We start from the raw sequence: 72,089 nt of genomic DNA on the forward strand, positions 1-72,089 counted from the left end.
TAAACCTTGTTCTGTAATATTATAAATATAAGTTAATAGAATAAAAGTCTCATCCTTAACTCCACTGCCTCAGAGGCTATCTTGACAATGCTGAATGCACTGACTTTTTATGTAACTTTATTTAGAAATGAAAGACCTCTCTATTCCTTAATTTTTATCTACAGCTTTTAACAACACAGTAGCTATCTTGTTGCTTTGATCAATGAGGAAGAGAAATGCCATGATCAATGGCAGTGAACCACTGTAAATCAGAGGCACCCATCATTATTTGCCCTCTAGATATAAGGTCAGAAATCTTGCCCACCATTATTGATTTTTATGAACAAGATAGAGCAGTATGGAAAATGCAGGGTGTGTTTCAAAAAGAATTCTCATTTGAAGCATTTTTAGACATTCAGCTTAGCTAAAGCTCCCCAATGAGCTCTCAGAATCCTCTGTATTTCTAAGATTTAGTGGAACATAATATAAAACTGGTTTTCTGAAATCACCGGGTCTGAAAAAATGACCACTGAAGCAACTTTGCAAAGTTACTAATGTCTACTCAACCCATCTCTTTATGTCAATTCAAAATCATATCAGCTATTCAATATCAATTGACAGTGACAATAATTTTTAATGGGATGAAGCCGTATTACGATCAAACTTGCACTTAAGAATATTTCTCCACAACTTAATACTTCAGCTATCTCATGGGGAAAATGACTCGGAATGTCCTGCTAGAGAAAAACAAAATATCACTTTCTGAAGCTGAATCTTCCTTCCTCTACCTACTGGCAATGTTGAATAATTCCAAGAAGTTGAAGATACTGTTGTTCTATTATTATCAGTAATGTTCCTTTGGGAACATGCTATTCTCAGCAATAATTGACCTTACCTTTGCCCATCTGTCTGACAGTCAATTATCCACTGATTGTTCTTCAATGGGGCTGCATTGCTGAAATTTCTAAACCATCAACAAGCAGGTAGATTTAACAGCACTATACAAGACATTTCTTCTGCTTAGAAAGTACAGATAGGGTCAAAAATAAATCAAAGAAATTGCATGAAACATTAGTAAATGTTATTAGCGGAACAATAACAGAGTTGAAAGGGACCTTGGGGGTCTTCTAATTCAATCGCCTGCTCAAGCAAGATACTTATATCATTTCAGAAAAATGGTTGTCTAATCTCTTCTTAAAAGCCTCAAGTGAGGAAACATCCAGAACCTCTGAAGGCAACCTATTCCACTGGTTAATTGTTCTGTCAGGAAATGTCTCCTCAGTTCCATGTTGCTTCTCTCCTTGATTAGTTTCCATCTTTTGCTTTTTGCCTTGCTGAGCTTTGGAAAATAGTTTGATCTCTTCTAGTTTGTGGCAGCCCCTTAAATATTGGAACACTGCTATCATGTCACTCCTACTCCTTCTTTTCACTGGACTAGACTATCCAATTCCTGCAATCATTCTTCATATGTTTTAGCCTCCAGCCCCCTAATAATCTTTGTTGCTCTTCTCTGCAACTTTTTCCAGACTCTCAACATCTCTTTATATTGTGGTGACCAAAACTAGATGTGGTGCTTCAAGTGTGGCCTTACCAAGGCATTATAAAGAGGTACCAACACTTCATGTGATCTTGATGCAGCCTAAGATTGCATTGCTATTTTAGCAGCTGCAACACACTACTGGCTCATGTTTAATCGATTGTCCACTAGGACTCCAAGATCACTGTGCCCAGATTTGCCCTCAGTTAGAAGGATGACTATATAAATTTGACAAATAAATAAAGTTGCCTATATACTATTTCATAATGAATCGTGCCATTGATTTATTATCCAGGTTTTTTAAGCAATATAAACAGTTTCAGTTTCTATCATTGACATAAGATTAATTATCACAAAATTCTGGAAAACCAAATACATTTTCACTGAATCAGTGATATTTCAAAATGTCAGAAATTGTTTTGGCTGGGGAAAAAAAGACACCAAAAGGTCGAAAAACCTACAGTAAAGGATATATTATTCTAGTCACCATTTATTAATAATAACAATGTTCTCCTAGTTATGTTTGCAAGTTTAAATGTTACTCTTCATTTAACTATTGAATACAAATGATTAAAAAGTTGTATTTCTCCTTAAGATTGCACATGTATTCCACTATATGTCTGTATGATACTGAAGTTTTATCCTTCTCTTTTCATTTGACCTGTGTCTTGTATAATTTTTGTTCTAACTACAATTTTATCTTGTTTTTTTCCCTTTCCATTTAAAAGCAGAAATGATCAATTTATTATTTTCCAGCTCCTAATAAATAAATTTTAAGATAATTTTCCAATAATTAACTTTTGTTGGCTTTGCAATAGTAAGAAAAGTTAAGAAGCATTTCAGATCCCCCTCTATGTCCAGGTGATAAATAAAACAAAGAAGAACAAATAGTCTAATCCCCAGAACCATCATAGCTTCTTGAGTAACAAAAAACTCTGCTCACAATTCACACAGAAGAAAAAGAGAAGAAAATTGCTGATGCTTTCCCCACAATTTCTTCAGTACACAATGTCCATTTGCCCAGATGTCTGCATAGAAGGAATTTGAAAAACAATTGTCATAGGAAAGTCCTTGCAGCAGTGAAGGAAAAAGTCCTCCAGTTTCTACTAGAAAGATTTCCAGCTAGGAACTTTTCACAATAACAAATTAAGCATGGTTTGAGCCCAGAAGCAGGGAGGATGAAGCAAGAGTATTAGAAGGATTATAGTAGTAGATTCTAAGATTCATCATTTTTTTAAAAAACTAGCACAGTTAGGTTGTAGTAAATGCTAAGCAAGGACTTGCTTGCACTTAGAAGCTCAGAATAAATCACAAATAAAATAGGCTGCAAAGTCTGAGCACGGCAAATTTATATCAAGTTTTCCTTCAATTTTAGATAAAAGTGAAATGGAGGAAGAACATGCTGAATTGGTCCCCAACAGTCAATGATGGCCAGGAGCAAACACGAGAACCTTACTCTGTGAGATTTTAGTTTAGCTTAACTTTTTAAGAAAAAGGTTTATGAATTTTACAATGCATTTAAATATTATGTTGATTGTCTTAAATATTATTCATGATTTGTAGCTGCTATTGTTGCATTTGTTTACATGTTTTAGATTTTTTTTCATTGTGTTACAGAGCAATATTGCAGAACTAATATTGTTATCCTATTACATTCATTCAGAATTAAGATAAATCAAGCAAAATGAAGAGTTTCTTTCAAAGGTTTCTACGTAAGGTGCTTTGAAATGCTTTTGTTTTAAAAGAATGGCCTATACCCAGGATAGCGAACCTATGGCACGTGTGCCACAAGTGGCACGCATAGCCATTTGTCAGGGAACGTGAGGTGCTGCCCTGTCAGCTAATCAGCGTGCATGTGCGTGCTGGCCAGCTGACTTCACCCTTTTTTAAAGCCATTTCTCACCCTCCCAGGGTCCAGAGGCTTTATAGGAGCCTGTGGAGGGCGAAAAGAGCCTCCCTCTCCTGGAGGCCCTCTGGAGGCTTCATGAGCTTTCCTGAAGCCTCTGGAGCTAAAAAAACGACCCTATGGGAAAACCGGAAGTTCAGAAATGGACTTCCAATTTGCTCGGAGGGTCATTTTGAATACTCTAGAGGCTTCAGAGACCTTCAGAAGGCTTCCCTGAAGCCTCTGGAGCAGTCACAATGACCCTCTGATCAAAACGAAGTCACATCCAGTTTGCTCGGAGGGTCATTTTGAGCACTCCGAAGGCTTCAGGGAAGCCTCCTGAAGGTTCCTGAAGCCTCTGGAGGGCCTCTGGGGGTGGGGGAGGCTGTTTTCGCCCTCCCCAGGCTCCTATAAAGCCTCTGGAGCCTGGAGAGGGCAAAAAAAGCATGCAAAAATGGGAGGTCATGCCTGTAGTGCGTGCATGTGCACTGGGGGGGTGTACATTGTATTATGGGTGTGGCACGCCCACACATGACCCCCCTATGCTCCCCCACTTATGGCATGCGAGCCAAAAAGATTCTCCATCACTGGCCTATACATTGGAGTAGTCTTTTCTCATCTGTGAAGTATGTCAAGAGACTGCCCTTGTGGCTTTCAGAGATGTATAGGTATTTTTTTTTACCTTTCAAGTAGGAAAGTGATACTGCTGCATTAAAATTAACTCAGTCAATTTGCTTTACTCCATAAAAATGAATGTTGACAGCACAGTTCCACTTTTTCTATTGATTTCCTTCCTATAGGTTAGGCCTGCCATTCACTTTTGTCAATATCAGACTGAATGAAAAAGAGTAAGCTACTCTTAAATATCTGTTCCATTTTACTAATGGTCCTAGTTAATTTTTTCTACCATTGTGCCCAGAAAGAAAAAGGTCTTCCCAAATGGCTGTCAAAATGTTACCAACAAATAAAAATGAAGTCTATTAAATGTCAGCTAGTCTTGCTATTAAAGCAATACTTATATACCTTAGAACATGATGGCAAACCTATGGTATGCATTCCCTTTCTGATGACACATGAGCTGTCACCCCAATTCAGCTCTGCACATGCATGCAGGTAATCCGTGAGCCAGCTGGTCCTCAGGTTTCTGATGCACATGCATAGGGGCAGGGCACCTGCAGGGGGCTGTGTGCATATGTGGGGGGTTGCCTGCAGGGGGTCGCATTTATGGGATCAGGGGTCATGCGCAAGCATGCATAGGGAGGCAGGTGAATGTAGGAGTACATGCACACATGTGTGAGACCCCTGTGTGTGCATGGGCAGAGGCATGGTGCATACACAGCAGGCTTGTGCGCATTACTTTTTGGGGGTTGAGTGCATGTGTGCCCATATCACGTGCATGCTTTGGGCACTCGGTCCAGAAAAGGTTAGCCATCACTGCCTTAGAATCACTGCCTATCCTTTGTTAGAGAAACATTTCGCCTCTGTGAATTTGTTTAAATGTCCATTTTAAATTATTCAGACTTGGATTTTTTTTTCTCCACAGGAAAAATGGAAGGTGTTTAAGTCATAAATGATCACAAGGAAAGTTTCCAGTCCAGGAATGGGTGTAATTGGCATGCAATAAGATGAATTCGTGTAAAGGTTCTCCTCTGAGCAGGAGGGAGAAGTGCTCCAAACTCTGCATCAGTTTTATCTGAAGGGATTAATCCACAACTAATGTTGGAATTATTCAAGATCTGAAGGCCTCTAAACCACACAGGAACTTTGTCTTCTTCAGGTTCCTGCAGACTCCAGATCTAAGGAAGAACCTTCGCAGCATCACATGCCATCACTTGACCAGAAATACATAACAGAATGTTGTCAGATTACTTCATAATTCACACATTGTTCAGCATAACTTCCTGGTTCACAAAGCTGTCTATATAGTTTTATGTATGTGAACATATGAAATTGCCTTAGACAGGATTCTCTAAACTGGGCTATTTGTGCCTATATCACCTGCTAGGTATTCTCAATGGTCTCAGCCAGAGATATATTTCCTGTTGTACTATTTATTCTTTCCTAAGAAGCATGTAATGGAATACATAATCTTCTGAATGTAATTATGTGCTCTACAATTGAGTTGCAACACTTCCTTCTAAATACCATTTTCAAAAGACTCTGAAATTATGAAAGTTAACTGCACAAAATGGTTGAAACATATTATTAAAATAAATTATTTACATAACCACCCATAACAAATAATATATCTGTGCTTTCCTTAAGTATGGGAGACCCTAATGCATTAATATGAGACTTAAGTACCAAGGACAGCGGCTTTTGCTTCTGCATTTTAAAAAAAAATTCTCCAAAAGGTTTACAATGGCAGTTTTTAAAAAGGTTTCAAAACTACCTAGTTCAATGGATTTTGATTAGAGCTATATCTGCATATTGATAACACCACATCTTCAAACTTCTGGTAACTTCTCCAAACCAACATCATATAGAGTTTAAGAAATCCCTGGAGACAAAACTGTCACTCACAGTGCCTTATATCATCTCACAAGATATCTATATAGAAATATAGTCCTCAACTCACTGACACTGCAGTTAGGAATGAAATATCATGCAGCTCCTCACCCATTTTTGGAGATTCTCCATAAGACTATCAATAGAACTCACAGTCTCTTAGTTTCTGGGCTGGAAAGCCAGAAAGCCAGTGTGAATCTAAACATAAAAATTAGACAATGGCAGTATTCCAGTTGCATTTATTGTGGTCCTATGAGCTTTATTTGACAGGATCCCTTTCTATTGGTACACCTGTCCTTTGGAATATCATTCCCTACAAAGTTAGAGTGCCCCAACCCTACTGGCCTTTTGGAAGGCTCTTAAAACTTGCTTCTGATATCGGGTCTACGAATTCATGAAAATGTGAAGTCCATCGAATGGTTCCAGTGTGCTGAAATTTAGAATGCCCTCTCCCATGCCTTTTAGTTTTTTTAACTATTCAAATTGAATTTTTAATGCCTTTGTTAATTTTTGAATATTTGTTTATTTTTACTGTATATTCTACCGAGTCACAGTGTGAGATGGCAGCTATAAAACAATCCTGACATCACATCAAAATGGTTTGATTGACTCCATTGCCATCCTTATGCTGCTGATTCTGTACCTTTCTCTAAGGGTTGTTCATTTCCTGGGGTTCTCCCCACACCAAAACAAACTTCTCCTAGACTTGACTAATATGTTTTTGATGATTAGGCTCACCACCTGTTCGTTATTTATGACTTGATATTCCAGAGAAAATTCCTTTTTCACATACCCAGCCAGACACAAATCCTAGGTCTCCTTCCCAAACAGCTTACCAAGAAAGTGGCAGCAAGTGGAACAAAATGAAGGAAGTATCATTTCAGATCACCTTTCTGCCATCAATGATCATGCTTGAATGGTAAGTTACATCAGAGAAGTAATAGTAGCTCCTGAAAAAATAGTGGGGGTTTGCCCCCAAGATTATTAGTATTATAATAGTCCTTTCCAGGCATTCCTTTAAAGGGGAGAATACTTCCTTCCCTGCTGGTAGCTTGAGAGATTTCCCTTATTGCTTTCCTTTGAGTTCCATTACAGTATTACCACTGCCAATAATTAAGGTCAGTATATTTGAAAGGAAATGAGAGTTTGACAATATTAGAAGCTTAGAGAGGGCTCGGAGGAGACAATCTGTGTTTAAAAGTCTATCAGAAATAAGCCAATGATTTTTCAGTGTTTGAAAACTAGCCAGGTTATTTTCTGAGCTAATCCAAAAGTGGCAGAAAGAAGTCCTGCACCTGCATTTTCAAGCAAATGTTCCACTCAACAACTACTCTTTTTAAAAATCAGGTTGATATCTGCAAAGTAAAAGCCCTATTATTGTTCCCCAAAGTGTATGGTATAGAATGAATTCTTTATTTGCAGTATTCAGTATACATTTGTTGACAAGTAAATTCCTGATTCATTGGGGGAAGATATATGTAGTCAACACCCAGGATAATATAGCAGTTAAATCTTCAAAATCAGCTTTGGAACATAAGGTAATAATCCTAGCACCTGTTTTGCAATATTTTAAAGTAGCTGCGTCTTTTCTTGAACTCATATATATCAATTGGGGTCAAGTAGTTATGCAATCCTTGGAAAAAGCTCATTGCTTTTGTATGTGCACCAAAAGACATGAAATTCTTTTGAAGCTGCACATTGCAGGGGAAGAGTAGCCTAGAGTGTTCAACAATCATTCAAGAAAGGTTTTCATACATCACTGACTCTGTCACTGATTGGTTCATATATCATACTAAAATATAATGTAGCTTGCTTGGGTTGTTGTTGTTGTTTGGTGCCTTCAAGTCAGTGTTGACTGCTGACAACTGCTTGGGCAAGTCTCTGCGGTTTTCATGGCATGAGGTTTTTTTTTCCAGAAATGGTTTACCATTGTCTCCTTTCTAGGGCTGAGAGAGAGTGACTGGCCCAAGGTCACCCAACTGGCTTTGCACCTAAGGTGACACTAGAACTCATGTTCTCCCACTTTCTAGCTTGCTGCCTTAACCATTGCACCAAAGTGGCTGTTAAGCAGCACAACCAGCTGTTGGATCTATAAGCTATTGATTATAATGTAGCATAATGCCTGATCCCAGCCAATTGTAGTTGTTTAATGAATCTGATTATAACAAGCTACTGACGAAAACTAAATCCTATGAACCTGGAGATTTATGTTGCTATGTAGCACAACATATATTTTGCATGCAAAAGATTTAAATGATTATCTCTAATATCTTCAATTAGGATTCATGACAATTCCTGTTTTGAAATTTGAGGACTGACCAATCAATTTATATATGTTTCATGGATTGATGTTTCAATATTAGTCAATTGCCTATGCAAGCAAGTTAGAAACCATTTGGGAAATTTTCTTTGCTGCTACTTCTGAGCTCAGTCCAAACAGAGAGCATGAAATCAGTTTAATAAGCAGCAAAAGCAGTATTAAATTACAAACAGAAGTACTATATGTAGGTGAGAGCACTAACATTATTTATTGTGTTGGGCTTTCCTGAATAATTTAATTTTAATGAAAGAAATGTAATAAGCTTTTAAAAGATTATTTTTCAATAATGTAGACTATAAACTCCTATATATATATTATCTTATTCCGACAGGAGTTCCATTAATGACACAGAGGCATCTCACAAGGGGAAAAGAGAAAAAAAAAGCCTTGGTTAAATTAGACTGAATTAAATAGAAATAATGGCAAATGTATATGTGCACATCTAAATGTGTAATACAGCAAAAATAGTAAAAAAAAATACTAATGTAAGTAGTTTCATATTTCAAGAGAAAACGAGAGAATATTTTGGATGCATTCAAATTACTGCCACAAGGAACAGCCTTGTTACAAAGCATTGAGTCCAAATGATAAGAGCGGGGGGGGGGGGGGGGGCTGAGACTACATAAAAACAAAAGACCTCCAACATTCACTACTAATAGTATCTGACTGGCTTCCTTGGAATCTTCCTGCTCACAATCCAAATACAGTTTTTTTAAAAATAGAAAAGAATATCTCTTATTTCCCAGCAAATCTGTGAAGTCTGGACCTTTGTGACCTTGGTTGTTTGTTGCAGACATTTAATTACTCAATGTTCCACGGATAATGTTACCTAGGTGGGTAATGAAATATCTTCAGAAAACACCTAAGCTCAGAAAGCACTAATATCTACCCTTTTTTCTTGAGGCTGAATGCTTAGCATCATCTACATATCTTATTCTAGAAGGAGGAAGGGAGGAAGAGAGATGACACTCTTAGCTTTGTAGAATGAAAACGCACAGTGAAATGTATTTTTAGCAGAAAAAAGAGGGACAAGAACTTAGTAGGTTCTAGCCTATGATGGGATTCAATAATAATATTTAATAAATTGTATTATTTAAAACTTGTTATATAATGCCCACTCTTCAAATAAAAGCTAGCCGGGTGACTTTGGACCAATGGTGGGATTCAGCCAGTTCGCCCCTGCCTTCCTTACAGGATTAGCCTACAGGGCTAATCCTGTAAGAAAGGCAGGAAGGAAACATTCTGGTGTTGTTTCTAGCCTAATCTTTATGCCCTGTTTTGTGTATTGTGAGGGAAGACGCAGGAGCCATGGAACAGAGAGCAAGATCTTTATTAAGTACAAGATGACAGCGATTCGATTCCCTTGCAAATGGTCATGGTATTTATACTCTCCCGACAGCAACTGTCATTAACTGTCAAATTCACCAACCAATCACAGCCTGTGCTGCGTCTCAGCCAATCATGGCGCAGCACAGGCTGTTGCTGGCTATACAACACTCCTTCCCCCCAGTTATTTGCATATTCAACACTCCTTTTGCATATACAAACACTCTCCTTCCCCCCCCCAGTTCTGCGCATGCGTTCTGCGCATGCTTCCAGGCCTCGTCGTTGTTGCTGTGCTGGTGAGTCTATTTTTGGGGGAAAAACCCACAAAACAAAATCCATGCGGCCCGTAACTCGGCCCAGGACTTGCAATCGAGATTCTATGGCTCGTCTTTGCGTGCGAAAGGAGGCTAGCGGAAGAGGACAGCGGGGGCCAGCGGCGGCAGTGTAGATGGTGAGGCAAGCGGCGGCAAGCGAGCGGCTTAGGACGGAGAGGCGGTTTGTGGCTTGTGGTGGTGTAGCGGCGGTTTGTGAGCGGATTGTGGCTTGTGGTGGAAACGCAGTTTCGGAGCAAGCGCAGGCTTCTGAGCGGCGACGGCTTTGTCCTTCCTGGGCTCCCGGGCTGCTAATTGGGAGGCAGGCCGGGCTTCGCAGGCAGGCAGGCGTCTCGGGCTGCTCTCGGGAGGCGGAACGAGCGGCTTATAATAAGGTGGAGTGGCCAGTTTGAGTATAGGTGGATGGAATAAGTCGTTGAGCTGAATTTCATCCGGGGAAGTTTCGCGGAAATCCTCAACTACATCTACAGTTCCAACATCGTTCGGTTGTGTGAACAAGGAGTGGGCCATTCAGATACTTAGGCGGCCTTTTAATGAAATCAGTGAATTTTCCAGAGGAGCAGTCCAGCCTGTATCGTGGTGTTGGAAAGGCTATGGCCGATTGTATGGAATTGGCCAACGAACAGAGAAACGGCTGTTTTAAGCAGGCTGAGCAGCCAGTTAGAGAAGCGGTTGGCTCCAGGCAGCAGTCAGGCAGAGAGTCAGGCCAGGCTTCCAGCTTTGGAGAACGTGGCGGATTTCGGCAGGCTGAGGCGGTTGGTCGTGGCGGTTGGTATCTTGGGCCTCTCGGCAGCAGCATTACATGTGTGGTGCCGTAAGGACAGCTGGCAGGCAGGCAGGCAGGCAGGCAGCTTCAGCCGCGGTTGAGGCCGTCGCGATCCGTAGCTTGTCCCTGAGCAGCGGCGGCGGCTCCAGCTGAGGTTAAGCGTGGGAAGCCCGTCCCTCTGACTGATGGAGGCCGCGCCTGAGTATCTACTCAGGTTGGCGGAAACCGGAGGCGAAAACCGGAGGTGGTGGATACTGCTGCTGCAGCTCTAACAGGTCCTCAATGGGGTTTTCCAGCGTTCGCGTCGCTAGGCTGCGACTGGCTTATTCTCTTATTATTTCAGGCTCTGCGGGAATCGCAAATCCCACCCTCGTCGCCAGTTTTGTGTATTGTGAGGGAAGACGCAGGAGCCATGGAACAGAGAGCAAGATCTTTATTAAGTACAAGATGACAGCGATTCGATTCCCTTGCAAATGGTCATGGTATTTATACTCTCCCGACAGCAACTGTCATTAACTGTCAAATTCACCAACCAATCACAGCCTGTGCTGCGTCCAGCCAATCATGGCGCAGCACAGGCTGTTGCTGGCTATACAACACCCTGCTTACAGAAACTGCCTCTCTGGTTAACACTTTTACATTGTAACAGCTACGGCAAAACACCCATTGACGTGAGTGATGTTGAGTTGCCACACCCACAAAGTCACATGACCCACTGAGCCATGTCTACTCAGTGGTCATTAGGGCAGAGAACCGGTTGTTACATTATTTGAATCCCCCACTGCTTTGGATCCATTAATCTCAACGGCACAACTCATCTCACTGAGTTGTTGTGAGAAAAACAATGGAAGGAAGGAATATTAAATATGTTCACCATCTTAAATTATTTATTAAAACTATAATGGTGAGATTAAATGTCATAAAAATAACATTATTGAGATAGTGATAACATGAAGAGCACCTTAATTTTTTAATAAAACATGTAGTAAAATAGGAAATAGTCAACACAGAAATCATACTGAAACAATCAAGAAAAAATCAGTTTGATTTCACTGCAAAGCCTAGAAATAAGAAAAGTCCATTTGCTGAGTGCTTGAAGATATCAGGGAAGCCCCAAGACTATCTACTCAAGGAAAATTGCAAAGCCAGAAAGCCATTATTGAAAATTCCATCTCTTATCACTCACATTCTATCTCAGAAGTGGGCACCTCTTTGCAAAAAGCATCACAGAAGAAAGACCATCATAGTTATAGCCAGAAATCATTTCTAGTATCATGCTATGAGGTTTTTGTAAAGTAAAAATCAGTAGCGCTCTAATGTTTGAATTGGGCCTTTAAATCTTTCACTTAAATGAGCATTTAAATGCAAGGGCTAGAGATTCCCCCCCCCCCAAAAAAAAAATAACAACACACAACTCCTGGGGTTTAATACAGAAACAAGATGGAATGAATCAATGGATAAACATGCAAAAGAACTAAGAGCCTAGAAAGAGATGGAGACGCAGGAAATCAAAAGCGGAAGTACAAATTAAGTGAGTATTAAAGAATAAATGAGCTCCCTTAGGCAAGGCTTTCCTACTGCCTTCATTTTCTTTAATACATAATGTCATATTTGAATCATTATGTAAAGCACTGTACCGCCAACTTCCTTCTCTATGATATTCAATTTTTTCTGCCTAGCAATCTCCAGAGATATTAAACTCACACCAACCACATCAAAACCATCTACTTTCTAGATGTTTTTATGATTATGATTATTTATTAATATTTGTCTATTTGGGGGTATATAATTAGAACATAATACTATCTGTTTATAACATTAAATAAACAGGATTCAACTGGTGTATTAATTTAAGAAAGAAAGAAACATCTTCCACCCCAAGTCTCATCATATATTGTATCACAGAGGAAGAAGTTGGTTACCCTCCAGAAATTTTGGACTGTATTTCTCATAAAGCCCAGCTGCTCTTCTTAATGATTTGAAATATAGAAGCTATATCCCAAATCTGATCACACTAGGTTGCCCTTTCTGATATATAACTCCTATTTGATGTTCAACTAGTTCTGTCCAGGAAATAATGCCAGCTGCATTCGGACCTTTCAGATTCTTCTTCTTAGTTTATAAAATAAAATCACACAACGGAAGATACATTGGAGATCATTTAGGAAAGGCCAAAATACTATATGTGCTATTCTTCTGAAGAACCTTAACAAAAAAAGAAGCAAATAAGAAGTATAGAAAAAATAATGGTTCAGAAGGGGAAAGATTTTAGAATCCATGTTGTCCCTATATTTGTTTTATAGTATGCACCTTATAAAAAATACAGGAATAGATGAAGAATTAATATCCAAATTGGAGGCTGAAATACTATCAATTAAAGATGTGTAAACACCACTTTGTTAACTCAAAGGAAGGAAAATTTGGAGCTGGGCGGGAAATCTTTTGAGTTCTAGCAACTTTTTGACTAGACTCTGCAGTTTTCTTAGCAAGTTTTGCAAAAGAAACTTGCCATTGCTTTCTTCCTATGGCCCAAGGTCACCCAGCTGGCTTTGTGCCTAAGACATGACTAGAACTCATAGTCACCTAGTTTCTACCCTGGTACCTTAATCCCCTATGCCAAACTGTCTCTCAGAAGAGCTCATTATTAAGGAAAAAATAAAAAGAGAAACTGATCATGAAAGATAAGGACATTTCACTAACAGCGATCAGAATATTTAAAGCAATGTTTTTTCTTGTGCGTGGCCACTGCAAGCTAACTCTATAGAAAACAATTTAAACTATAAATTTGGAATGATTACCTGCATCAAAGATAGGTATGCCTTTTCCTCAACAGATGAACGAGGAATCAGAATGGATTCCCTGAATTCTATGGTCTGCTGTACAAGAAAGCATTTCTAATTATTATAAAATACTATACTCTCTTCTTAGGCAAATACTCATTTTTGTGGTTCTTTCAAATCTCATTATTTTATAATTAGACCTTGATGTCTACCGTATTTGTGATTCTAATACAATGCTTTGTTCTCTAAAATCCTTTCATGTACAAGGTGAATTAAAGTTTGAGCATCAGAAGCTGGTAAGTTGGATGGGTGTTTTAACTCAACATTTCCAAAGTGAAGTAATTTCTTCATAATAATTTTAGGTTTTGCCTGTTTGATAAATCAAGCAGTAATTAAAGTTCATTTCAAAGGATTTTCTTTCTTAAAATAGAATGAAATAGGGTTAGCACACTATGTACAACGAGTGGAAGTTTGCTAACTCCACAGTATTTGCATAACACCATCTCTGCTTAACAATGGATAGAGTTTTCTATAATTATGGAACTATGGTAATATCTAAATATTCATCAAAAGAGAATAATTTAACATTCAGGTTGCCCTTTCTTTATCATCCAAATCTTCCAAATGGAAGCTGGTGAATGAAAAATGGTTTCTTCTCCTTATTCACTTCAATCTCCATAATTTGATACAATATCCCATTTGAAGGAATGTGAGTGTCCAAAAATGTTGATTTCTGATTCGGTGCTTAAATAGGATTGAGCATAATACTGCTTATGCTGGAACAGGAATTAAAATATTGATAATAAATTATCTGAATTGATTTGGAACTTGTTGAGAGTTAAACTGAAAGAGGTCAAGTTACAAGGTGTGGAATTAATCTTCTCAAGTAAATCCAGAGGTAAGACCCTAGTGATAGAGTTGGAGCAATATTGTTTTCTTCCCATGTTTCTATAAACTGCACTAATTTGCCTTCCAGAACTACTTTGTGAACTGGAAACTAATTCTCACAAAATATGTATAACAGATGCTGTGATTTATGAATCCCAAACCAGATTGGACTGCTTCATAGATATTTTAGGTATATCAAATCAAAAGAAGTGTTAGCTCTGAGAGGTAGTTGGATAAGAAGCATAACCTGAAATATTAGAATATTATTATCTTCTCTCCTTTTTTTACTCTTTAAAAACTAAAGAGTAAACATTCTTCTTAAACATCTTTCTTAAATGTTCTTAAACTGTCAGGGCTGGAAATCATCTTTTACATTGGGCCTTCAGGCCTACCACATTTTCTACTGTGGGAAGATGAGAGGGGGGGGGGTTATATGGAGTATGGGAGATATATAGTCTAAATAATATTCTTTTCTCAGAGAGTCAAGGACATCTTGCCCTGAACCTGGAGTGGTATGACTGGGAGACATCTCCAGTTGGGATGGTGCCTGATTGGATCAGGTGATGGACATGTGGGTGCTGGGCAGGGTCTTGAATTTTCATTTGGGTGGGGAAAACCTGGAAACTTTCAGATTCGGGTTTTCCCAGATGTGCCAATATGACATCTCTAATAAAATGGAATTTTGAGGAAACTCAAGCCTCAGAGTCTTCTTTCATTGGGGGTGTTACTTGGAACCCTGACATTCCCATCCCATCTCCCCTTCTTTGAGCTGAGACGTCATTTACATCTTGTCCCATGGCAGCTTTCCCTTTTATCTCCATTGGGCATTTCCATGTACCATTATAGGAAGTTCTGCTGGAACAATTTTAATAATATAAGCAGTCCTCAAACTTCATTAATAACCCAGAAGAGAAAAATAGAGACATAAAAATATACACACAAACTAATATATATTTTACTAAACTGAAAAATTCCATGCTGAGAGAATGGAAGCCAGTAGTATTTTTGTAAAGTGAGTGAATGATTTCCAGTGTTCCTTATCAGAGGGCTGAGTTCTAAAGATGATGAAATAATATAGTCTGGAACTGTGCCAGTGTTAAATGCCCTTTATTTATCTGATCCTGGAGAAGTTTAAAAATGAAACAATTTTGAAAGCGTCTATGAGACCAGAAAAAGAATTGCCTTGGTTGTTTGGTTAGAAAACACTAACCCAACAGTCTTTGAATGATGAAGTTATCATTTTGGTAGCAAAGTGGATAGTAGGAATGTAGACTTCCCTAAATTGAATGAAGAATGTGACAAGATCTCTCGCGATGGACAAGTTTCATAAATAGGAGTTAAATGGTTCTTAGATGTAATGGATTTGCAATCGGCTGAGAAAGAGGACCTAAAGGGTGCTTGTAAATGCTTCTTCATTGTCCTAGAGGGAAATATTGAGTGGGGTTCTCTATATTTATTCAACATAATAATTAAAGATGGTTAATTAATGGAATAATAGTAAACAACTTTGCAATGATAGAGAATTGCAATTTTAAAAGAACAAAAATCGCAATTTAAAATTATCTTTAAAAACCTGAACTTTCTAAAAGATGACATGTAAGTGCTTACATATGAATGGTAACCTATGAGAATGGTTTGTAGATTTGTACATTGAATAGTGGTATGAATAAGTGATCTATAAGATTGTTTCAAGCTTCTATGGATTCTAAATCTTTATGCATCTATCATCATTTACACTTTCTAATAGTTTTGTTCCACTTGCAAATGGGACAACACATTTGGGGTTCTGTCTACTTTATATCTATCCCAAGGAGACAAGAACTGAAAATTCCATGAAGAAGACTCAAGAGTTGTTCACCATAAGAGGCAATCATTAAGTTTAACTCTATGATAAACTCTATAAGGAGTTTTGTAGCCATTTGAGTAGCATTTAGGTCATTCTAATTAGCACTAATAGATGCTAATAATAGTTCCATTACAGAGAGAGAGACTCAAACTCTGAACTATAGAGCTGTTAGAAGTTTATGAGATTCTCAGTCATCCAGATCATGGTTGTCTCAAAGTGCTCTCCAAAAGGCAACTGGACTTTCTTTTTTTTTTCCTTGAAGATGTTTCACTTTTCATCCAAGAAGTTTCTTCAGTTATGAATGAATGGTGGGGAATGATAGGATTTATATTCTTTTCAGTCATCTGTTTGTTAGCATTCTGAATGTTGGTTGTTGACTCTCTGAGAGTTGTTGAGGCACTTCAAGTTTATGTATACCTTTAGGATCACCTGAATCAGAATGCAAAGGGGTGTGGAATCTTCTTGGAACTGCTAAAAGGAATGTGTTGTACACAGGAGGCGTTGTATCCATTCCCCTCTGTTGAGAGACAGCTGATCAATTTTAATATAGATGGCCTCTTTTATCCCTCTTTCAAACCAGTGGTCCCCGCTGTACAGAATGTGGACTTTGCTGTCTTAAAAAGAGTGACCTTTGTCTTTCAAATACAAATGGATGCTGAATCTTGTCCTTATGGGTTGTTCTCCTATGCTTTGCCATGTGTTGTGAAGTGGTTGCTTTGTTTCTCCAATGTACAGATCTAGATCTGCAAATGTCTCACTGCATTGTACTGCATATATCACATTGCTCAGTTTGTATCTGGGAATTTTATCTTTGCGGTGGACAATTGTCTGCCTTAGTGTATTCTTGGGTTTAAAATGTGCATGCATGTTGTGTTGAAAAATCCTCCTGAGCTTTTCAGATATTCCTGCAATGTATAAAATAACAATGTTACTTCATTTGCTGTTCTCTTTTTGTCTGTTATGAAGTTTCAGCTGGGTCTTTTTTCTTTCTTTCTTTTTTATTTCATGAAAGCCCAATTGGGATAGCAACAAGTTCTGATGGCTTCCTTGATGTATTTTAGTTCTTTTTAATTTTCTCTCTTTACTGGTAGGCAAAACTTCAGCCCAGTGGTGCAGGGTTCTGATCACTCCCATTTGTGCTCCAGTGGATGGTGAGAATAAAAATATATACAGCTGTTAGATAATAAGTAATTTATTGCTTTGTAGGCTGACACAGGAGGGAAAAGAGAAGTATAGATTTATTTATATGAATTTACCTGAAATCTGCTTGTTTAGTTATCAGACTGGAAACATTAATCTTTCAGAAAACAAATGCCTTTTTACCCTTGTTATGCTAAGCACAGAAAAAAATAGAAAAATTCATGAGAAAAACCTGCCACATTTCAACTTATCAATTCTAAAAATGTACAAGTTTTCCTAAAATTACAAGAAGCTGGAAAAAAAAACCTGAAGTCTATGTAAAATTTAGTATACATTATCCCGTAATGTATTCTATAAAAATCTATTTTTTTAAATAACTCAATTCTATCAGACCTCTAAAAAGCCTGTTACTTTTCCCAATAATTAGCAAAAATAATTGAGATATTTGGATTTCACATCTTTTGCACACATTGCCAAAACTGAGGTTAAGATTTTAAATCAATCTACAATGATAATTATTTTCTAAATCACTGAATCAAAGTTTGAATTGTATTGTAGAAAATAATATTAATAATGCTCATAATCTCAGAGCATGCAAGCCCCAGAACTGCATCAAAGTAGTGCTTCACACCTCAGAGGAGCCAAATGAAGAGGGCCTCTCCCATAAAAATACGGTGAGATGTAATTTACAGAAACCAATATACTGAACTGGTCATTGCTGGAGTTGGTGAAAAGTTGTAGTTCCTGGACATCTGGTGACAAATGGGCTAAAGGATTCAGGATTCTTTGCTGAGCCACCAGGGCCAGCAAAAAGAAAGAAAAGTAGTTTACACATCATAAATATATGTAGACTGAAAACAAATAAATGATTATCTCTTATTCTTAATCAATTCCAACAAGAAATAGATAAAAACTATGACAAAGAAAGTACAGTAGTAACAATTGTAATTGTGAATTCTGAAATATCTGGAACAGCATTTGAACACCAGTGGCAATGACAAAATCACCATCAGTCAATGACAAAAGCCTCTTTACATGAAAACAGTTTGCATCATTTAACAGTAACAATACTTTTAACATAATCAAACAACATCTGCCTATTCCAGATCATTGTAAAGGAGTTGATAAGTGGACAAAATGCCAAAGCGTCTGGCTGTCTGTTGACCAACCATAAAGTTATATCCACATAGAAAGAGGCTGAATCAGTGGATTTTGGATCTTTACCAAGGGCCCTTTTTAAGTAGAAGTATTCCACTGTAATATTCCCATTAGTTTTATCTTTCTCAACAATGGGTAAGTTCTTCATTTGGACAGAGAGAGAGACTATTTTAAGGACAGAAAGTATAACTTAATATTTTTCTTAACTGAAAATATGAAAAGATTTGTCAGGTCAAAGAATAAAAGTTTATTTTTAAGCAATTTTTATTAAGAATTATAAAGAACAAAAACCAATATAGATTACAAATAATACAAACAGAAAAATGCAAAAGAAAAACTGATAGAATTAGCAGAGATGGCTAAATTAACTGCTCTTATGAAAGAAAAGAACATCCAGCTTTGTTTCTGCCTGGAGACTACTTTTGGATTTTATGCTTGAGATGGGAAAAATGAAACTTGTTTTTTTTATTAGGTAAGATTGTTGTTATAGAAATTGTTAGTGCATATTAATTATATAAAAGTAAAAAGTTGGGTCTGCAATGTTATTATCTTATTCACAAGTCAATGCTTTCCTTATTCTTTTCCTGTTTATCCTACACTTTTTTCTTACTCCTTTTCCCACTACTTTCATTTTCATTTGTATTTTATACTTTGAAAAGTTTAATAAAATTCTAATAAAAAAAGAAAAATACAAAAGAAAAAAGTTTGAAGGAAAAAGAAAGAATGAGAAAAAGTAAAAAGTAACTTCCTCCTTCATCCCAATAAGTAAAGACAATTTTAATAGCTTATCACCAAAATAATATTTCTCCAAAGCTCATCTGTGAAATAAAAACAAGAAACCAGAAACCAAATGCTTTTAACAAACCTTTTTAGTACTGTGCACACTTATTACTGAATAAGAGCAAGGACTTGAAATAATGATCTGATGAAAAACTTCAAATAAAATGTACAGTGATTGTTTTAAGTTATAAGTGTGTAATCAAGAATAACACTAATAATAAAAATTAGTTTCTTTATTTAATAACCATAATTTAGATAAAAAATAAATTTGATCTCAAAATCTTGCTCTTCTTTTTCTTAAGTAATATATGAAAAAAGTTACAAGTGGACAGGTACAATGTGGATGCTGCTTTCATTTCTCTTTGTTGTCTTCATGTCCTAATTAACATTGTTAGTTAGTTAGTTAGTTAGTTAGTTAGTTAGTTAGTTAGTTAGTTTATTAGAATTTGTCAAACAAAAAAGAACAAGAATAAAATAAAAATATAATGACAAGGACAATAGGCATGTTAGCGCACTTATGCACCCCGCCCTCTACTGACCACTTATGTATGAAGTAAGGTCCACAAAAGTCAATTTGCAACTGAAACTATGTGAATTTGTAGCTGAGACAACTGGATCAGATAGACTCAGTCCAGACTTTGACAACTTTATTACAGAAATCATATTTTTTACAGTCAGGTTTAGAATGATATATATTGAGTTTAAAGTGGTTGTTCGCGTATGTATTATTGCAATTAAAACAAAAAAAAGTCATTTACAGGTAAAGCATTAGTACATACAATTTTGCATACAATACCTAGGTCTGACTGCAAGCGATGCAGTTCTAGGTTATCCAAACTGAGAATTTTGAGCCTAGTAGCATAGGGAATTCTATTGTGTACAGAAGAGTGAGTGCAAAAATTTTGTCGTGAAATACTTCTGAACCTGCTCGATTGTACTGATGTCAGATACTACAGTAGGGATTCCAAACAGTTGAACAATACTCGTTTAAGATTGATCTAGCATAAGTTTTATAAGTTCTAATTAGTAATATGATGTTTCCAGAAAAAAAAGCTTCACAAAATTAAATAATGAAATAAAAATTAAATAATATAAAATAAAGCCTAGATATTTACATGGTTCACAATTGGAAGTATTGTTTAACAATGCCCTTGGTCTTCATGAGATTTATAGTTGTATTGTATATACCTGAATTTCTTGCCTCTATATTTGCCTTACAATGCACAAAGTACTCATAAAAATGCATTTATATTTTAAGAAAAACCTGGTATGATGGGTGATTCATACCTATTTTTTTTTCCTATTTGTTTAGTAGCAAAAAAACCCAACAACACCTTGCTGAAACAGTAAATTTTAAATACTTTTGGTTTAGGCACTTGCACTGAGACTTCTTTATATTTACAATGATTCAAAGATTTAATGCCCTTCATTCTGTTAACAGACACATATCATACATTCCTTGTCAAGCTTGCTTCATCCATATGGAAATGCAACAAGAATTGTACATACTTGACAGTAGCAGATTTGCATAGGGCCAAAGAAGAGAAAAGCTGGAAGACATTTCAGGGAAGCAGAGTAAAGGAAATATTGAACATAGAAGGCAACATTGAAACCCAGTTGTTTCAAAGTGGTTCATAACATAGGGAGAATTATTTTGATCCTGGTATCTTCATGTCCCTACTTTTACAGTAATAAAGCTGCAGTGAAGTACAGTTTTCCTTAAAAATGTATGTTTGGATTTGTTTCCCCTAGTTTACATAGTGTTCATCAATATGTAGGTCTCTATTCAGTTAAGGGCTAATGTACTCAACAAACTATTTCACTTGTTCCATATTTTGTACCATCCTTGCCCTACAACCACCCTACACATGCCAGTGCCAAAGGTCTTAGTTGGGTTCACAGTAACCAGTCATTAAGTGGCCACCCTTACTCTTTCAATCACACATCTACTGATCCATAATTTAGAACTTCCAATTTAGCACCACATCTCACCATTTTTGGTTTTTGTAATAAATAATGTACTTCAGAGGGTAATAATGCTGGATTTATTTACTTATTTATTTGGTTTTAAGATTCTAAGTCTAGCAGTAAACATCACACGTAATCTGTGTTTTCTGTGGTAGAGGAGGAGTTGAGAAAGCTCAACTCAATACCTGTAAGGCCATAGAAAGGAATCAATGGCCCACTCCAAATTCTACTGGGATTCTGTCACAGATGACAGAAATGACCAGCTATCATAACTAGTTCAAAAACTCCACATTACTGGTCCACAATAAGATAGTGATTTATTTTTAGCATTTCTTCTTTTGAGATCAGTGTTTTGATTTTTAAGTAAACTTTGCTGAAACTTTTTTCGAGCAGTTACATGCTCCATATCTTTTTTCTAATTTTAACTGCTTGGCATGCTACCAAATGTGGTTTGCTAATGACGATGGAAAAGCCATCATGGGATCAGAAACACATGTTATATCACTCTGTAACTGCATACATCAAATTCTCAGGCAAACATAACAAGCTAGCGTATTTACCACTTAAACATGACAATGATGATAAATGTGAAAACTGCTTTTTTTTTTTACAATATGTAGATGTTCAAAAATCCTGTTTGAATATGTTAAATAGAAAAGTTTTCTAATTGAAGGCACTGTCTAAATGTTGATTCAGATCTTTCATGAATTATGTTCTATAAGATCTTAAATAATTAATATATATTTACACATGGAAACCTGTACTATTTATTAAAACAAATTTTAAGTCACACAGTGCTACCTGAGATATATCAGCTGACCCATGAAGGTAGTTGAGAGCTGAGAAAATGCATAAAATACCCAGTAATGTTAACTTTGCTAGCAAAAAAAAAAAAACCCTCTGATATGCACAGCTTTTAATGAGGTGATAAAGGCCAGCTGCTCACATCCATCTCAGAGAGCTTATCACAGTGCTCAACTCCCTGCACCAGCATTGTCCATGTATGGAACTAAATTTGCATTATATATTGTCTGTAAAAAAACCTCCCCAAACAGCAAAAAAGCCATTGAATCTCTGAAGCGCTTCAGAGCCACCTGATTCAATCCATTACTTCAAAGCAAGTCTCTGCTTCACTTTGCAAACTTGCTTTAATGGGGTAATTTGATTGAAGCTTCATCAAGTCAACTTACCCAATTCAAAGCTTTGCACAGCCCTATTAAAAAAGAATTTCAACATCATTAGGAGCTTTGCTACTTAAATAAAAAATCGAATTAAGTCAGTCTTTACAGGTTGACATTTCACCTCTATCTTAGATAGATGGTTATTGTGGGAGGAAAAATATTTTTCGCATTGAGTTTTCCTCTATCCAGTTTTTTCTCTTTCTTTCAACTATTCAGTGGGTGAGTATATGCATCCATTGTGACCACAATCATTTTTTTTCCTAGGCTGTAGATTATAGCATTGGAAGTGGGCAGGAAGGAGTACCATATTTTTCGGAGTATAAAACACACATTTTTCCTTCAAAAAAGAGGCTGAAAATCTGGGAGTGTCTTATTTGCCTCCTGAAACCCTTCACCAAAATGGCCATGCATAATCTTTAGGAGGCTTTCAGAGTGCACCTGGAGGCTGGGGAGGGCAGAAATGAGTGAAAAACAGGCCATTTTTGAGTGGTCTGCAGAGTGTAAAAACTTTTTTTTTTTAATTTGCCTCTTCAAAATCTTGGTGCATCTTATATTCCAGTGCATCTTATACTCTGAAAAATACGGTACATAATATATTAAGCAATTGAATAGTTACATGTCTTTGGAGATTCTCAATCATCAAGGTCATGGTTGTCCCTAAGATGCATTTTCAAGGAGCAAGTGGACTTTCTGTTTTTTCTTTGAAGATGTTTCGCTTCTCATCCAAGAAGCTTCTTCAGGTCAGAGTTCAGCCCTTTGGGATAAACAATTGAATGTTCCTTTTTTGTCATTTAGCTTTGGTCTTTGTGTCAGCCCTAAGTTAGATCAACTGAGCAAATGTTCCTTCATTTGCTTCCAAGGCAATGAACACAATGTAATCATTTTTTCCTTTAAGACCCTCAGAAAACTTTAAAATGAAGATAAATTGGGATTTAGGTGGTAGTGTCTGTCTGTAGATTCACAGGAAGTTATTTAGCACAAAACACACCCAAAGTCCAGTCTTTGAATTTTCCCTTTCATTTCGACATAAATAAAATGAGAAACATTTCTGTTAGTAATGCAGATTCTTAATGTCGTGGCAATACCTAAGGCATTTGTCTCTGCTAAAATATCCTTTTGGCAGGATCCACTTCAAGGACCAAGTAATATACATTTGATGTGCCTTTATATATTCTAGATAATTCTTCTGGTGTCATAAACCACTGGTACATCTTTTTAATAAAGATTCTCTTTAAGAGTATAGTGTAAATTTAAATCCTTTCAACCACATATTTTTGCATTGTTCCAGTTGTATATTATAAATTTTAGCCCATTTTATCATACATTCTTTTATTTCTTTCAAAGTTTAGTAAAGGTTTAAACATTTTAGCAATCAATGTTCACCATTTGTACACAATTCTGTTTCAAAGTCAGTCTTAGAGTATTCAATATCATATTTTTGTCTATTTTGAAACTTTCCAATAACTGTAAATAGAAAAAGCAAAAACCAATGACAATCTATGCCCCTTCATCATCAGTTTGTTCTGATTTTATTTTATATTCCTCTTGACAGAACTATAGTATCTCATAGTACGTTAACCATTTCTGTTCTTCTATAAAATGCTTCTTTGCTGAGAGCCACAAAAGTGTTTGGGGGCAAAACCTGGATTTGTACCTATCCCATATTCTCAATATGCTATGTCTAACTTACTGATTTTTTAGAATCTGCATTGACTTCAATTTTATTGTACTACAAATATCCATGCTACCCAAATATTAGCTCATGTTCTCCTAACTCTTCTATTTCTCAGCAGCACTCACTCCTTCATCTAAACCAAACAGCAAGCTGCAAAACCTCCTCTTTCCTTTGCATCTTGTAATACCTGATATTTAATTTGTAGCTTTTTCCCTTGCCATACAAACCAAAAATTTATTATTTTGTTATTGTTTAAATGGCGTATCAGTTATGAAAATTGGTATTGTCTGAAACAATTGTGTTTTGTGTGTGTGTGGAAATTCTAATTATACTCTGACACAAATAGGTAAAGATATAGATCCTGAAGGGAACAGAAAACAATCAATGTCATGTTTCTTACAAAGATGAAGCCAAGAATATGCCTCTAATATTGTTAGCCCTTTGAGGTAGTACAGACAAGAAGCACAACTATGAGCACTAATATTATGTTTAGTTACTGATTCACTGTATCAGTAAAAACCTCCAAATAGGACTCAACTGTTATTTCTTTCGTTTCTTTCTTCTTTTTAAATTCTACTCCAAGCAAAATAGGAGGAGATACATGATTCTGTTGACCCAAGAGTAAAAGAAAATGTAATTGCCATAAGCCTAACCCTTTCTACTAAATCCTCCTATCATCCTAATTACTACATCAACATGATTCTTCCTTTCTTAAAATCTAACTCTGATCACATTCCTATGTGCTATTAGGCACATGACAGGCAAGCTACTGTTGTGGCTGCAATTACATTACCTCTCTTCTTCTCCCATGTTTCATATTTTTGTTTTCCGTTATTATAGCCACACAGCCTATCTACAACTAATGAAATTGTCATGCTCCACATGACCTTTCTGAACCAAGTCTTAAAAGCATCATTATTTCACATTATTTTGTGGTTGAAGTACAATGCTCTATGGCTGAACAATCTTTAATTAATAATACAAAATAATACAAAACCATTTCTGATATGTTCAAATCATTCCCTCATATCCTTCTGCAAAAGCATATTAAAAAGTGAGTCTTTTGTGATCATGTAAAAAGAAGATTTCTGTTATTACTTTTAGCAAGTGAATTAGGCTGAAAGGCTTATGCAATTTTTCAATATATGTCACCTTTTTCTGCTTAGAATCAAAGCATTAATCAAAGTAGTCTGCAGTGATAACTATGGTAAGAATCCTTCAAATAATTAATCTCCCCCCAAAAAAAGTTAATCACTGTTCCTCCATTCAGAGTCATGTGACATATTGTCCATACATTTTAGTCAAATTTACTATCATTCACGTATTTTACTAGAATTATTATTGTCATCTATTTTATTTAAAAAAACATTATCCAAAAAAGTTTTCTACCATATTATTACTGGATTGTGAATAACCATCAATCATATTTAATTATGAGGTGCATGAAAAATTAGTTGATCCATGAAAGATCATTTGGAACAATTCCTACATGTTCTGTTATGTCCTGACTATGCTAATCCTCCTTCACATTGTTTCATTCCATATCAAGTTAAACCCAAGAATGATGTGGAACAGTTCAGCCAGAATTCAGTTCTTTATTTGTTTACACATAACGAAATCTTGCCAGACTATATCCTTACTTCCCACAGTCTAATAAATATACCCTGGGAGATTCTAGGGTGGGTGTCGGCAACCTGCGGCTCCTGAACTGCATGTGGCTCTTTGGCCCCTCTCCTGCAGCCTTTGCCAACCAGGTTGTGTAATCTTCTCTCCACCCTGAAACAGTGACCCAACCCAGATGTGGATGTTGCCAACCTCACTAACATGAAGACTAATGGGATGTTAATGGAATCCAGGAGCAAGGTACAATGGAAAGGGAGATAGGTCCGCAGCTGAAGAGTGAGCAAAAGCCATGGCAGCAGCTTTGCTGAAGATGACTCTCCTCCTCCTCCTCCTCATCCGACCCCCTGACTGGCTATTGTAGAGCCAGGAGGATGTGCATGAGGGGGGATACCCTTCTCAAGTGAGCGGCCAGTCTTGGCCAAAGTGCAGCAAAGGAGCGAGGGTCTTTGGCAAGGGCATTCCAGCTTTCTCTGAGCCATGAGCCCTGGGATGGGCGTGTCAGTTTCGGTGGGGACAGCCCCCCTTTCTCCTGCTCTGTGCTTCTTTACTCCTCCAGCTGAGCAGTGCTGCCAGCAGCATTGATTAAAAAGTGCCTTCAGGTAGAGAAAGTACCCTGTGCAAGATTTAAAGCTGCCCAGAGAATGCTTTTCAATCAACGCCTTTGGCGGCACCACTCCACTTGCTTAAGCAGGATATCCCCACTCATGCGCACCCTCCCAGCCCCCACAACAGCCAGCCATGGGGTCACATGAGAAGCAGGAGGACTGCCACAGCTCGTGCTCGCTCCTCAGCCAGCCTGGATTTCCAAAAAGTTGCCAAGAAGAAAAAAAAGGAGAAGTGAAGAGTGCCAAGGAGACCTTGCTGGGTTGGCACAGCCTCAGCTTTTTGAGAGAGAGAGAAGAGAAGGGGGAGAGGAGAAAATGATGGAGGCAGAGAATGAGAGAAAGGAAAAAGAGACAGAAACAAATGAGAGAGAGAAGGGGAGAGGGAGAGAGAAATGAGAGAGAGCTGGAGGGAGAGAATGACAGAGAGGGAAAAGAAAGGGAAACAAATGAGAGAGAGAGAGGGGGGAGAGAAAGGAAGGAAGGAGGGAAAGAAGGAGAGGAGGGGGAGAGTAAAACGAGAGAAAAACAGAAATGAGAGGGAGATCTATTTCAGAGCAGTTCTATCCTCACAACACCATACATCATATGTTTCAGAGAAATTATTTCTCTGAATAATTGATTGAGTGACACAGAAGTGATACAGAATGTTCTTGGGTTCTCAGGAAGAATTCATTCCCAAATCAAATAATTCTGAATATTATATTAATTATAATTGCCTGTTCCTTCTACATTTCATTTCTCTTTAACCTCTCTGTCTTTTTATCCCCACTGGTTGTACAATAAATTTGATGCAATAGATTACAGTCCCTCTAAAGCTTATGTTATAATAACTTAGTAAGTCTTCAAGGTGCCACAAAGTACTCTGACAATATATTAACTGTGTGAATTTTTAATTTGTATTGTTTACTGCCAGTCTGTTGTTGGTCCAGTGCAATTTAAAGTTGGGAAGTTGGAAAGGATGGTACAGACTTCAGACAAAAGAAGAAATTTATCTCTCTTCAAAAATGTACTGAGTAAAAATAAAGTTGGGTTTCACTTATTCTTCTGAATTATATTTTATTTTTTACAACTTTTTCTAATCTCTGTAACATTTCTACCCATGCTCAAATCTCTATTTCTCAATTATTCCATCATTACCTGCTCTACTTTTTTTCCTACTTTATATTTATACACTTCTTATTAGTGATTAAAACTGTTCCCATTTGTTTGTATTAAAGCAGGAGTGAAATTCAGCAGGTTCAGAAGGTTCTGGAGAACCGGTAGCGGACATTTTGAGTAGTTTGAAGAATCGACAAATATCACCTCTGGCTGGCCCCAGAATGGGGTGGGAATGGAGATTTTGCAACATCCTTCCCACAGGAGTGGGGTGGGAATGGAGATTTTGCAGTATCCTTTGCCTGCCATCCCCACCAAGCCAGACTCACAGAACTGGTAGTAAAAAAAATGAATGTAACCACTGGGTTAAAGTCCCAGATATATTTTACTGGATTTTACTAGTGCAATTGAACCAACCACTGGAACTGTTCTTCTCATTGCTCTTTCCTTCTTGTTGGATTTTGAATATTTCCATTTTTCCTGTACTCTTTTTCTTCTTTCTTCTTCTTCTTGAGATTCAAGATGATCACTGAATGTCTTTTCCTGAGACAACCACATCCCCCCATTTTTAAGGGCTTGCTCATTTGCCACTAATGCCTATCTTCAGCTTCATCCAGGACCTCTTTAAAAGATCTGAATGTGACATAGATGCAAGAGAGAAAGGTCTAGGTGGTTCTGCCTCCATTCTAAATAATGTGTTACTATACAGTGAACAATATTAAATTAATCACAATATTCTTTCTGATTTCTTGCAAAAGTTATTAGTTTCCTGCCTCTCCCACTCTCTCTTGTATTTGTATATCTGCTCTTGTATCTCTCCACAGAACAAAACTGCCACTTATGTGTCATAGGGATCTCAATATTTCATTACAGAGGAAAGATTACTTCACATTTTCTCCTTATTAAGATCGAACAGATGCATATTCATACCTAAGCAGATACAAAGCTTGAACATATGAAATTATTTAGGACTCAAAATAAATGATTATAATTGTATGGCAGCACTAATTTAGGGCTATACCAAAGGGAAAGGATGGATAAAATAATGGACGAGAGAGAGAGAGAGAGAGAGAGAGAGAGAGAGGAAGAAGAAGAACAAGAAGAAGAAGAAGAAGAACAAGAAGAAGAAGAAGAAGAACAACAACAACAACAACAAACAAAGTGAGGTTCATCTTGACTATTTATTTGTGCTCCGCGAACCATATACTTTGCCTAAAATAAATTCAATTTTAACATAAATTAGGCTTCACCATCTCACAATCTCTAAAGAAGTGATTTTACTCACAGAAATGTGAGTAGGAAGAAATCTGCCTCTTCAATCCCATTGGCTTCCTAATACAGGATCTCTCAATGTTAACAGCTTAAAAATGCATGGATTTCAGTTCTCAGAATTCTCCAATCAACATGAGAGTTGATTGTTAACACATTGTTAAGTTGCTGAAGCTGAGAAACACTGAGAAAACACAAGATCTAGGTAATAAGATCTTGTTTTCTTAAAGTACAAACTTTAATTACTTTGTACCAGATTCATGATATTTAGCTCAATAACTAATTTAGGGGAAAATTTTATTGTTGTTTGTTTTTCTCCCATGCCTGCCAGTACCAAAATATAGCAATAAGCCAAGTGAACGGATAATAGTTATTTGTTTCTATTAAAATCGAATATCTAGAGAAATGATTATGACATCACTAGAAGTGTCATCTCAACAGGTTCCCCCCCCCCCCAAAAAAAAAGCTGTAGGATCTGGAGGAGCAATAGTGAGGCCAAAGCTACTGAATTTTGTTATAGAAAGTAAAACAGCTGAAGAAACATTTTATATGAATAAATAAGTAGAGGGTTAATCAGTTACTTACCTCCATTCCTGCTCTTCTCAAAACTCTAGTTTGTGACAGCTGTTTCTGATTGCTTAAAATGAAGAGGAAATATGTACTATGCAGCTGTATGTCATATATATTTTGAACTTAATGTTTCCTGGATTTATTAGCTGTTCATATATTTTAATAAACCTTCTTCAGAACAGCTTCTTCACAGAATAAAGTATAATATAAAAAACACCAGCCATAGCATGTGTTCCTATTCTTCATGTAGCTACGTATGTATATAGACACCTCATCACTTCGGTAGCAATTTAACCTTTGGTAGTTTATTTTTAATAGCTAGTATTTGTCAGCCCCCAAAGCTACTTAATCTTAGATGCACCTCTATAATTCATAGCCAAAGCTAATAGTTTTAGCAAATTGGATTCAGTCCATCAAAAACGGTGACTCACATCAATAATAAAAGCCTGAATATAAAATGCCTGTACCAAACAGTTTTCATAAAACAATGACGGATAGGAGCTTGTGTTCCTGAAAACTGTACCAAAAGGTACAATAACTGAATTTCAATTCATTCTGCTGCCAAAAGTCGCCTCAGTTTGGTAGGTAAGATGGCATACAAGAAACATACATGCGTACGCGTGCGCGCGCACACACACACACACACACAAACACACTGCACCTGCTCAGCTCTACGTGTCCTGCAAACTTTGTTTGCAGAAAATCTGCATGCTTCTCCTCTATTTATCCTTCCACAGGAAAGAGAAAGGAAATACTTTCATAATCGTTCAGCAAGAGTTTGGGAAAATAACTTTCAGGTTTCCTTACATTTTGGTTGGAAATGTAACATGACATTACCAACATCCAATCTGGAATTTGGGAACAGAACTTTATACCATACCATGTACCACACCACATCAAGCAAATTTGTTTCTATTATTTCTCCCCTGAACTGAAAATGATACAAAGTAGTTTATTCTTATGTTCATGTTTCTTTGAAAAGGATACCGAAACATTATTCTATCTGTCACAGATCCAATGCTATTGTTAAATGAACTGGTGTAAATTATAGAAAAAGCACAATTGGATTTTTAAAGCTCCCCATTATTTATTAAAGCACTTTAGCAAGCCTTGTCCTGACAGTCTGATCCATTTTTAATTTGTGTCAGGATTGAACATCCTTTATCAAATCTTTTCAAAAATTGCAAGACTTTTGTACAGGAAAGATACCTAAATGAAGCTTCTACCCAGAGACATTTGAACCGAAGAAAGGGAAGATTGGAGCTCCATTTAATTGTATTCAATTTGTAGCTTTAGTAAGACCACACCAGGATACTGCATCCAGTTTTGGTTCTCACTACATTACAAAAAAGATGTTGAGATTCTGGAAAAAGTGCAGAGAAGAGCAACTAAGATAATTAAAGACCTGGAAACTAAAGCATATGAAAACAATTGTATGTTTTAGGTTTGGCTAGTCTAGAGAAAACAAGGACTAGAGGGGACAATATTTGAGAAGTTGTCACAAAAAGGAGTGGGTCAACTTATTTTCTAAAGCACCAGAGGACAGGACAAGAAACAATGGATGGAAACCAATCAAGGAGAGAAGCAAGCTGGAATTACAGAGAAACTTCCTAACATGAGGAAAATTAACCAGTGGAATAGCTTGCCTTCAGAAGTTGTAGGTGCTTCATCATTGGAGGTTTTAAAGAAAAGACTAGACAGTCACTTGTCTGAAATGCTATAGGACTGTGATGGCAAACCTATGACACAGGTGGCATGCACAACCCTCTCTGTGGGCATGCAAGCCATCTCCCCAGTTCACCTCCACTGTGCATGCGCATGAATCTCCTCCCGGCCAGCTGGTTTTTGGGTCTCTGCCATGCATGCGCAGGAGGCGGGCCACATGTGGGAGATGCATGTGCATGCACTGGTGCTGAGGGGGTCATGCATGCATGACAGGAAGAGGAGGGGGAGGAGAAAAGGTATAGCCAGATTAGTTCCAAAGGACTATGCTCTTAGGTGTGATTGAACATTTTCTAAGTTTGAGAAGAAGAAGAAGAAGAAGAAGAAGAAGAAGAAGAAGAAGAAGAAGAAGAAGAAGAAGAAGAAGAAGAAGAAGAAGAAGAAGAAGAAGAAGAAGAAGAAGAAGAAGAAGGAGAAGAAGAAGAAGAAGAAGCTAAGTAGAGTCAGATCTATTTAATACTTGTATAAGAGGCTGCCTGGGCAATATGATAGACTGGGAATTATGGGGGGAAATCAGAAAAAAACTTAATTCACCAGCAATGAACTTGATTGAATGAGATTTCACCTTTACCTGATTGGGAGAAAGATTCTTCTTTTTAAACTATTTTTGCAATGTAGACTTTGTTGACTTCAATGTCTTGTTTTAACTCAGGTTAATAGAATCTTATTCCTATCAGTGCAATTGTATAGTTAATTTAAAATTTTATTTCATATAAATCAGCAATTCAAACTTTATTAGATCACTCTTATACATATTCTATTTATCTCTTAAATAAAGTGTTTCATGCATTTCACTTTTTTTGTGGGGATATTTGTGTCACTATATAGAACTGGCTTCATTATGCATTATTGTGTGAAAAAATCCAACTTTAAAAACTGATAATTTAGCAAGTTTGTACCATACTTTCATCATTCCTTAGGCCAGTAATATTATTACAAGACTGTATTATTAGAAGCCATGGGGGCACTGGCATTAGAAATGCAGCATTGCAGGCAAACTGCAATGGAGCCAGGATTTCGTTCCTGACCAGCTCATTGTTGATTCAGTCTTCTATCCTTCTGAGGTCAGTAAAATGAGGACCCAGGTTATTGGGGGTAATATGCTGACATTTGTAAATTGTCCAGAGAGTGCTTTAAAGCACTATCAAGTGGTATATAAGTCTAAGTGCTATTGCTAATATAAAGTTCAACAACTTAAATGCATAAAAGCAAGAAAACTTACTCAAGACCCAATTTAAAAAATAATAAGATTGTAGAAGAGATATGCTAAAATAAATAGAATATACCCAAAATATAATGTGAAATATAAACTGATCTAAAGTCATTGCATATCTAAACAGGAAAGGAAAAAAAATCACATTTGATTTTTAAAAAAGAAATTTCTACCAAAGACTGGTTAAAAACAATCTTGAAACAAAAAGTTGCAACTCAAAGGAAAACCTGAATTAATTATCTGAATTATTTCCCCTCAGAAGATAAGCATGCTTGAAATTGGATAATTTAATGAAGAGACTCTGCAAAATTGAGGCACATAGAGTAACATGAGGTTAAGTCCTATTTAAAAAGGTAACAGATCACTATAACTGGTGTGTACCAAGGACCTGTGGGTAGCCAGAAGAACTGAGGCAGAGACAGGAATAAAAGGCTAACAAGTTTATTCCCTTAAAGTACAAGCTAACACTTCAGAACCGGCTTAGATAGGAACGCGTGCTGCTCGTTTGGACAGCTCCCTATTTATACAGGAGCTGTCAAACGATCAGCCAATCAGCTGTCGAGCGCTTTCCCGCTCAAACCTCTAGTCAGCGCAAGCTCAGAACACAACACTCCTCCCCCCTTAAGTTCGCGCAGGCGTAGTCCTGTAAGTAAGCTGGACGCCGCCTGATGCGGCCTGATGCCCTAGGCCCTTCTGCTTCGCTTGAAGGCTCTGGCTGTTCGACCGAGGACTCTGCATCGGATGACGGCGATCGCCTGGGCCGCCGGAGAACGCAGGATGGTGCTGGCCCACCAGGTAAGTCGCCGCTTCGGTTTGGGACTGAGGCTGCTGGATCTCGGCTGACCTCCTCGTTTCCTTGCTCTGCGTCGGTCGGCGTGCCCGTCGGGGTTGGCAGAACGGTTGACTGCTGCTGGCTTGTTGGTGGTTGGTGCCTGCTCCGCAACTGGTCGCAATGGCGTTTCCAGACTCTGCCGTCGAGGAGCCTGACCCTGTAGGAGCAGGGCCCAGTCTGGTCGGTTATTATTCCCGGTAGCCACAAGGGATGCCCTACATAATTCCGGGCATACACTGCCTCCCCCTGGATGAAGGAACGAGACCCTCCCCGGGAATCTAATGGGGTGGCAACGGAATAAGTGGGGTGCAAACGGTCTAAAGTTGTCCGCAACCGTCGTCCCATGAGGAGCTCGGCTGGGCTCGAGTTTGTCTCTGGCGAGAGAGTAGTATGTTGGGCTAGCAAGAAGGCGTCAATCCTTTCCTGCCAGGGAAGGTGGTCTAGTTTGGATAGAGCCTCTTTGACGGAGCGGACAGCGCGCTCCGCCGAGCCATTGCTAGAGGGATGGAATGGGGAGGTGAGGGCATGTCGGATGCCTTGGGAAGCAAGGAAGGCTTCAAACTTGGCAGCTGTCAGTTGCGGTCCATTGTCGGACACCAACACATCGGGCAGGCCGTGGGTGGCAAACAAGCGACGCAGGGTCGCTATTAGCGCATCTGCAGTGGTAGTGGACATGTGGACGACCTCGAGCCATTTCGAGAAGGCGTCCACAACGACAAGGAGCATGTGGCCGTGAATAGGGCCAGCAAAATCAATGTGAATGCGGGACCATGGAGCCGAAGGTGGCTCCCACGTACGCGGCTCAGCTTTTGGTGGCAGTGCCTGGGCACCTTGGCATTTCGGGCAGTCGGCGACATGGTCGGCGATGCCTTGGTCTAGCTTAGGCCACCATACATAACTTCTACCTAAGGCTTTCATCCGGACAATACCCGGGTGAGCGTGATGTAGCTGCCGCAAGACAGTAGTCCTCAGTGAGGCAGGTACGACAACCCTATGGCCCCATAGCAAACAGCCGCGCTGAACGGAGAGCTCCGCTAGGCGAGATTTAAAGGGAAGGTAAACGGTGTCTACGGGGTCTTTTGGCCACCCTCGCTTAACCCAGTCTAGCACCCGGGAAATTACCTGATCCCTTGCGGACTCCCGGGCGATGTCGGCGGCAGAGAGAGGAAGGTTGAGGTCGTCAATTAGGAAGACAGGCGCGGCAGCAGCAGGGTCGTCCACGGCCTCTGGCAGGGGGCAACGGCTGAGAGCATCGGCGTGGGCGATCTGCTTCCCTGGTCTGTGTTGCAGCTGATAATCGTAGGAGGCCAGGAACACAAACCAGCGGGTCATGCGTGGGGAAAGAACCTGTGGGGCAGGGCGATCTCCAGCCAGCAGCCCGAGCAGGGGCTTGTGATCGGTGACAATTTGGAATGGGCGGCCGTACAAGTAATGGTGGAACCGGCGCACCCCAGCCACAATGGCAAGAGCCTCTTTATCAATTTGGGCATAGTTACGTTCAGCGGCAGAGAGCGTGCGGGAAAAATAGGCAACTGGCACCTCTGCTCCGCTGGGTAACTGATGGGACAGGACGGCGCCCACCCCATAGGGTGAAGCGTCACAAGCGAGCACAAGGGGCAAGTGCTCGCTGTACTGCACTAGCACATCGTTGGAAACAAGCAGGTGCTTGACTGCTAAGAACGCGGAGGCTTCCCGGCGGCCCCACACCCAAGGGGCACCCGAGTCAAGGAGGCGATGCAGTGGCTCAGCGACTGTCGCCTTGTGGGGAAGGAAGACAGCGTAAAAATTAAGTAGGCCTAAAAAGGCCTGTAATTCAGCTCTGTTTTTTGGAGCAGGGGCCTCAACGATGGCTTTGGTTTTGGCAGCCGTGGGGTGGATGCCCTTGCCATCGATGAGGAACCCTAAGAATTCTATCTGGGATACCGCAACCTGGCATTTGTCTCTCTTAACCTTCAGACCCACTTTCTGGAATCTCTGGAGAACCATGCGCAAACGTGCCATGAGTTCCTCCATGGAGGTGGCTGACACAAGGACGTCGTCGAAATAGGGGACGACGCCTTGCAGTCCTTGGAGCAGCCTTTCCATTAAGCTCTGGAACAGTCCCGGGGCAATGCTGACCCCAAACTGCAGTCTCCGGCAACGGAATGCACCCCGGTGCGTGACAATTGTCTGTGCTTCAGCTGCTTCATCGTCCACGACCAGCTGTTGATAGGCTTGGGCGAGGTCGAGCTTCGCGAACACAGTCCCCTCGCCCAAAGTGTGCAGCAGATGTTGAACCACTGGTACTGGGTATGCGTGGGCAGGCAAAGCGCAGTTGATTGAGCAGCGGTAGTCAGCACAAATCCTCACACTGCCATCTGGTTTGATGGGTAGCACAATGGGTGTTTCCCATCTAGCATGGTCCACTGGCTCCAAAATGCCTTGAGCCACTAATTTGTCCAACTCAGCGTCTACTTTTGGTTTGAGGGCGATGGGCACCCGGCGAGGCTTCATCCGCACTGGCTGTACGGACGGGTCGAGGTTAAAGGAGACCGGCGTGCCAGTGTATTTACCCAATTTGCCATCAAAAACGTCAGGGAACTCGTTGACCAGGCAGTCGAGTGCGTTGGAGCTGAGGTGGTGAATTCCGCTGATCTGCAGACCCAGGGACTGGAACCAGTCGAGGCCGAGAAGGCTGGGTAACCGTCCGTCGACTACGATGAGGGGTAGACGGCCATCAAACCCCTTGAATTGCACTCTGACCTTGCGGGTGCCAATTATTGGGATCAGGTTGCCCTGATAGTCTCTCAGCGTGAGATGGCAATCGTTTAGCTGGCGTTTAGAAAGCTTTGGCACGATGCGTTTGATGGTGCTCCACGACACGATAGATGTGGCAGAGCCGGTGTTGAGCTCCATCTCGCAGGGCTTCCCTTCCACCATGACCTTCAATTGAATTTTCCTCTGAAGTTGGTTGCACGAGAGGCCATGGTGCGCGTTGCGGAGAATGGAATGGCAGTCCACTCTCGCTTTCTTGGAGCCCTCTGTTCTGGGACGATGTGGCCGCGACCGCTCGGTCTGTGACTCGGAAAAGGACATGGGCTGTGCTGCTCGGCATACTCGGGCGATGTGACCCTTTCTGCCACAGCGCTGGCAGAGAGCTTGCCTGAATCTGCACTCAGCTCTTTCGTGGTTACCTCCGCAACCACTACATGCAGATTTAGGTCTGCTCTTCTGCCGCTGCCAGCTCTTTCTGCTCGCCTCGTCAAGGCGGTTGATGTCCTCATTATACGTTTCAGCATCGGAATCTTCGCCTTCCGAGTCTGACTGACTGGTCACTGTGTTAAAGGCATTGGCAGGCTGCGCGAAGTTGGCAGCCCGGGTCTTCGCGATGGTGGCTAGCGAGGCAGCAGCTATTTCGGAGGCCCGCACTTCGTCGAAGGCTTTCTGGAACGACAAGTCTGACTTCGTTAGAAGCCTCTTCTGTAGTTTGAGGTCGCGGAGACCACACACTAAACGGTCGAGAAGAGCTTCATCTAAGTCCCGGAACTCGCAGTGCAGGGCGGCGGATCGTAAGGCAGCAACGTAGGCACTCACGGACTCCCCCTCAGCTTGGCTTCGCTGATGGAAGGCGTGCCGGCTGGCTATCTTAGACAGGGACGGAGCATAATGGCTCTTCAGTTTGGCCATTAGCTCAGGCCACGGAACGGCCTTTATAGGGTCAGGAGCTGTCAGAGCTCTGGCTGTGTGGAAAACGTCTGAGCCACACACGGACAAGAAAAACGCGCATTTCCTCTCATCTGTCAGCTCGGTCAGGTCGTGTGCGACCAGGAAGCATTCAAATCGAGCCGTGTACGACTCCCATGTCTCAGCTCCATAGTTGAATGGCGCGAAGTTTAACGTGGCCATTCCTGTCAGAACCAACGACGTCTCGTCGCGGTATGATTAAGCGCGGTTCTAGTGACTCAGCGAGTGACTTCAGCTATCAGTGACTTCAGCTTCTCGTACCTCAGTTTGGCAATCCCACCCTCGTCGCCAGTGGTGTGTACCAAGGACCTGTGGGTAGCCAGAAGAACTGAGGCAGAGACAGGAATAAAAGGCTAACAAGTTTATTCCCTTAAAGTACAAGCTAACACTTCAGAACCGGCTTAGATAGGAACGCGCGCTGCTCGTTTGGACAGCTCCCTATTTATACAGGAGCTGTCAAACGATCAGCCAATCAGCTGTTGAGCGCTTTCCCGCTCAAACCTCTAGTCAGCGCAAGCTCAGAACACAACAATAACATTCTTTAAAGAAAGAGTGGTGGGGACAGAAATTACTAATTGGTTAGCTACTGAATGTGCTTTGCAACTTGATAGAACATGTTATTGAGGATAAAACTGTAAAGAATATAAGGGAGGAAATCTGCATGCCAAACAACATGGTCTGCCAAACCATTCTTGGCACATTGTTTTTCAATGAGCATATCAATGAGTATCTATCTAAGGGTGGTTTGATAGCATTAAAACAGTGCTCTAAATGTATTGGATTTTCTTGGCAGGACAGCCTTTTTAATAAGCTTAACATGATTTGCTCAAAAATGTTCTCCTCTTCTAGCAATAAGAACCTTCCTAATACCATGTCAGTGTACTGCTCTTTCTTGTAGCAGTTCCCTAGAGCCACACATTGGAAACTTTGCTATCCTTGTAGGGAAAGCTGAAATGAAATCTAAGACTTCTGCATGCAAAACAGAGCTCTTCCCTTAATTCTGGAAAGATTAGTAAATATTTTCTAAATGGTAACAATAGAATCTTCAGGGAAAGGCTTTTGCTCTGTAGATAAAGGAGACAGAGCTCGTGTTGCTGAGTTTTGAAGTTCATTGTGTTTTCACATTGTTGATTGCCATTTCTTTTTGTCAGCTACTCTATTAACAAGTTTACATTGCTTGAATTTTATACTATAGTATTGATCTTGGAACTGCACAGTTCTACTTGGAATCTCAGTTGCTGTATTTCATTCAACATAAAATAACAACATCACCAAGGAACTGGTAGTTCTAATAATTGTGCAGCTTAAGCATTACACTAAGTATAAGTAAAGAAGGATCCAGATACATTTTGCAATATGGACAATAGTCTATTATTGTCTTTTTAGGCAGAAGAAAGACAACAATGGAAATATAATAAAGAGGAAGAAGACCTACTGTGGGAGCTCCCTAACAATGTGAAATCTTGTATTTTTTAATATGAAGATTCAAATAAAGGACTTTCTCTTTGAATGATTATTTTTTTATCACATTCCCAAACAACTGGGCATTTCACAATCTAAAACACAGTAAGATATAAAACAAAATGCAACCAATCATAAAGCATAGCCAGCATGCCAGGTTTCCCTTTATGTAGGGAAACCTTCCATAAACACACCATACCTCCACAATACCCACCATTAACAGGAGATCCACCCAAACCACTTAGCCCCAGATCTGGGGCCACAACCAATTTTTCAAAGATAGCCTGAAGGCAAGGTGAAGTCCATGGAGATCTCTAGGGGATGCTCTTCTAAAGAGCAGGTATAATGCAGGGGTGGGTTCCGGTTGCCTCTACTGCCAGTTTGTTCAGGGATGCGCCTTGCATGCACGCTTGATGCATGCTGTGCACACATGCACAGTGCAACAAAAAATGCTCTGTGCATGGGCAGAAGGCAAAAACAAGATGGTGGTGCCATAGGCTAGTTTGGGGACATGGCAGGCCTGGATCACTGCCGGTTCCAGTGACCCAGGCCACAAAGTTACTACCGGTTCGGCCAAATTGGTCCGAACTAGTAGGAATCCACCTCTGATGCAATGTTCAAACTCTCACTAGTTGCTTTAACAATTTGGATAACAGTATGCCTGTTAAAATCCAGAATAAGATTTACTCTCTGTAATTTCAAGCAAGAGTTCTACACCAGATAATGGACAGGAAGGGTAAGCTTATACAGGTCTCCTAAAAAGAGAGGAAGGGATAATGATTACCTCTCCACCCCTCCACACCTTCCCAATTTCCTACCTCCCAAACATACTTAGGAGTGTTAACCCACAATGTATTACTATCCCAGGAAAAAGAAATAACAAGTCTTGAATTAATGGTGACATTTCAATAATTTCCAACAGATAGATAGTAGATTTAGAATCCCGGAAACTGGTATATCTGGGATTCACAGAGACCTTAAAATGAGGAAAACTAAAGATTTAAATTTGCTAAAGTTTGGAGGGATTGAAAAGAAATATTACTTGTCATGAAATCAGAATTAAGTCCTACGTTAACTTCATACAAATCTACAAAGTGAAATTTTTATTCTCTTGGAAAGGAGATATTAAGAAGTATCTCATCTGCTGGTGAGATTCTAGTATACTTTGTACTCCTCAGCTGAGTTGCAACTTTTCCTTCTGTCATTGTTACTATATGAGTACAGAAATTTCTTTTTTTTAATGTCTCTATTCCTAGACTCAGAGAGGGTATCGGTAATACTTTAATTCACGCTAGAGGTTTAAATGGAAGTGGCTGGGCTTTTTTATATATTAGTGCAATTGAAGTGGTCTTTCTCTTTTTATAATATGTTTGTATTATGTTTAATTTCTTTTAATTTATTTTAAAACTTACATCCACATTCATTATTTTAAAGTTTTCTTTCTATGTATCTATACTATATGAAGCTTACTACAGTGTGAGAGGGCTGTAACACTCTAAAATTGCCCTGGAGAAATATTTTATCTATATGAAGGCATGGGTCTTAAAGTAATTAGCTGGGATATAAATGAACTCAGAAAAAAATGGGAACCTTTTTAATAACCTGGAAAGTTATAAGCAGATATAATTATGTTGCAAAAACACATATTCTACTTAATTAAAGACTTTTCTTGATGTCTACAAGCTTGAACAAACTCATATTAGGAGATGCTCACATAAGGTATGTAGGGTAGTATTATGTTTAACAGCAATCTTAAAGCATGAGAATTAAGACAATGAAGGATATTTTATTTTACTGATAGTAATATTAGCTAATGTCATGATTACTTTTTGCTCTGATTACTTCTTACAGTGCTACAGAGAATACTTCTGAAATATTTCATAAGCGTTCCCTTAAACTGTGTAAAGCATACTTTCAACATGTAATTTATGCTGCGGATTTTAACCTCATTCAAGAATCTCAGCTAGAAGAGTACTCAACTCCTCTGCTCATAATAAAATTCCGTATACCACCAGGCTTCAAATTTTAGGCCTGAATAACCTCGAACTACGCCATCTACATTCTGACTTGAGCTTAGTGCACAAATTAATCTGCCATAATGTCACATCTGTTAATAACTACTTTTATTTCAACTGCAATAACACAAGGGCTATCAATAGATACAAACTAAATGTAATCTGTTCTAATCTTGATTGCAGGAAAAATGATTTCAGCAATAGAGTAGTAAATGTGTGGAACATCCTACCTGATCCTGTTGTTAGTTCCTCTAACTCCCATTCCGTTTACCTTAAACTGTCTACCGTGAACCTTACGCATTTCTTAAGAGATCCCTAAGGGGGCATGCCTACCATCCCTGTCCTACTGTCCCATTTATATATACTCTTTTTACATGTTTATGGCTATGTTTTGCTTATTTATATCCATTTATTTGTGCCATTGTTTCATGTGTTTTCATACTTGTTTCCTTGTACTTGTTGACAAATAAATAAATGGCAATATTACTTATATGTCATCTGAAAGATTCTGGGTGGTTCACAGCAATCAAACAAAGAAATTACAATAAAATAAAATAAAAAGCTAAAAGATGGCAGATGTGATGAAGTAAGGGGTCTCAGCCTCCCTTGCCAAAGTCATCGATGAAGATCCAGGCCTTCACAGGTCTTCTAAACAGCAGTAGGCTGGGGTCATCTAGATCTTAACGGAAACATGCATCACAATATGTTGAATTAAATGCATGTAAATATATATTTGCAATTTCAAGATATAATTTGATGGCAAAAACTTCCATTAAATTTCAGGAGTAAGATTATTGTAATTAAAATAATGTTTCATCAAGATTGGTATTCTTAAGATATGAAACACTTGAAATAAAACCAATCATTCAATTTTATAAGAAAACAAACAAACAAACAAAAACAGAATTGATTACTGAACTGTAGGATGAAGACCGCATATACCCAATCTTAGAAAATCAATGGGTCCAAATTTTAAGGAAAACAGTTCTTCAGAAAATATTATTTCATGTCCATTTCCTCCGAAAATGTTTTAAAACAGTTGGATCTCAACTTTTATTTAATTTGTAGGTATACTACCAATATACCAAATTACAGGATTACTTAATTTACAGGATTTGATCTTGTCCAGCATAGCTTTGTTTTCATTTTGGATCATAACATATGTCAATAATACTGTAGAGAGAAATACAATAGATAAACAGCAATAGCAATGGCCCTTGGCGGTATATGCGTGATTTTAAACTATATTCCTAAAATTTAGAAATTGTTATTTTGTGAAGAACTTTTCCTCCACTGAGAACATACAGTTATCACATATGCAGTAGCAAAGTTCTGTGCTGCTGCAATGTCCATAAGAAAAAAAATTGGCTACAGAAATATACTTGTCATCTTGTACCAATTATATGGACATATCTCTGACAATCTTTGGACCATTGTATTTACTCTTCTATTTAACAGCGTTGCACCCAGGTAAACCAGGGAGTGACTCGAACAATCTGAGAACATGCATGCTATTTTCCATTTTTAACGTCAATACCTTTTAATTATATCTTAATGTCAGTATTTTTTAACATACTGTAAAAACTAATGTGTATTGCTGGTCTTTGACCGTAATAAAGATTTACTTACTTACTTACTTACTTACTTACTTACTTACTTACTTACTTACTTACCTCCACTGAGCTTAGAGATTGTCAGAATGAATCAGATCATGTAAATGGGACATATTCTCCTGATACCAAGGAATGGAACCAGGATAAGAGTCTGTTATCTATTTTTGAAATGTTTCTGTGTTCAAAACATGAGAAGATGAAGCAATATATTTGCATAAGATTTCATGACAAGACAAAGAAATGAATTAAGTCTATATTAATGCTAAATGGATATTACTTGGACTTTTTACTTTTTAAACTATTTTTTTTCCTTTTTTTGTTATTGCGTCTAATTTATTTTATTGCAATATATGTAGATTCTTTTTTTCACTGTATAACCACCACTGTATTTGTATTGGTATTGTAGTTGTTTAAGTCCATTGTTAAGAGTAATTTAAAAATTAATAAAATGAATTCAGTCCAAGATTTATAAACTTACCATGTAATTGATTGCTATCTGCTATGTATATGTACATGTTTAGGGAAGGAGAAATGATGCAAATATATCAAATGGCACAAAAACAAAACACAGATCAAAATTAATTTATGTGCAAGGTTTTGGTCACTGAAATAGAACCAATCATTTGAAGAAGTGACATAAAACAAAACCTTGAAAAATAGCAAAAGGAATTTTTTAAAAAGAATTAATGAAATACCAATAGAACTATTTAAAATCTTACAAGAGCATATAGATAAAATGTTCTTTATAGTTTGTGAGGGAGTATGAAAAATATAGCACAGACTTGCAGAATGGGAAACAATACTACAAAGCACTCTAGAAAGAGTGCAGAAAGGAGCAACAAAAATAATTAGTAGTATTCCAGTATTTGAGGGGCTGCTACAAAGAAGAGTGGAGTCAACCTATTTTCCAAAGTACCAGAAGGCAAGACAAGTTAACAATGGTTGGAAACTAATCAAGGAGAGAAGCGATCTGGAATTAAGGAGACACTTCCTAATAGTAAAAACAATTAACCAGTGGGTTGGCTTGCCTTCAGAAGTTGTGAATGTTCCATCAATGGAGGCTTTTAAGAAGGGACTGAACAGCCACTTGTCTTAAAAGCAGGATGCTGGCCTAGCCATAGAAGATCTCAAAGGTCCCTTCCACCTCTGTTATTCTGACTATTCTGACTAAAAAAGAGCAGTGCTAGAGTGTGATCAAACTGAGTTTATTTCACATGCAAGTAGGGTTTTTCAATCCACATGTCAACATTACTGTATACAGAATGTAGGACTGGCAAAGTACTGAAGATCTCATTGCTAGCATTTAATGGATAATGGAAAAGGCAAGGTAGTTCAAAAATGCATCTGTTTTTACTTTAATACTTTTTATAGCTTTTGATTATATAGACCAGTGTTTCTCAACCTTGGCAACTTGAAGATGTCTGGACTTCAACTCCCAGAATTTCCCAGCCAGCGAATGCTGGCTGGGGAATTCTGGGAGTTGAAGTCCAGACATCTTCAAGTTGCCAAGGTTGAGAAACCCTGATATAGACCATAGCACAGCTTGTATGATGCTGTCAATTGAAGCATTTGTATAATACAAGTAGTCTTCAATTTACAACAGTTCATTTAGTGACCGTTATATTGGCATTGAAAAAATGCCTTATGACCGTTTTTCACAGTAATAACCTTTGTAGCATCCCCATGATCATGTGATCAAAAATTCAGATGTTTGGCAGCTGGTTCATATTTATGACTGTTGCTATGTCCCAGGAGCCTGTGATCACTTTTTGTGACCTGACATGCAAAGTCAATGGGGAAACCAAATTCACTTAACACTGATTTATCAACTGCAGTGATTCATTTAACAACCACGGCAAGAAATGTCATAAAATGGGGCAAAACTCACTTTTAACAACAGACATTTTTGGCTCAATTGTGATCATAAGTTGAGGACCACTTGCCGTTAGAAGAGAGTATGTAACAACTATATGGTCCCAATATGGGAAAGGATTACTTCAGAATAGTATGCTCCCGTTTAGAAAAAAAAACTAAAACGAAAAGCTCATTTTCCCTTAATTTGTTTATGGCCACCTTGAGATTCAGAAAAGGACAATATTTTTTATTCCTTCTTGAACTTTAATCCCTGCTCTTCCACTATAATTCCAAGGTACCCTTAACGGGATCGTCCTCTGGAATTCAACTGACGCTCATCTTTATCAAATCACAAACATACATTGTTTGAAATTCTTTCTGCTCATGTTTCTCAAGGTTTTTGTTAAGTGCCTATGATGAAGTCACTTCTTTATATATTTCTTTTCTTTTTCATTATTACTGTATATTCTCACTTTTCTTTCTTTCCTATTTCTTTTTTTCTTTTTTTCTTCCCCTTCTAGTCTTCTTTTTCTTTTTTTCTAGTTTGTATTCTGTTTTTACTTTTGTAATTATAACCCTACTCCAAAAAGAAAAAAGAAATTGGAAGCCTTGTACTTGAAAGGCCAAATATTATATCTACCAAGTCTCAAACAAAATTGGAACAGGAATTGACTCAAATGCTCCATGAGATAGGTTCCAAGATCCCATGATATTATAAGTGTGCATCACCCCTGAAATCCTATTAAATTAATTGCTTTCACTAGGAGCAATCAAACACATTCAAAGAAGAACCAAACATAGTCTTCCAATTCTATGAGCCAATACGGTAAAATGTAAGCCAATTATTCAGAATAATTATTCCCCATGATATCAAAGATCTATTAGTCAGAAAGGCAAATTGGCCAGAGCCTAATCCTGGCACAGATGGCATGGCTGAATTTAGAAATTCTATCGGAAATCAGATTTTGATCTTCTATCCTCTTAATACAGATTGGCTTGAAAATCAGAAATGGAGGCAGGAAAAAGGAGAAGACCCAGCTGATTTTATGAATTATTTAAAATCCATGATAAGGCAGCACTCTGGACTTTCTGATATAAATGAGTTGGTGCCTATATTATTTCTGCTCTCTGTAGAGCAGAGGTCCCCAACCCCTGGGCCATGGATCACTACTAGTCCGTGACTGTTAGGAACTGGGCATCATAGATGGAGATGAGGGGTGGGCGAATGAGCGAAACTTCATTTGTATTTGCATCCACTCCCTAGTTCTAGTGTCACTAAACTCTACCTCACATCATCAGGCATTAGATTCTGATAGGAATGCAAACCTTACTGTAAATTGCATATGCAACAGATCTCGGTTGCACGCTCTTCCTCTCCTCCTCCCAATCTGTGAAAAAATTGCCTTTCACAAAACTGGTACCTGGTACTAAAAAGTTACATGATTATGATCCAGGCACTCAGGACCAGGTTCATAACCACAACATTGCAGTGAGCCACAGTCATGTGATCATGATTTCTGATCAGTAGTGGGTTCCTACCGGTTCGGACCAGTTTGGACAAACCAGTAATGGTTTGGCAGCCTGAGTCACTGGAACAAACAGTGACTCAAGCCTGCCATGCCCTCGAACTGATTCTCCGGGCAGCAACATAGGTGCCAGCATCTTGTTTTCGCTTCTGCGCATGAGCAGAACATTTTTTATTGCATTGCGCGTGCACACACAGCATGCATAATGTGCATGTGCGGCATGCATATGAGCAAACCAGCAGTTGTGCCTGCCAGAACCCACCCCTGTTTCTGATGTTCCCTAATGGCATTCCAAAAATCAATGCAGAAGCTGGTAGGAAGTATGAAGTCTATCCTGTTTCCATCAATTTTTCACCCACTCATTCTCCATAGTGCTGCATGAAAAACTTGTGCATCTGCCTATGCCATGTAGCATCTGCCTGTGGTGCATCCCTCCCCCCATGGCATTCACAAACCATTGAATCCCACTTTGCCTGGGATTCCTGCCTCTTCCTGCTTAACACCCTCAAATCCTGAGGTTACAAGAGCAAATGGAACTGCAGTTTTGCTACCACTAAGTGATGCAGTCAAGTCCCGCTACTCAAGTTCTTACAAAATGGGGGCAGGATAAAGGAGGGTGTAGTAGCAATTATGAAATGTCCATTTCTGTTGGAGACAAAAATAACCATATTGATTCCAAAGGACTAAATATGCTCTTAGGTGTGATTGAACATTTTCTAAGTTGAAGAAGAAGAAGAAGAAGAAGAAGAAGAAGAAGAAGAAGAAGAAGAAGAAGAAGAAGAAGAAGAAGAAGAAGAAGAAGAAGAAGAAGAAGAAGAAGAAGAAGAAATGTTGCCTTTTTTCCTTTTTAATTGCAACCAAGTGACAAAGCTCCTTTACCTGTGTCCAGGGAGAGTGAGGAAGCTTAATAACTGGTTTTAAGATTATTCCACATCCTGCAAGGCTAGTAGATCAATTCTTCCACTATACACATCTTAATCAAGGAAGAGGAAAATAGAGAAACTTCAATCATGCGGTTAAGATAAGAAAACTAAGTTTCCCCACAGAAATAATACACAAAATTAAGTCCCCAGCCTCAACACTGGCAAAATGCAGTCTCCCAATTCACCCTGTGAGACTAGGGATGTGAATGGAGAAAAAGCAATGTGCAACAAGTCTCTTTTTTATCAATAGATAAGGTAAAGGTTCCCCTTGCACATATGTGCTAGTCATTCCTGACTCTAGGGGGCGGTACTCATCTCCGTTTCAAAGCAGAAGAGCCAGCGCTGTCCGATGACATCTCCGTGGTCATGACTAAATGCCGAAGGTGCAAAGAACGCTGTTACCTTCCCAGCAAAGGTGGTTCCTATTTTTCTAGTGCTTTTGAACTGCTAGGTTGACAGAAGCTGGGACAAAAGTAACAGGAGCTCACTCCGTTATGCAGCGCTAGGATTCGAACCACTGAACTGCCGACCTTTTTGATCGACAAGCTCAGCGTCTTAGCCACTGAGCCATGGTGTCCCTTAATCAATACATACTGAGAGACAAAATAAATCTGAGTTGCATGTTTTCATAAACTTTTTGCATATACATGGGATTCATGGAAGAGCATTTTTGTAGTACGAAGCTGTTTATGCATCTTTAATATTCCAGGTTTTTCAAATTTGAGGAGTACCAAAATTTAGAGTGAAATAGAAGACTTATACTCTGTCCCAGAGTTTTGCTATGTCACTTAACTGATTGCTACATATTTTCTGGGGAAACCATCTGTTTGCCTGAAGCTAATAACATGACTTGTCAGTAATTCCATTCACCTCACAAGATAATCAATGAGACTATTTCAGTAGGCCTGGAGTAATGTCGTGAGCCTATATCTGCAGCTGTGATGGTATACTAACAAGATGTAATGTCCCAACCACAAAATATAATTTTTGTAACAGTGATGTGGCATGGCAGACAAAAATGCTGGACTTGCACCAACACTTGTGATCATCTGCATTGCTGTTTCTGCAGATAGTCTACACATCTGGTATAGAATGGGCTCCTGCAACAATGCTAGGACAATTCAAGCATTTCAAATATTCAACGTTATTCATGAATTTGAATAAATATTGGCAGAATTTCAGAATTTCTAAAGACAATAACTACAAAGTATTAAAAAGTGAGATTAACTTAGAATGGCATTAGAATAACTCTCTGTTCTTACATTTGCTAAGTATAATAATATTTGGTCAATGCAAAAAAAAAAATAGCAATACTACCCAAAATGAGATATAATATGGAAAGAAAAGGATTAGAAAAAGAACTTCTGCCATATTTCCTGCATCATATTGGCCTCCTTGATGGAAGTATCCTTTTACCTGTGCCTGTAATTTTTATTTCCCAGCTAATATTCCCCCTGAGCAAGATCAGATTTTCCTAGAACACAACACAAACAAAAATGGAAGAATCTGCTTTCCAATTTCAGTCTCTTTTCTATTCTACTGCCATACTATATTTAGACAGGAGAGGAACAATGATGAGTGAATTTATAAATTCATTTAAATAGCAGCAAAAAGCAAGTCTGAGAAACTTCAGTACTACCTTGGCTTTGGATATATGAACTTCTAATTTCTTTCAGGAAAATACACTCTGCAAGAACATTTTTCCTCCAATATTGCTATTTTCATTTCAAGGGGGGGCGGGGTCATGAACATGGGGAAATAACTTCAGAAGCAAAATACTTCTCTAGATCATGTCAGAGGTAAAAGAAGATCACAAACACTTTTCCAATTCCACTTAGTCCCCAAACTGTTCTGCTTCCCCAGATTGCTGTTTATGTTATTTTAAAAGTGCATTAATTGCATTTACACCAATAATGCCAAAAATGGTTGTACATAAATAGGAAAGTTTTCTGACTAAAGAACTTTGAAGCTCGTTTCTTTCTTCTCAACAGATTTGTAATGAAGAAGTCATCACATTCTCCTAAATTAGTATTGGAAAGTGACATGTAGCAGTCAAAATCTTACATGACAGGAAAAGCATCCTTGTTTGTCCATTGAAGCTTTTGATTTAATGTTTTCATGATAAGAGCCAAGGTGGCGCAGTGGTTAAATGCAGCACTGCAGGCTACTGCTAGATCAGCAGGTCAGCGGTTCAAATCTCACCGGCTCAGGGTTGACTCAGCCTTCCATCCTTCCGAGGTGGGTAAAATGAGGACCCAGATTGTTGGGGGCAATATGCTGACTCTCTGTAAACCGCTTAGAGAGGCCTGAAAGGCCTATGAAGCGGTATATAAGTCTACTGCTATTGCTATTGCTATTGATAAATATACAATATTAAAATACTTTGTAAAAATATTCTGTGCTTGCAATTGCAACAGAATTGAACAGCAACATGGTAGTAAATGGAAAGGAGTAGAACATCATGATCAAACTACTGCAGTGTATTTGAAGTTGGATTCCAAGTCAGCTCCTGATTAATTACTGCAATAAATCCCAAAGCATTTAGCTGAGCTTTTGCTGTAAGAATACTGCCTTTTGCCACTAAATTTTGAAACTTCTTTAGTATGTCAGTGTGTCCATCGTGGCAAAAGGTACCCTTTTATTTCAAGAATGATTTTCTCTTATAATACAATTTGTTGCTACACTGAGAATGATATAGCATATCACCAGTCCCCCCCACCCCCCAGGCACAGAAGAAACTTTTTCTTCCTGCTGGCATGCATCAAAAGATGGGCTTGTCACTTTTTCCTCTGGGGACGTACATAAGCTATTTCTGTACTTGAAGCTTACATATCTATTCAAGAGAGTACCTCCTTCATATGCTAAAACATTGAAATATGAAGGAGAAGGGAAAATACTTAAGACATTTGCACTTTCTTCTCTGTGAATTGGATGATAGGACCTATATCCTTCCATTAAATAGAACTGAATAAAATATGGTTTCCCACATCAGGAAATAAAAAAAAGAGTCTTCGTGATTGTAGTTTCTCAGGATACTCATTCACAGAAAGGAAAAATGAAAGATCAAAAAAAGGGTTTGAAGGATTTGAAACTAGCATACACATCCTGGCTCATATATTTTTTTCAACACTTGTAACGCAGAAAACTCTTTTAAAAAATAAATCACAATCCTCTTTGTCACATTTTTAATGTTCCAAAGAGACTTCAGAAGAAGAAGAAAATCGAGTTTATAAATAGTCATGAGTTGAAATTCAGCTCCAGAAGTATCATTACTTTACACCTTTTAGTCAATTGACTATTAGGGATATTAAATATGTAGGTACGAGGCAAGAACTCCCATCGTATGTTTCTTCCTTTATCTCTACTCTGCTTCCTGATTGGGAGATGGGTATTCTTACACTCTTTTCTTTATTGTATTTCCTGTAGAAAAAAAAATAAAATATTTCCTTCTCTCTCTCACTGTGAGGACAGAAGGCACAGAGATGTAGGATTTCTATCATAGCTTGTAATTTGTTTAATAAACTTTATTGGGGAGTCCTTAAACTTCTATCTAGATACTGCTAATGGGTTTGGTTCTATTCACATGTATATATTCTGATACATGAAAGAAACCACTAGAAGATTGAAGCCAGAGTTATCTTTTCGCCCTACATTATGTATGCTACATAATGACAAAATTCATAATGCCTTTGGTAGCACAAACTTTTTTAAAAAATAACTTAATTTTAATCACCAAGCTTACTGGAGAATCAACCGCACACATCAATATCATGAATCATGCTTCTTCCTCTTAGGTTAATGTAGAAAGAATTTAGTAGTGGATGTTTCGTAATATATCAAGTTACATCAACCAAAACACTTCTTTTCATAACTCATTGTAACCAAGCAAGCTTAAGAATATCTGTTTCATTGCTTAATGTGTAACAGAACTGAGTTGTCCCTAGTTTCATTTGAAAAAAAAAATTTTTGACGTATCTTTCAAGATATTTGTTGAAGTAAAGCAACTGAAGAATTTCAAAGCAAGGTACAAGTTTTTCAGCATACCCAATGATGTTGGAGTGTTTACATGCAAATCCTTAAACAGATATTGAGCTTCAAATAAAAATTAAGAGATACTACCTATCCTCAAGAGTAAACCTCTTTGTTCTTGGGAATAAATGAATCTTCTTTCCCCCTAATATGTCTAGATTTCATTTTTGATCTGCTCTTGTGCCATGCTGGCTCATGGAACTCCCAAATTCTAACAATTGTTACCCCAGATACGACATGAGACTAACCTAGCCCAGCAGACTCAGCCCAGTAAGTGTTTTTCCTGCTGGCATCAGACATTTTTAAGGATACTGTTCTCAGATTCTGCCCACATGGCAATGGTAGCAGGGGGGTCTTTTGAGACCAGACAGCTGTTTGAAAAAAAGAAGCATAAAAAGTACCTCCAAATTTCTGTTGTTCATGCTCAGGATGTTTTGTGTATGTGTTTGTGTGCAAGTGCGCGTGCACACACACACACACTCTGGACAGATTACCAGCCTGGTCCCTGAACAATATTATTGAAATAGAACAGGAGGGACCCTTACTCTCCCCAAAAGTCCTCCCAGGCAAAAGAGTGCCTAGAATTGTTGACAGTTTTAGTGGGAAGGGAAAAAAATGCCTGTGGAATTGTAATGCTACAAGGCAGCTAGAATGGTTTCCTATAATTTGGTATATCCAGATTCACATCTTCAGTAGCCATAAAAATTTAATTTGGGCCCTTGGGCCAAATATCAATTTTTAGTTTGACCTATCTCACATAGTAATTGGAATAATAAAATTTTGAAACCAATATTCTATTGTATACTGTAAGTAACATCTACTATTTTGGACTGCTTCTTCATCACATAAAGGAGCCAGTATTTTCAAATCATTGAATATACATAATAGACATATTTTCCCTCACTGAGAGACATCAATAGAGAGTGAGGATTGTTGCAAGCTGATTATTAGCAACAAACTATAGAAGATACCAAAAGAACAAGAATCTCCAGAATAATAAAAGATTTGTCATCATGCTAACAAGCACTGATGTCAACAATCCAGTGTGGGATCTGTTCAAAAATGCAATGGCTGGAGATTTTCTCCAAATTGACAGAACTATCAATGATCCTAATATCATGATAAGAGACATAATGAACAAGCTGCTCTATAAAAAAATCATATAGATAGTTGTTGACTTACAACTTTTGTTTAGTGACCATTCAAAGTTAAGGCATTGACTTATGACTGTTTTTCACACTATGACTGTTACAGTATGCCATATGATAAAAATTCAGTTGCTTGCCAACTGCTTTATATTTATGATTGTTGCAGTGTCCTGGGTTAAGTGATCACCTTTTGTGACCTTCTGTCAAGCAAAATCAATGGGGAAGCCAGATGTACTTAACAACTATGTTACTAACTTAACAACTGCAGTGATTTACTTAACAACAGTGGCAAGAAAGATACTACAATGGGACAAAACTCACTTAAAAACTCCTCATTTAGCAACAAAAATTTTGGGTTGAGTTGTATTTGTAAGTTGAGAACTGCCTGTACTTATGGAAAAGCTTTGTCAAATTTCAATTTAAAATGTGATTGAGATGAAGAAGATATTCTGAGTTCTTACTGGATGTTGGAGAAGCCAAAATTTAGAAAAATTTAAATGATAAAATGAATTAGATATGAAGGTATGGTTCTGCCAGCAAGAACTATGTATAAGAAGAATTTATACATTGCATCTACCCAACATATGATAATCCTGCAGAACTGTTTTCAAAGAACTCTATCTTGGTTCCCTTCAATGAAATGATATGAAAAATAAATTCTATATGTAGTAGCCACTTACCTGAAATGATAAAAGAATGTTGCCTTTAATATTATCAGTAAAGGAACTAACATTACTTATTTTCCAATAGAATTCCTTGATTCAATTGAACTTTCTCAACTGCCACCACAGAAATTAGGACCAAACACAGAATCTCCCATCATTTTAATGGGGAAATTGGATCTTCTGAGGCTTTTCATGAAACACAGATGATCATGGGAAAACTCCACAAGAATTTCATTTTATCAAAGATAAACATTGGTGCATTCAAAAATGACATTGTCATAATTCCACAAATCATGTTCAATGTGTCAGAAAATGAAGATGTCTCTTTTCCGCAGACACAGTTCAAAGCAGTCTTGCTTTGATCTCACTATAAATGAAGCACAAAGCACTGATTTATCTGCACAAAACACTATTCCGGATAAGTCAAATATTTGTCACTTTGAACTGAGTTGAAAATATTAGAGTATTCTTTAAAAAAGAAAGATTAACCACAAATGCCATTAAAAGTCTCCTTTGTTAAATGAAAAACTTCTAAATTCATCTTGCTATACATCTTTCTTTAATGAAATGATGTTTTCTTCTAATTTTAAAACCAAACCAATGGCAATTAGCTCATGATCATTCTGTTCCTCTGTTTAGGGAATAAAATATATCTGAAAGGATAATCCAATAGGTTATGGGTTGTTTAGGACTAAGTTAACACCAAGGAAACCATGTTATGGCTTGGAGTAGTGAAGAAATTCAATCATAGTTAAATGGAGCTCCGATTCCCAAACTGTAGATATACAGACTTTGTACAAAAAGTTGTACTTTTTAATTTTTAATATACCCATATAGATGCATTCGATATTCTGGATTCTAATGGTTGCATTTTCTCTGAAGACAATCAGAAAGTAATGCATTTACTGTTAAAGTGTCCCATTTAATAATAACTCTTCTAAATGACAACATAGTTTATCTGTATTACTAGAAGTCTGGACAACATAATTACTAAGTAGAAACAAATAAGCTGGAACTCATAAAGCATTTGTCTGAGCATTTGTTATTTTTATAATGTTCTTCCTGGTTAACGTTTAAATTAAACATCATTAATTTAGGCTACAATTTAATTATTCTGGAAAATGTATTTGGAATATTCAGTATGATTAGCATACTCAGTCATTGTCACTGTGCACTTCATCATGTCCTGGAAATAACACATTACAAAGATGAACTTTATACCCATTAGCAGATGCCCTTTGGCTATCTTGTATTTGAATGAGAATGCAAAGATAAAAATACATTTTAAAAAACATCATCAGGTTTTAAAGACATCCAGATAACCCATACAATGTTATTTGAGTTCCAACTTTCTCTAAAAAAATTAATACATATTCTCTGTAATATAGGTTAAGCCCCACTTCCACAGTCTGCAGATCTGTCATCATATAAGGTGGTACATAATAAGTGAAGTAATCTAGCATATTTGGAGGAAACCTGGTTGATGAAATCAGGACGTGCTAAGATAATTGACTTAAAATTTTATGAAAGCTTTGTTTTCTCACAACCAGATTAGGTTCCAGCAGGATTTGGGTTGGGAGATGGGCAAAAAGCTCCATTTCTTTGGTATGTAATCAACATTTCATATTTATATAAAGGGGTAGAGGTTCAGTTACACTGCCATGACCATCATCCTGGCTTTTTGTTATGTCTTACATATACTGCTGCTAGGTTTACATATTTTTCTATACCCTGGTTAAATATGGTTGATGAATATACACCATGATCAGTTGGGGATCAGACAAATTTTACAATTAAATAGTGGCTAGATTTGCACTTTATAATTAGCCAAATCCATATTTATGGCTTTGTGGAGAAATAGATGACTTGTGATAACAACTTTCCCTTTTTGTAACCTCTCAGAGTACTTTCTAGCTATGGCTACTGAAAATTGAGAACATGTCTTTGGACAGTACTGTCTCTTCGGCTTTGAAAGGAGATGAGCACCACTCCTAGAGTCGGGAATGAGTAGCACATATGTTCGAGGGGAACCTTTACTTTTACCTCTTAGGATAGTACCTTCACTTTGGAATACTTTCCTCTAAAATTCATATAATGCTTGTCAAAGATATGAATCCAAACCATTGTCTCTTCATCTCCTCATAACTATTGACTATAAAGCAGCTGATGAAGTTACCTAGTTAGGTAATGAAACATCTACAATTTGCTGTCAAGGTTCTAAGTAATAGACCCAACCAAACAAGCAAGCTCAGTGAGCATCAAGGACTTCTCAAAACAGATATTATTTGTCTAGATTTAATTCTATTCTGTTCAATCTCATCCATTTAATCAAATATTTTCATTCCTTTGTTGATGTTTTATCCTTACTTTTGGATTTTTTATAGTTCTGTGCTGACCTCTTTTTAAAGTCTTTTAATGATTGACTGAACTAGATATATTAATCCAAAATTATTATTCAACAACTTTAATTTTGTTGCCTAATGGGGAAATGTGCAAAAAATATTGCTAAGAAAACCAGATATTAAATGTTTCAAAATAATAATCTTAATCTCATATATTGTCTTATCTTTTATATATTTGGCAAAGAAAATATTTACCTAGTTAATATGAATATAAAAAAACTATTCCCAAAAGGAGTTTTATAAGATGTATATTATATACAATTATTACTTAATAGAAGTAATATTTAACTGTTTATGAATATTTATAATTTTTCTTAGAATGTTTTCTCAGCATAAGCCACCTTAGACATGGATTGTAGCTATTCTATTTTGCAGTTAATTGTCTTGATAGCTTAGAGCTGTTGCCAATAGGCTGATGACCAACACAAACAGCAAATATTCCATCTGGTTTTGTTCTCATGTAAATATTTGTGCATGATAAGAGCACAACAATAACAATAGCCTTTTTATTTATGAAATGAATAGATATTCCGCTTATTAGTGGAGAAAGTTGATATTGTGCCTGATGTAGTTCTTCCTGTCCAATTCCATATATTTTGCCATTACTTTCTTTTTAGGTTAGCAAATAGTGTTCTCCAAATCCTTTCAACACACTCCAAATTTACAAAAAATACTCAGACTCTTTTTAAAACACTCCAAATACACTTTTTTTTAAAGAAAGAAAATCTTTTTAAAATACTTTTTAAAATCATCCCTATGATAAATTTCAGAGATGTTTCAAAGCAGATGTCCAGAATGCTGACCTCATTTCCATGGACACAATTTTCCCACTCATTTCCAAGGAAAATTCCATTTAGCCATGCAAGATTAGTCCATTCATTGAAATAAATGATGAAGATGATAGTCATAAAAGAGCTTCATGCCTTCTGATGATTATTTGGTCAGTATAATAATATGTAATATTCCTTATTATTTAGAGATAATGATACTTAACTGTTTAATAATGCTGTTATTAATAAAATTATCCTGTTATAACTACTTACAGTAACTATGAAGGAATCCATGGTGGCTTCCAAATTAATATTTTTTCTCTAAAATTGTAATTCTTTGTTCTTTCATTTTTCTTTCTTTTTTAAGGAAAAAAATACTGTTCCACTTCAGTATTTTCTTCTTCACAATTTCTGACTTTATATTATTACTATAAAGTCACTCTTTCCTGTGCCTTTAAGTATTTTCCTTTGTAAATCCAGTTTATATAATTTCCTCCTGTTGATTTGTATTTTTAGACACCCGAACATTTGTTGTTTTGGTTTTTATTTCTCTTTTCTTGTCTGACTCATAAAATAAGCAGGGTGGCTATATAAATTGTTTAATTTAAAATAAATAAATAACTATAAAGCTATTATGTATTTGTAATGTTATTAATAATATTTAAATATTAGTATATCAGTAGATAGAATTTTATAGAAAAGCAATGGGAAAAAAATGTACTCAGGAATTTCAAATTAATATTAACACAAATAGGAAGTGTTATTTGAATTTAGCAAAAAAATACAGAAACATTTATCTGTGTAATTTTAAAGTGGCCTTTAGATATTCTCTCTTATCCTAACTAGGTAGCTGGTATGCTGTGCCATGGTTTGCAATGTTCACTGTTAGAAAGCATTGATAGCCAAGATATTGTGAAGGTAGAGTTCTGCAACTTTACAAACCTGGATTTAACAGGTGAGATTTGTAAAGGACACTGTGGCCCAGAATGGCATCTGAGATCAACCATTGGCAAAAGATTCAGCACCTAAATATAGTATCATCTAAGACTTGAGATGTCAATTTCTCACCCCTGAATGCTCAAGTACTTGCCCAAGGCACCTGACTTCTCCAGAGTGGGTTTTTTTTTAAGAAATAAAAATAAAATTCTTCCTGTGGACAAATAAAGTAAAGCCCTTCAGCTGTGCTTTCAGACTAATGCTATTGACTCCCATGATCAGGCAAATATTTCTAAAAAGTAAAAGTGACAGGAAGTAGGAAGCAGTTGCTTCACTTTGAATTGCCATCAGCTATCTAACAAAGGGGAAGGAAGTAAAAGGGAAATCCCCCCCTCTCCCCAGCTTGGTTTACTTCCTTCAGAAGAGGAAACTACAAGGAAGATAACAGCTAGAAAGGGATAGCGTTTGAAGGAACAGTAGAGGCTAGGAGTGAAAGATACCATTTTAGGTTGGAAAAGCAGCAGGAAGAAGGCTCACTAGTATGGCAATCATTTGGTGTTGTGTCCATTGGCTTCTAAACAACCAAATCCTTGACTGGCTGGAGAGAGGATGAGGATTGCATCTCAGGGTACTTTTTTAATTTTTAATTTAGTGTATTTATGGCCAAAGACAAAATCTTCTATACACTATAAATAAGCATGATATAAAATAGAAAATAAGTGGGTAATAATATATGGAAATACCTACAGAGCAGGGAACTGCCTTCTTTAGAATTTCACGAGAGAAGCCTACTGACAGAAAATAAACATTCTTGGTTTTGAATTGTTATCAGTTGTGTTGTGCTTGGAGAGTTATTGAGTTCTTTTTTCCTTACTTTGAACATGTTGTATTGGGTTTTTTCCTTTTTCTGGGATGAATTATTTATTGTATTTTGTCTTGTTGTAAGCCATCAGGAGTCTGAATGTTTCACCAAAATATAAATGTAATAAAATAATCAGAACTAAAAAAATAATTTTCCTCATCTTGCCACACAGTTTGCAGAAGATAAGTACTTGTTTTGATTCTGACCCTTCTATAGGCAGCCCCTGACATCTTTGTATAAGCATCAGGTAGTTGAGATAGCAATGGCCTCATGGTCTGAGACCCTTTCCGGCTATGGATAGTTAAGTCAGAATTCTCGGCCTTTTGGCTAAGATCAAGTGTAGTTAAGTCAGAATTGTTAAAAATAGGCTAGATATAAGGAGTCTGACCTGATACATCACATTTGTCAGGGTTCCAAGTAACGCCCCCAATGAAAGAAGACTCTGAGGCTTGAAGTTCCTCAAAGTTCCATTTTATTAGAGATGTCATATTGGCACATCTGGGAAAATCCAAGCCACAGCATTGAATGTGGCAAGCCTAAAGGTCCAATGAAAAAGATGGCTTCCAGGCCTGACAAAGTTATTATTTTTTCTGAATTTCTGGAACTCAGGTCCTGATGCAGAATTAATACATTAAAAATATACCATGTTCTACTTTCTATCAACAACTCAGTCATTTTAAATTTCATTTTTTTTACAGTTAATGGAAAGTTATAAAATATAAACTTGTTTTGGATGCAGTTTTATATATCTGTGTCAGAAAAACTGGTATATAAGTTGTTTCCCCAAATCCTCGTCATAAATCATCATTTGGACAGTTAATTTGCTGCTGAATGAAATGTTGTTAAAAGCACTATACTTTTATATAGTTGGTATGAAATAAATAGATAGAAACTCGAGACCTCTGATGCCTCTATAAATTGAGATCTAGTTTATTTAAATAAGTTTGTAAAATTAAATAAACTAACACATTTGACTAAAGTGGGAAAGATTGCCTTGACCTGGCTGTTTATGTGCTTGCTAATCACATTATGCAATGATTGGCAGATAGAAAATACTGTATTCCTTTATGCTGTGACTGTGTCTAGTGCATAGCTGCAATGTTGAGACAACAATTGGATGATCTAAGGGATGACATTAGGAAGTAGGGCTGCCTATCTAAATTTTGTATCCCTATTATAACAATAACAATAGCAATTAGATTTATATATCGCCCCATAGTGCTTTACAGCACTCTCGTTTACAAAGTCAGCATATAATACCCAACAATCCTGCTCCTCATTTTACTGTCCTTGGAAGGAGAGAAGGCATGAGCTAGTCAGGATCGAACTGCTGGCAGTCATCAGAATAAGCCTGCAATACTGTATTCGAAGCACTGTATCACAAAGTGTCTCGGTATTATAAAGGTTTAACATCAATTACTAATATTGTAAAATTATTCTAGGAGTTTATCTGTGTTCTACTAAACTCTGTGTGGCATAAAAATTTAGCTCAATATGTTAGGATACTTCTCGGTGGTTATCTATCCACAGTTACAATATACAGTAGTAATGTTTATCTGATGCTTCAAAGTACTCAAAGAATCCCCCATGCTGTAAAAATGTACTGAATATTATCAATTTTTAACTGTAGTATATTTAGCTAGGAAATTCTGATCTGCCTTGGGAGAATCAAAAATGTTTGTGTGTATTGTCTGTGAGCTCTCATACAAAATAGAGATAGTTGAAAAGAAGCAAAGCATTACAAATACATTGTTTTAGTTGTAACCAGGTGTTTTAAAACCCATGTTTTATTTAACATTTCTACCAAAGGCAAAGACTCTGTGTACATATTATTCTGTATTCTTAAGAGAATGTTTATTTAACATGCAAATATATTTACTTATGCATCCTTATCTGCCTCAGTACTATAAAAATGTTTTTTTCCACAAGAGATTGTTGATTAATTACCTACATGTAACCTTTGATTAATTAGCTGATAAGCTAAGATAATATCCTTGCACTTTCAGGTAAATTAGTATAAAGAGCCCTAAGAAATTAATTACCATATATAAAAATCAAGCATGACAAGGGTGTGTGCAGATAGAAGTGGAGCCTTGAAGAGGGAACAAGACATTATCAGTGCTCTCTTCAAGAAACACTGATACAAGGAGGCTGCAGCTGAGACTTCATTTTATCTTAACATTTTAAAGCTATTTTCTGGCCTTCAATTTGACCTTGATTAATTTAGTAAGCTGACAATTAAACTCTGGAAATATTTGTTCCAATTATATTATCCTATCACTTAGTCCAGTCTTTGCTAGAATATTCAAATTTTCAGTAAAATATGTTGCCATTGGAGTGAAGAATTCTACAGAAACTTTTATCAGTAATATAATTTAACTTACTTTTGACTTAAAATTTATGGGCACATATGCACACACACACACATACACACATTACTGTAATTAATTCTAGCTGCAATTCTTTTTAAATTTCCTAAAAATGTTGAGAATCCACAGTAGAAGTATTATACAACACACAACCAACCTAGCCAAACACCCTGAGATCAAAATACCATGAATCATGGACCTTACCTCACTATGTACCTTCAGTCTGATGGACAAATATACCAATTAGAAAGGACTACCCTTCCACACATATAATCACAGTATGGATCCAGTATGTAGATGACACTTTTAATAGGAAAAAGGAAAAGCTAAAGAAGACACAAAACAAGCAACATCTTCAAAAGAATAAAATTCACAAGGTAAGAAGTAAACAACACACTCCTCCTCCTAGATATCCTAATCAGCAGGAGAAACAATGGCAAATTACAAATACAAGTCTAATGAAAAACAATCCACAATAATCAAGTATTCAATGACAAAAGTAACAATTCAACCTCTCACAAGAAGAGTTACATAAGACCATTATTCATTTCAGATTAGTACAAATGGAGGTTTCTTGTTGATTAGTGACTAGCCCTGGTGATGTTATCTAGTTCGGGTAATGAAATATCTGCAAGAAAACAACCAAGCTCAGAGAGTAAGTACCAAGGAACTGTCAATTCAACTCTGAGCTATACATATTCTCCTTTATGAGTACAAATGCATTGCAGGAAACAAAGACACCAGAAAAAAGGAAAAAGACACATCTTCAAATCAATGGTGGAATTCCATTTTTTTTTTACTACCGATTCCCTGGGTGTGACTTAATGGGCGTGGCATTGCTTTATGGGCATGGCTTTGTGGGCATGGAAGGGAAAGGGTACTGCAAAATCCACATTCCCTCTCCACCCCATTAACCTGCTTTCCAGCTCCGTTTTCCTGTTAAGGGCAACAAAAGAAGATCAGCTGGGAAGCTAGGAGGCAGGAGGGGTGGGGCTAACCTATTTGCCAGGTCTCTGAACTACTCAAAATTTCCACTACCTGGTTCTCCATAACCTGTCAGAACTGGCTGAATACCACCTCTGCTTCAAACATCTCACACACACAGCTTTATCAAAATATGCTTGACCACTCAATCTACTAAAGCACAAATGACACAAGTTATGAAAAGGATAACACTAACACACATCAAAAACATTTCAAAAACAACCCACATTACCATAGCATACAAGCCCTCCAAATTCTGAAGTATATTCAAGAACCAGTAGCCCAAGAAGAAGAAAACAGCAGTCATTTAGAAAGTACAGTGCAAGGATTATAACAGCTACTATGTAGGATAGGAAGTCAGAAAACGAGCAGAGCACATCCATTAACATTAACTAGCAATCAGAAGGCATGAGGAAAAACCCTTAATCTCAGAGGACATGGTTCCAACTGAGAAACTGTGAACATCCTACTTAAATCCAAAAATGCTAGTGAATTCCTGGAAGCATAGTATTCAGAAAAATTAACCATTAAACCTCATGTAAACATTATTCAAAAGAGAAAGAAAAAATAAGGAAACAATAGAAAGGACACTTCTTCTTCAGGAGCCTGCATCCACATAAGCAAAGATTAACACCAGACAAACCATCAAGCAGAATACATTATCTCAATCAAGGAAAACTCGCTAGGGGTCCTCAAACATCTGAAAGTTATACAGAATATGGATTAATCTTTGGAAAAACTTGGGAGTATTCTTCTTCACTGCAGATATTTAAGCATAGGCTAGAGAGTCTTCTGTCAATGATGCTGTAGCTTTATCCTGCATTAAGCAAAGGGGTAGACTGAATGACCTATAAAATAAGCTCTCCTCCAGTTCTTTGATTCTAATCCAGACAGCTGCGCTCCCTAGTAAGGATTATTCTTGTAGGAGGGAAAATAAATGACTCCAAGTAGCTTGCATCTTATCTCAGGCCCTTGGGTATAAAGCAAGAACATTTCCTTCTAGTTTTTCTGACCAAAAGTATTCTCTTTTGTAAAAACAAATTGTGCCTAGAGGCAGAGATATATAACTGGGTATCATCAACATACTGATGATACTGAATCCCATAATGATGAATGACCTCCCCTAGCGGTTTCATATAGGTCAGGGCTGTCAAAATCCCAGCCCACAAGTCAGATGCACCATGCACTGGCCAGGCCCATGTCTGGTTTAGCAAAGGGGAAAAACATACATCATGTGATTATGCGAGTTTGACACCCCGATAAACGTGTTAAAAAGAAACAGCAAAAGGGTTGAGCTCTGGTGCAACCCACATTGCAAGGGCCTAAGGCTAAACTTCTTCTTTACTACCAATGAGGTCCAATCAGTATTACTACTTAAAACATGTTTGTTGATTTTGTGTTCACAGCTACTGATTTGCTCTCTGATAGGGCCACCATTTATGGTAAATTAAGTACAAAAATCTGACTCCAGGTTTTCTACCAAAAGCTTTCAGATTATTTTTTTCTTTATGCATGATTTAATGAATCTTTTAATTTGTTTTTACAAAAGAGAATACTTTTGGTCAGAAAACCTAGAAGGAAATTTTCTTACTTTATACCCAAGGGCCTGAGATGAAAAGCAAGCTACTTGGAATAATTTCTTTTCCCTCCTATAAGAATAATCCATGCTAGGGAGCACAGCTGTCTTTCAATGTCTTTCTGAAACTGTACTTCACATGCAAAATGAAATATGATCTGGAAGTATTAAAATAGCATTTTTTTTCTTTTAAATTAGGGAAAAACATCCATGGTTGAAATAGATTGTTCTTTTAATCAAAACAGAATATTAAGGGAAGACTTGCTAGGGGTCCTCAAACATCTGAAAGTTGTATAGATTATGGATTAATGTTTGGAAAAACTTGAACTATTCTTCTTCACTACAGATATTTAAGCATAGGCTAGAGTAGGGGTGTCAAACATGAATTCATTGAGGGCCACATCAGGGTTGTGTTTGACCTGGGGGGGGGAAATGGTGTGGCCAGGGGGCATTACCAGCTTGAAATCACTCATGTGCAGGGTGCCTGTAGTGGCCCAAGTGCTCTGCCAGTGAAAACAGGCTCCATTTTCAGCTGCAATGGTTTCTTGCAACCCTCTGCCAGCAAAAGTATAGCGGCCCTCCTGAGCTCTGTTTTTGCTAACAAGGGCATCATGGGCCAATCCTTTGCTGTTTCCAGGGTGGCTCCATGGGCCAGATCTAAGCACCCCGCAAGCCAGATCCAGCCCATAGGCCTTGGGTTTGACATGCTTGGGCTAGAGAGACTTCTGTCAATGATGTTATAGCTTTATTCTGCAATAACCAAAGGGGTTGACTGCTCAGAACTGGTTATGAATGGCTATATAAATGTTTAAAATAAATAAATAAATTGGCAAACCGGACTAATTCATTTATGTATGTGAAAATCAGATGGGAAAAAGTCATGAAGAGATGAAAGAAATCAACCATCTGTTACTGTCATTCAATTAAAAATTATAGTACTGATTACTTGTTCCTTTAGAATCTCCAGAGAGCTCACTTTATCTGCAATGGGAAATGCAGTAATAATAGCTCACAAACAAAGCCCTCATTTGCCGAGTATGCAATATTTGAATAAAATCATACAAGCCAAAATGTTAGGTGAGATTGATGATTTTATTCTCCCTTATGATAATATTTGATAATGTAAACTATAGAAATTAATGATCTGATCTGATTCTTGAACAAGCAGGTAGAAAAAAATATATACATCCATTATCACAGCCCACCCTTGATGTAACCTCCTGGGCCACACTACATCCTATAATTGATGAGTCACTGGTTATAACCAGTGTATGAAAATCAGAAAACTGTGAGCAATCAATGCCCAGATGCTTAGTTTGTTCTAAAATACTTCTTTTGAATACTTTGTAAATCACTACTCATACATGAAGTAGGACTTGAAATACAAACACTATTTTGTAAATGAAACACAAGTACTTTTTAGTTCCAAAGTAGTTACAATATTATCATACAATTACAGAGTTTGAAGGAGCTACTTAGGCCATTGAGCCTAATCCTTGCACAATGCAGGAAAATATTAGCACATTCCTAACAGATGTTTAATCTCCAGTTGAATAAATAAAATAAATTTTAAAAAGACAAATTACAGTATTTTTTTTAAAAAAACCACTGAAGAGACATAGAAAATGAATTAAGAATATTTAAGATTATTACACCTCAATATCTCTCAGTTATGTTATTAAGTATATGTGTTTCTCAGTAAATGTAATGATTTGACAATGACCTTGGCCCAAGATATAATTTTGCTTTCCATAAAGCAAACTCTTCTGAAAAGCAAATATTTGCCAAAATCTTTTTTTGCCTTTTGCTACAAAATTGTTGCAGTATCATTAGACCCTAATGATTTAGTAATCTGTGATGGAGAAACTATTTACAAACTAGTGGCATGTATTGTTTGATAATTACCACTACTGCTGTCGATGATGATGATGATGATGATGATGATGATGATGGGCAAAATGCCAAATTCAGTCTAAACATCAGGCTGATTGTGCGATCAATAATAATAGAGCAATAGCTGCTATGTAAACAAAGCACAGGTCTGCTGAAAGGCTCACGGGGATACAAAATTTACAAAAAAGCAGTGAAAGTGACACTCAGTTATCCTAGATATAAATAATGAAAAAGACAAGGTTCATTTTGATTACATTTCTGGAGTTCTGGATAAAGTACCATTGCCTCTATCCTAAGTGAATTTTAGAGATCCTGCAAAGGGAAAGATTTATGCTTTTGACTTGAAGATCAGTGTACTGAGAGAGACTGAATTTGCAATATTGTCAATTGGATAGCTTATTAAATGAGCTAAGTGGCTTTCCTGATGCACACATTCAGGTTGTGTCATACAGATTTATGTATGGACTTTAAGCAGTGATGGAATTCAAATTATTTAACAACCCGTTCTCTGCTTAATGATTTCTTCCAACAACCAGTTCACCAAACTGCTAAGAAAGTTAACAATAGTTCTCCCAAAGTGGTGCGAACTGGCTGAATCCCACCACTGACTTTAAGCCCTTAGTGATTCACATCGGTATTCATGATACAGCTGGACAAACTTGATGTCATTACAAGGAACCATGAAGCACTAGATTAATGGTGTCAAACTCACAGCCCACAGGCCAGATGACTCATATGCTGGCTATGCCCACACAGTTTAGCAAGGGGGGGGGATCGCGATACGTCAACATGATGACAATGTGAGGATGCGAGTTAGATCAAAGGGTAAAAATGCTGGGGACACAGATACTGTTTTCTTTGCTCCTTCCTATTACACTTTTCCCAAGAAGAAATAATAATATTGGAAGGAAAGAATTGGCTATGCTGAAGAGTCAATGGGAATGGTTTGGGTTTTTTGACAATGGAACATATTTCTGACTGGAGATTTCCTGGCAAGAGATGGAAATTCCACCTCACAAGAACTGGGAATAATGTGTTTGGCAGAGGCCTTGCAGTCCTGATTCAAAGGGCTTTACACTGAACCCTGTGGAGGATGGAGAAGAGAACCTAAATAATTGTGAAATGCCAAGTAGATTTAAGAAGATACAGAGTATGAAGGTGCCAGTAATGAACATGGAAATACAGGAAGGAATAGATCAAGTTTCCTAATCCAAAACTTCCAGTGTCTATACATACATAACTCACAGAATATGGATAACAAATAAAAAGAATTAAAAGACGAATATGATTTAGTAGGCATTTTTGAAACATGATGGGAGAAAACATGAGCATAGTGCAAGAATGGAAGGTTACAAAACATTCAAAAGGAATAGGCCAGATGAAAGGTAAGGAGTGACATAATACACAAAGAAAATGAGCATATCTATTAAAATCCAGGATTTTCAGCATGAGTGTTCAGTGAAGAATATTTGGGTAAGAAAAAGATAAGGGAATTGTGGGAATTGTACTGCAGATTGCCAAATCAGGAAGAAGATTGGGCAATCCATTCCTGGACCAGACTACAAAATATTCAAGAAAAAAATGTAATAATAATGGAAAGACGTTTAACTATCTAGATATTTGCTGGAATGCAACTCCATCAAGGTCCCCAAATTATTTTTGGACTTTTGTGCCCCTCCAGTCTTTACATTTTATGAAGAATTGTTGGTCCATACAAGAGGGAAGATTCATCATCAGATTCCATCAACATAAGCATATAAAGAGCAAAATAGAAGACTTATTTGTTTATGTTCAAACATTTTTATTTCATTTTCATTTTCATTTATACAATCACTTAAATACTGTGCAGTTAAAAAAAAGAGCAATAAATACAACTCATAACACTTCTATCCTTCATACACCCTTTCTTCTACCCCTCCAACTTTCATTTCTCCCCTCCAACAATCCCCTCTTCTACTTCCCCTCCCCCTCAACCATTCCTTTCTCCCCTTCCCACCATCTCACCCTCCTTACATTCCCTTCTCACTCCCTCTTCATTCCTCCCTCTTCTTTCCCTCTACTCCTCACTTTGGTGTATTTTTACTATTCATTGGTCTATTCGTTTTGTAATTTACACTAAAATTATAAGGAAAAAAAAATTTTTAGGGAAAAGAAAAAAAAGAAAGAAAAAGAAAAAAAGCAACAGTATCCAAGTGCATTCATTGTTTTAAAAATTGAATCTATATTTCCACCCTCCCCCCTCCCCCCCATGAACCCCCCTCCCAGACCCCCTTCCGACTTCCCAGATCCCATTCCCGACATCGTTCCTTATCAAGCAAAGTCTGGAGTATATTGAAACCAGATAGATTAAAAGTTAAAAAATAATAAAAAATAAAAAATAAAGGAAAAAAGAAAAGAATAATTAAAAAATAAAAGGGGAACCCCCCCCCAGAAAAAAAAATCAATAAACTCTCTACCTTAAACTCAGCTTCCCATCAATATTAACACTTAAACAATGTACATCATTCCTAATCTCGATTAATTTGTTACTTGCAGGATTTCAAACTATGTTGAAACCAAGTGAGTTAATCAAATAAAATTCTACTCTAGCTAGGGACCTTGTCTCTTTATCTAAATATGTATCCATTTCCAAACCTTTAATATATCCCTTTTACCTCTTTCTCTATAGGCAACTTAAACACCTCAAATATTTCTCTCGGTTTCTGTTCCAACTCCACTCATCCTGCCTCTACCCGTATCCATATATATATTTTATTATCATCCGTACACCTCCCCTATTTGCTCCGCCTTCCTTCAAGCTCCCTGAATATATTCTTCCAAACTTATGTTCAAATAAAAATTACTATAAAAGTCAGCTTACTTTCTGGCTCAAAATAATCTCTAATTAATCCTTCACTACCCTCCCATCTGCGCCACCCTTCCCAACTCGATTCAACCTAAACCACAATCCAAAAGCGTCACAATCTCCGCCTTCCTCACCCTAGAGAATAAAACATAAGCAGTTTATGTAAAAGTTCCAAGTTGTCCGTCAAGTCTTTTTTTTTTTTAAAGTCCCATACAATATAATTTCCGAGGTGATCAGCATAATTTCTTACAGCCTTAATGTCTCTTGATCGGTATAGCGCTATGCCATTTTCTACAAAACATAGTCACAGAGTGTTATTCAAGTTAAGATTAAGCAAATATTTTGAAAGCATAACTAAATCCTTGTTCTCCGCTCTGCTGCCCTGTAGTTGTGTGATTGGTTATTTCTGTCGTACTTCTCCTTGTATTTGCCCAAGTCCGGGTAATTCAGGAAGTCCCGCCTTTAAAATCTTATGATAAAAGTCTCGGGCTTCACAAGCTGAGTTGAGGCGATGTTTCTGATCGTTAAGTGTGACTGTAATACCAAATGGCGCTTCCCATCTGTACCGTATCTGATTATCTCTAAGTTCTTTAGTTAAGAAAGCATAGTCTCTCCTGGCTTTTAACATCTGGGGAGGCACCTCTTTAAAAACAATCAAATCCTGTCCATCAATTCGCAGCCTGTTGTTGTAGAACTCTTGCAGCATCGCGTTTCTGGACTCTTTTGTAGCAAAATATATAACCACATCTCTCGGAAGCTGTCTCTGTTTTGCTGTCCATGAATTATGGCGGTAAATTTTTTGGATCTGCCAATCAAAGTTGAATCCCGGACCGCCCACCACACGACTGAAAGCCTCAAAAAAGGTCTGCTTCAAATTCTCCTGTTCGTTGTCACGCAATCCCTTAACTCTTATTGCAAATGCAGTCTTTTTATAATTTGTCATAACAAGTTGTCTCTCTGCCTTTTCAATTTCCTGTTGCAACTTTTCGATTTTAGATGTCAGATTAAAATTGTCTTGTTCCAAAAGTTCCAATTTATCCTCCATTCCTGCAATGTAATCTGTCATCACGGTTATCGCTCCGATGGTATCCTTCCTTGTTTGGGCAATCTTAGCATCAAATTTATCACATAGTTCCGAAATAAATTGCATTATTTCCTCCCTAAATTCTCTGAGAGTTTCAAAAAGAAATTCTTTCGTTAACAAATCTCCAGTAGGGGGCGTAGAAGGCAAAGACTGTGGCTTTATCGCGATTACTTGGGATGTATTGTTAAGAAAACGCTTGGAATTTTTTGACTTAGGAGCCATTATAAAAAAAAACAAAAGTGAACAAACAAAGTCTCTGCACACCTTGATTTGCAATAAAATACTTTGAGTAAACTTTGGCAATTAGTATAGAGAAGTCTTCAGAAAAACTGGGCTGATTAAATATATCAACTGCGAAGGTTATAAAATCGCCATTTTGAAAAACAGTTAAACAAAGGAGTTTTTGGTTAAATTGAAGCTGGTATTTTAAATAGTGATAAACAAAAAAGGATTTCAGGAATGGTCACTGCCCGGACCGATTTTAAATAGCTTAAATTTGTTCTGAGGGGGGAGGATGACCTGCCTTGGGCTGAAAAAAACAGCTGAGAAGATCTGGCTGGAGTAAAAAAAAAAAAAGCTCAGCTTTGTGTTGAACCTCTTCTCCGTTCACAGCGAAAAACAAAAGGCTGTGAATTTCAAAGAGATTCTAACGACTGAGCTCCTCCCTGCCCCTTTCTGCCTAAAAGGGGAGATATCTATAGATCTTTTAGATATACAGACCAGAACTCTGGGGGGAGCTCGTTGAGCCCCCGACGACGACAGCTCCTCCCCCGGAAGTCAGAAGACTTATTTGTTGAGTGTATTCTTTCACTGAATATTTGAATTCATGTATTTGGGGATTTAGATGAACAGTGTCTGGCTGTCAGTTCTTTAACTCAGATCTGATCAGAAACAGATAACACAATGGCTATTGGAACTCTATTTCCTTGATATAGGGAAGTTGAATATTGAAACCCTGACAGAGTTTCCCTCTCTTCCCTCTTATATGAAAGAGAGAGAGGAGTTACTTTGAGCTTCTTTGTTACCCATTCACCCTCTCCAAAATTGAATTGATGTTTACTTAAGCATCCTTGCATTCCTTCTTCAATTCTACTTTACAAGTACAATGGTAAGGTATCTCACATGCAGGGGCTTGTAGGATTTATTGTGTTTATTCAGTCAGACATTGGAACAAAACAAACTACAAATCTAGATAAAAACAAATTTTAAATGAGAATAAAAACTGCAACTTAAACAGTCAACAAAAAAGAGAATAGGAAGGAATGTACTGTATAGCTAAAAAAGAAAATTAAATGCTCATAATAGCAAAGCAACAAGGAGTAATATTTGCCTCATCTACAACCTTAACTAGGCTCCTTCACAACTAAGCTGCCAAATTTAAAAAGATAAATACAATTTTAATTATAGTCAATATATGGTAATGAAAACTAATTCAAAATAGTTCTGCATGTGACTGAATGTTTCACTAGTTGAACAAACATTAATCAAACAACTAATACAGATTAACTATCTACTGTTGTTTTGCAAATCTAGAAGACAAATTTCAGGCATAATGAGATTTTGAAATTATCTTCTTAAGTCATTTCTCAAGTAAGTGTTCATTAATTGTAGGAAATCTATATTTTCAAAGGCCTGCTTTAAAAAGGTGATGAACAGGTCTTTCCTGAAGAAACCTAATCTAGATGTAGAATGTGAAAAACTTAACATTTCACTCCTGAGTAAGGAATATTAGTAAGTCTGAGTGCTATTCAAGTTTACCTGAATGTTGAGATCTAAATTATTTTGACTTCAAGCCTGCTTTTAAAGGAAAAACTGTCATCCCATAGTTAGGACTTTGGTTTTTTTGGCTCCCTTGGATGGTACAGATGGTTCATTTAATTCTGTCAGGCAGTTGTCAGAGAAAATTCCTGCCATAAACACAACTCAATTCTCATTGCAATACTGGGTTGTGAAACCCAATATTTTTACTGTTGCCTTTGTTATATTTGTGTTTTTTTATATGTATATATGTATATATGTATATATGTATATATGTATATATGTATATATGTATATATGTATATATGTATATATGTATATATGTATATATGTATATATGTATATATGTATATATGTATATATGTATATATGTATATATGTATATATGTATATATGTATATATGTATATATGTATATATGTATATATGTATATATGTATATATGTATATATGTATATATGTATATATGTATATATGTATATATGTATATATGTATATATGTATATATGTATATATGTATATATGTATATATGTATATATGTATATATGTACATATGTATAAAAAAAATCTAATAGATACCTTTCACCCTGGCTTCACTGATAAACGGATAAGAGCCTGTGGCCTAATGGCTAAGATCTGTGCCTAGTATGCCTAGTTTGCAATATAGCCCAGGTTCAAATCCCAGTAAGGGTATGGCTAGCTGATGAGAGCTAAATAGCTCGAAATAGATCTATACTAGTCTCCCTTTATTTATTTATCAGCACAAATAAAAAAACACAAATATAACAAAGGCAACAGTAAAAATATTGGGTTTCTGTCGTGATGGACTCTTGTGATGAGCCGAAGGACAGATGATGGAAGCAGTTAGCTTCCTCCCATAATTGGGGCTTACCAGGGGTTGTAAAAAAATAAAAATAAAAAAAATCTAATAGATATATGTATATATGTATATATGTATATATGTATATATGTATATATGTATATATGTATATATGTATATATGTATATATGTATATATGTATATTTGTTATATTTATGCTGATAAATAAATAAAGGGAGACTAGTATAGATCTATTTCAAGCTATTTAGCTCTCATCAGCTAGCCATACCCAAGTTTTTGGGAATCGAACCTGTGCTCTATTGCCTCCCAGGCAGGGAGTTAACCATTTGAGCTACAGAGAATGACTCCTTTATCAGCCAGCCAGGGTGGGAGGTATATACTTAAAGTCACAACCCCTGGTATGCCCAAGTATGGGAGGAAGGTCACACTTCCACTCTCTGTCATTAGGCTCGTCACAAGAGACCATCCAGACAGAAACCCAATATTTTTTACTGTTGCCTTTTTTGTTACATTTGTTATATTTATGCTGATAAATAAATAAAGGGAGACTAGTATAGATCTATTTCAAGCTATTTAGCTCTCATCAGCTAGCCATACCCAAGTTTTTGGGAATCGAACCTGTGCTCTATTGCCTCCCAGGCAGGGAGTTAACCATTTGAGCTACAGAGAATGACTCCTTTATCAGCCAGCCAGGGTGGGAGGTATATACTTAAAGTCACAACCCCTGGTATGCCCAAGTATGGGAGGAAGGTCACACTTCCACTCTCTGTCATTAGGCTCGTCACAAGAGACCATCCAGACAGAAACCCAATATTTTTTACTGTTGCCTTTTTTGTTACCTGTTCTCTTCTCACATCCTCACATGGTGACGAGCCTAATGACAGAGAGTGGAAGTGTGACCTTCCTCCCATACTTGGGCATACCAGGGGTTGTGACTTTAAGTATATACCTCCCACCCTGGCTGGCTGATAAAGGAGTCATTCTCTGTAGCTCAAATGGTTAACTCCCTGCCTGGGAGGCAATAGAGCACAGGTTCGATTCCCAAAAACTTGGGTATGGCTAGCTGATGAGAGCTAAATAGCTTGAAATAGATCTATACTAGTCTCCCTTTATTTATTTATCAGCATAAATATAACAAATGTAACAAAAAAGGCAACAGTAAAAAATATTGGGTTTCTGTCTGGATGGTCTCTTGTGACGAGCCTAATGACAGAGAGTGGAAGTGTGACCTTCCTCCCATACTTGGGCATACCAGGGGTTGTGACTTTAAGTATATATGTATATATGTATATATGCATATATGTATATATGCATATATGCATATATGCATATATGCATATATGCATATATGCATATATGCATATATGTATATATGTATATATGTATATATGTATATATGTATATATGTATATATGTATATATGTATATATCATGGACATGCAGTCACTAGAGGCAGGGGAGGCATGGCCTCACTAGTCATGAGGAAAAGGAAAGAATTTTAAAGAATTTTTTTTAAATAATTAAAGCCAAGGTAGTTGCTGCCAGATTCCAAGTCACAGTGACTTGGAGTCTGCTTAGTGTTAACTATAGGAGGAGGCGAGAGAACTATGGGCCTCCTGTGCATAAGCCATTTTTCGCCTTTTAAGAGTTAAGCAAGGGTTAAAAAGCGAAACATTTCGTATACAAAGGAGGCACGTGTTCTCTCGCTTCCTGTAGAGGGCATTTTTAAAAGCTTTTTAGAGTTCTCTGGGAGCAACTAGCTCAGTCTGACTCAGAGCTCTGGCCTTTCATGAGGGCAGGCAAAAGCAGAGTTG

General features: G+C 37.5%; 1 protein-coding gene across 1 annotated transcript; it reads right to left on the reverse strand.

Annotated features, from left to right (window-relative positions):
• Positions 1–32,849: 32,849 nt before the first annotated feature.
• On the reverse strand, positions 32,850–36,883 carry LOC116507730. Its single transcript, XM_032216057.1, has 2 exons — positions 34,121–36,883; positions 32,850–33,155 (listed from the first exon to the last, which is right to left on the reverse strand). The coding sequence occupies exons 1-2, from the start codon at positions 36,881–36,883 to the stop codon at positions 32,850–32,852; spliced, it is 3,069 nt and encodes a 1,022-aa protein (XP_032071948.1).
• Between the last annotated feature and the right edge of the window lie 35,206 nt (positions 36,884–72,089).

The sequence above is a fragment of the Thamnophis elegans genome, chromosome 4 (assembly GCF_009769535.1).
Source record: "Thamnophis elegans isolate rThaEle1 chromosome 4, rThaEle1.pri, whole genome shotgun sequence".
Lineage (NCBI taxonomy): Eukaryota > Metazoa > Chordata > Lepidosauria > Squamata > Colubridae > Thamnophis > Thamnophis elegans.

Coding starts and splice junctions, on each gene's coding strand:
- LOC116507730 (XM_032216057.1), bottom strand. CDS start 36,883: ATGGCCACGTTAAACTTCGCGCCATTCAACTATGGAGCTGAGACATGG. Junction 33,156..34,120: donor GGGAGTCCGCAAGGGATCAG/GTAATTTCCCGG, acceptor CTGCTCCTACAG/GGTCAGGCTCCTCGACGGCA.